Source organism: Haemaphysalis longicornis, unplaced genomic scaffold (assembly GCF_048455015.1).
Source record: "Haemaphysalis longicornis isolate Haplotype H1 unplaced genomic scaffold, Haemaphysalis longicornis Haplotype H1 scaffold_39, whole genome shotgun sequence".
Classification (NCBI taxonomy): Eukaryota; Metazoa; Arthropoda; class Arachnida; order Ixodida; family Ixodidae; genus Haemaphysalis; species Haemaphysalis longicornis.
Window position 1 is genome coordinate 2,007,984 of NW_027526359.1, and position 72,089 is coordinate 2,080,072.

Consider the following 72,089-nt stretch of genomic DNA (forward strand, 5'->3'; position numbering starts at 1 on the left):
AGGCAGAACAAGTGGTAAGCGAATATATCTAAGTAGGCCACGCTGTGACACAGTATCCGAACCATGAGGCAAAGATAATTAGAAGGATAAGAACGGGTTGGAATGCATTCGGCAGGCATTCTCAGATAATATGGCAGTCTACCATTGTCCCTGAAGAAGAAAGTGTATGACAGCTGCATCTTACCGGAAATCATCTACGGCGCAGAAACTCGGAGGCTCACTAACAGGGTTCAACTTAAATTAAGCACGACTCAGCGAGCAATGGAAAGCAAGATGATATGTGTATAATTAAGGGACAAGGACAGAGCGGAGTGCATCAGGGAACAAACACGTGTTAAGGACGTATTAGTACAAAAAAAGAAGAAATAAACGTGGGCAGGGCATGTATTGCGAGGGCAAGATAACCGTTGGTCATTAAGGGTAGCGGATTGGATTCCTACATAGGGCAAGCGTGGCAGAGAGCAGCAGAAAGTTAGATGGGCAGATGAGATCAAGAAGTTTGCTGGGATAAATTTGTAGCAGTTAGTAGAGAACTGGGATAATTTGAGGATAATGGGACAAGCCTTTGCCCTGCTCTCAGCGTACATAGGCTGGTGATGGTGATGATGATGAAGTTCTGGATTTTTTAACGATCACTAGGCTTCTTATTTGTCGATAGGTGCTGCGTAAAGGATTATGGGGTAACTCCTGGTGTGATACATTCCCTCGCTTTAAGTACAGTACTCTTTATGGGCTCCTTTTGTGGTCTTAGCTTGCTTACGGTTGATCCGACGGCCCAAATCAGCAGGCGCACAGAGATAATGGACCCAAGTAGAGCCTTCTGTCCCGGGTCTAGGGAGTCACGGTGAGGCTTCGAAGACAACGCGGATTAAATAGCCATAACCGTTGAAACCTTGTGAACCTCTGGCGGGTGCCATACATATCCCTGTTATTTAGCGCAAAAGAAAACTGTAGGTATGTTACAGGCATAATTTATGTATACAACCGGCAGCCTACGCCTTCATTCAGTTAGGAACGCTCGTTGGGTTGATTTTTATAATCGAAAAAAGCCGCCGCGCAAGAAATAAATGGCACGTTAAAAATGCCGCAGAAAGGCTCCCGTCTCGCAAGAAAAAAAATGCTCATTCGAAATGCCGCAGATTGGCTGCAGCCGCGCAAGAAAAAAGGGCGCTTTAAAATTGACGCAGAAAGGCTCAAGCAACGCAAGAAAAAAATACACGTTCGAAAGGACGCGAAACAGCTCCAACAAATGAAATTAAAGCAAGCGCAAAAACAACAGAACTCCCGCTGGCGCAGTTTCAGGCAGGGGGTCTGCCAGCACTGTGATGGCGGGAAATTTGAAATGCATTGGGTCGCAGCAGTGAGCGGATAACGGCACTGCATCCCATTACGGCTAACCACTGCTGTGCACTTCCGACAGGCTTCACATTGAGTGGAACGTGTTTAATTTCTGCATTTGGTAAAGGTAGAGTATTTGCTGGGGGCTGGTGTGATGTACCAGATGTGACTATTTTTACTTGCCGAAGATGGCGTCTCCGTATTCACTTTCTTTCTTTCTTTCTCTCTCTACTGTTTTGTTTCCTTGCTTAGTGCTTTCTCTCTTTCTGTCTTAGTTTCCTTCTTTATTCAATTCGTTGTTTGTTCGATCCTTTCGTTCTCTGTTCTTCCTCTCTCCCTTTTTTCTTTCTTTCTTTCTTCCTTCCTTCCTTGCTTCCGTCCTCCCTTCGTCATTTTCATTGTCTTTTTATTGTGTCTTTCTTGGTGCTCCTCTCTTTCTTTCCTCTTTTTCGTTCTTTCCTCTCTTCTTTCTTTCTTTCGTACTTCCTTCTTTTCTATTTATCTTTATTGTTTCTTCTTTTCTTTCCTCATTTTTTCTTTGTTTCTCTCGTTCTTCTATTATTATTTCTGTCTTTACAGAAACCAAAGCAGAGGCTAAACGCTACATGCCGTACTAGGGCCCCCACTCCGGATTCCAGTAGCGTAGGGAAACAAATGTACGAGAAAACTAATGCAAAACGCACAATTGCAGCATTGTATGCAAAAAAAGTAATGCGAAAACTTCTCTTCCACTTGCGCCCCGAGCGGACATTGTGCGCGTACAGTGCATTTATATGTGGACCACGTTGTTGAGGGAAGAATTTGTGATTGAAGCTGGTCATGGAAATCTTGCAAGCGGGCAACGTTGCCCCAGCGTTGTTTAACCAAACGCGCCATTATACTTTATATTCACGAGCCCGATAAACAGGAGACGAAAGGAAAGACCCGACCGAAATATAACTTCAAACATTTTGAATGCGCTTTGTACTTATGCGATTTTACCTTCAGTTTTTGTGATTTTATTTATTCTTGTGGAATATGGTCAAATGGTTGGCATAGTTTACCCACAAGAGGAGCCATCAAATCTACACTTCGCAGTGTGATTTTTCTTTACTAGTTATTATATGTGCGGCATAATTACTTGTTTAACGGAGAAATAGTCCTTCCTCCTACTGATGCCGTAAAGTTGCGCTGGCTTCCATACCACATTATAAAAGTGCTTCCTCATCACTGCAATTTTTTTAGAAAAAAATACCATCAAACGTTGTCAGTGGCTCCAATAAAAGAGGGTATTTATGACGTTTGGCGCTTTCCCTTTCAACCACAAGCCGATTACAATGCTTGTGTTTTTTAAGGCTAACGTAGGAAAATACTGCAGGTAAGCGACACAGTGCTTCGTCGATGATCAATTGCGGGCTACCTAGCCGAAAACGGAATGCGCCAAGTAATGTCTCCACGAATTTGTAAAAAAGCCGCTGCCAAAGCGCAGCGATCAGTAGACACCTACTTTATGCAATACTTCTATACCGAATCCCATTCAGTTGCTCAACCAGGGCTACCAGCGGTGGTTCCTCCTAATTCGATGCGCGATAATTCATTTAGTAATATCTTCAAACGCACTATTCTCTGCATACATATTCAGGTATGCATTTCTTTTCAATTTTATTTTTAAGTATCTAGTACCCAGGAGGAAGGGCGCAGTTTGGAGTGCACGTATTCATTTGCAGCTGGTACTGATTTATATTTGTTTTAAGAGACATATATGTGTTATAAGAGACATTATGTATACACGTATTTACAGATTAGTGATTGTTCAGGAAGGGCAAGTAACAGTGGTAGTGGCTACGCTTGATGTAGATAACGCAGCAGCCCTCGTTTTCCTCAAGGTCTGCGGCAACAAGCCCTAGCAGGCGTCATCATCTCCCGAAATCGCACGGCGCGTAACAGACGTACCTTCGGAACACAGCTCGGCGATTTCGATTGCACAAACCCTCTGTCCAGATTTTTTCCGCGTCGAATTTCTTTAAGCGCGTCGGAATAATATGCACTAGTATATGGACATTTTGCCGTGGACAACCATGGAAAATTTGCATGGACACAATTATGCCTGTACTTCCTGACCTTTAAGAAATGGACTGCATCCCAAGAGCTATTTCAGTTCGATTCAGTTGCTCCGGAAATATCACAGCCAACCAGAAGACGCGCTCTGCTCCTTACACGTGTTACCCATTTGTTGGTTATAGAAAATTTAGTGCCCTTCCACTGTGTGAAGATGGATGACCTGCAAAGCTGGACACAGTCCACGTAGTGCACAAAACAATTCCCGTTTTTTGTCATTTGCGTTGGAGCATACTTCCTAGCCAATTAGCTGAATGAACCTCTGAAGGATCCAAGCTTTGTTCATGCAGATAAGCACGAAGCTGCCTGTGTCCTTCCTCATCGTAAGCATCTTGCTGTTTGTGTAACACGCCAACCCTATCCGCTCTACCACTAAGAACTCTGGATAGGTCCCATCGGGCCATTTTTTGTCCGCGCCTAAACCTCTCACCAGCACAGCGGACGTGTCATTCATCAGTACGGCTTATAGCCTATAGGTGTTCGTGCACGCCCCCCCCTTCCCTCCTACAAACCTGCGCACGCACAAGCCGGCCGAAGGTCATGTGCACGTGCTTAGAAGTGACAGACGTGGTCGAAAGTATTCCCTGAAAGCCCCCTGAAGACGTGAAATTGGCTCACGCCGGCGTTCCAAGCTGGCAAGTTACTAGTCATCCGTGACAGATTGGCCGCTACTCGACGAGCTGAACATGAGGTGGTAACGGCGGCTCCAGAAGCTTTCCGTTGTTCTTGCGCACATTCGCACATGTGTTCGGACCAAAACTTTAATTCCTGCTCTTCTCCCTCCAAACGAACGGTATACATCTGTTCCATAACTATTTAAAATCTGGAACCCCTTGAGCTCTATTCTCGCGAACAAACATGTGGCTCTTCGTTTCCTTCCCCCTCGTAGACATCTAACTGTATTTGCAATATATCTGTGTCAGACAACAACTCACACCCGAGCCACTCGATTAAGCAGGACAGCCTACTAAGCGCAGTGAGCCAGGTAATTTCGACATCTGAGTCTCCCACCAGCACAACCGGCATTTCATCGGCAGCAGCATGAAGCCTAGCTGTGCGTGCACGTCCCCATTTTTCACCCGCACACGATGCACGCAAAATCCGGACGCCAGTGATGGCGCATGCTTGGGCGTGAAAGACAGCGGCGCAAATGTCGCACAGGAGGCCTTCCAAGCTGAAAAAAATATGGGCTCACACCGTAGTTCCACATGGGCAAGTTTCTATTCAACTGAAAGGAATTTGCAGCTACTTGGCGAAGTGAACTTTTAGCACAAACGGCGACGGTGGGTTTCGGTAGTTTAGGGGGCAGCCCTTTGGTAGCCGGTAACTGGGCTTCGCAGGGGCGATGCCCATTTATGTCCGCGTAACCGAGTGAGCGAAACCACTCTACCGACCAAAGAAAACATAGGAGAGTCTAGCGAAGGGTGAGGTGGAACACGACACGTGCGGCTACAGCGTCATGTCTCTCACTGCCTTTCCCTCACACATGTCTCATGCGTCACCCCCAAGGAGAGCCCTAGCCTGACACTTTCCCCAGACCCTGTTCCATTCTTCGCAATCTAAAGCGCGTCACATGTGCGCGCAAAGTTCAAACACGACTTGAAACAACGGGCTCGCTGCTCCCTTTGCGGGACTAATCCGAACCACGTGACATTTGTGCGGGAGGTTATAAACCGATACGCAACATGCTGGCAAGCTGCGGGGGCGCGCTGTGTGGTTGCAGCAGAGTAGCCCACGCCGCCGGGTGTTCGCTGATTACGCGAACACTTCTTGAGACGCAGCAGAAACGCGCCGTGATCGAGAAGATTGTAGCTCGTTCTGCGCACAAATTTTCTATTAGGGAGTCTTGTAATCTACAGTGCATTTTTAACGCCCATTCGTGCTTCTGTTTATTTTTAGCAATCATCTGATAACCGCACTACCCATTAGCTGCCGACTGCGCTACTTGCCGAAGGGGCATCGGCGCAGGAGAGGGAAAGATAGTTGTGAAAGAGGTGTCAGCGGGGGCGACAAGGAGCCCCGGAGCGGCGCCGAGTAAATCGATGACACCGGAATAAAAGCTGGGGTGGGTAGACATTTACTGCTTTGCAGTAAAAAGCATTTCATTGCATGTATACCAGCACAGCATGGTGGAAAGCTTCATTGATGATATTGGAAATAAACCGCTCGTGCATGAGGCCCAAAAATAAAGTGTAGCAATAAATCTTTTTTACGGAACGAATGCCCTTTCACTGCTGGGCGTTGGTGATTAGAAAAATGTGCTTAGGAATTTATAAAAGTTTCCTTGAGGTCGACATAATGCCATATCGACGTCATAAAACCACTGCAATTGTGTTATTCTAGACAGCGTAAAAAGCAAAAAGTAATTCCGAGCTTCTGGTCATCGCCTGCCACCATTCTTCTTTAATTCGTGAACCAAGCGTTTCTCTACAGAACCATATCTTGCAGCCCTGAAGAAGCATGTTTTCTTAGCAGGGCAGTGATTCCTTGTAAATGACATTCGTTAAAGAGGTTTCCAGGGAATCATGCTTAGGAAATTGGGAGTCAAGAACACCTGATTTACACATTAGTATTTTAGAGCCTAAAATCTCAAAGCAACTTTCTTAATCTTCACTTGCGTCAGTATCAAAGAAACAAATCTTGTGTCTGGAACCGTTGCATCCCACTAAAGCCACAAATCCTGGAAGGCGAAAAATATAAACTGTAAGACTAGATTTCCAGTTTGTGGAGGAACTAGTGGGGCTCCCAGAATGACAAAAATACATTTGTTGATGCGTGGACGGTAAGGCCCTCACTGGAATATGATGTGACTGTTCTCGCGCGGTATTTTGCCCTGGCAAGAACAATGATCACCTGTATTTTACATTTTTTACAGATCATTCATTTTTGACGAGTAAGTATTGAGTTTCTTTAATTCCTATTTTGAATATAAATATCTGCCTGTTAGGGTAATTTCCGTCCTTAAGATCGGTCATCGAGCGAAAAGGCCGCGCTCCGGTGTCTGGAAAGAGAGAAGAATATGGCTCTCAACCATTCCCTTGGCTTGGACGCGCCGACAGTTGTTTTCGCGATTGTAGAAAGGGGGACGGGCCTTTCTTACTATTGAATGAGTATGGTTTTCTTCATGTGAAGACGCGCAGAAAATGGCATTACAGAGGATCAGAAGGACCCTCTTCTGGCCCTTTCTGGAGGATAGTCATCGATGTGGCAGGTACTGCGGCGAATTTGTAATGCGGAGTGAAAAGTCTTTGATGACAACCTATTTTGACGATTGTCGACAATCGTCAGTTTATGAGTCAATTTATGCAATTTATGAGTATGTCTTTCGATCACTTTTAAGTCAGGAAGTAGACAGCAAGAAACCGAGATAATTTCTTTTATGAACCTTGCAAATCACCCACTTTATCGGCCGGGGAAAGCGTGCCGAAAGATGAGTTCAGTGGTCAAGTTGTATACAAAATAACCAGGATGAATAAAGGTTCGCGATTCATCTCTCTGGCATTTTGTTGTCGATAACGGGGCGCCCTGTGGTTGTGCTTCATGCACGCTTCATTCGGCAACGCCACTCGCAAGCCGCTAGTCTCATCATGTATAAACGATGAAGCAGAAAAAGACAACACAAAGCATTGCACGCAAGTATTTATCAGGACGCGACGAGCACTTGCGCCAAAGCCGGCGCAATTGGCACATAGGCCGCTAGTGCGCCATCGAGACGAAAGGAATGCCACAAAAATGTCACACGGTGGTGCTTCAGTGAGCGTCGCAACACCGCTGCAAGAAGCGAGAAAATCAGCCAGAATGCGAGACGCGAGTAAGAAAGGACGTGCATGCGCACCGCGCCGGTCGCGACAATCCGCACCAGTCCACCAGAGAGCTCATCGGTTGATTTTTGCCATGCGCTCGCGTGGTCCTGAAGATTAAGTGCCCGCGTGTAGTAATTCTGTTTGTAATTCTCCAGCATCCGCTGGTCAGGAAGAGAGCCTACACTTTGCGTGTTGAATGTCTATATATAGATTTTGTTGGTTTTCTACATCCAGAAAACACGTGTGCAGGTAAAAAACATACGCGACACCAAAATGTGCCGCGAAGAAAAACTATAAATATGTGGCGTAACATCTTCTTGGAAAGGCAGCGGTTGGTGTCATCACAAATGACTGTGAGAGGCCTTCAGTGGTCACCAATTGGCTCCATGTGAAGAGAACAACATATTTCGGAAAACAGAATGACAAGGCCTAATGTTGGCATACAGGTCAAGTAATGAAGAGCATAGCGTCTGCGGATACAGTAAGGTTAGCGTAAACGCCGGGAAAATTGATTATTGATGGCTTCAAATTCGAAACTTTGAGGCTAACTCTCTAAAGCACATTTTTAACATCGGCGGAGAAAGTTCCTGGGGGGGGGGGTTAACATTATGCAGCGACTATCAAATTTTGTTGGTAATTCTTTTGCTCAACGCAGTACCACAGTAATACGCCGCCCTTATTACGGGCCTTCAATATCCAAATTACAAAATTGCCTTCACCTCGCCTCACACTTGGTGTAAGGACACCCCGAAGCGTTGATTGGCTAAGTGGTCATATGAATTTAAATTCTCGCACTCAGCTTCGGTTTCATCGACCCAATCATTACAGAGCCCGTGTACTTTTAAACACGTCGACTTCATACAGAGCAGCATGTCGTTCTCCAAACTATTAGGTGATCGTTTTGCTTTCATAGCTAAAGCCAGTGGAAAATCCTCATCCGTCTGTCTTTTTCGTTTCGAAGGTATTCTGAGGACAACACTCTACAAAAGATGTCATTTCAAACCCAAAAACTGAGCACTAGATTGCGTACAAGGCGAAGCGCCTGCGTACCGGGTTTGGTATTCAGGAAAAGAATTATGATGATTTGATCACTCTCACTCAAAAAGGGGTGAGTGAATGGCTAACGGTAATAACCGACAGGCCTTTGAATCTCTGATGCAACTCAATTTTTGTATATTTTAGTGCCGCATTTGTGTAAGCCAGAGGAGTGAAAACATTTACCCTGGTTCTGCTCCAACGCTTTTAGAGCCTGTTTTCACAAAAATACGTTCCAGCTAATTCTTTTTCTTTTATTATTCCATGCATTGGGTGTACACAAAAGATCAGTTTTTAACAGAAATCTGTGAATACCCCATTGCGAGAACTAGGCGCCGTGCGTCGGCGGAGTAACGTTTACTTCCAAAAGTGGCCGATGCTCTAAAATCATCAAAAGAAAGCGAAAATATGGCAAATTGGGCTTCAGGATTGTAACCCCCGGAACGCGGAATGCGTCGCCTACATGAAACACCAGGACCACCACCGATACGTGGGTGTAGCTAACTTAGGTTGAACCAAAGAAAGCATTGTTCACTTTAATTTAGAAGTGCTTGTTGGAGGTGCTGACGAATACGGGAATTATTTGAGTACTGCAAATACACAAGTAATAAAGCACGGTAATACTGAAGGAGTATGTGTAGGGCTTAAGCTGGTGAAGAAGAAAACAAATGAAGAGAGAAAAACTTAAACCCAACAAACAAACAACATCATGGTGATGGTAAGGCTCGCACATGGTTGCACTACTTGAGGACGACTAGAGTAGTTTCTGCACACGTATGACAAAAGTTGTGAAGCATATTTATTCTAGTAAGGTATACGTAGGCTTAGCAAGGGCGAATACCCATACATCTGACGCATATCAGCAGAAAAGGGAACTACAACGCCCGACAAGAATTAAGAAGATGGCAAATAGAGGGTGCAAGAGCACAACTTGACATCTTTATGCTGTCGGTGACGTCTCCACTGCGGTCAAATTTTAATCTTCACCTAAGCGACTGCCATGAAAAGTAGCCACATACGGATCTACGCATCAGATAAGAAGCAAGATAACAAAAAAATTACACAACCTTCCCGTAGGGGAACCTTGAGTAGTATGCGAACGAGCCATGGGGTCGACTGAAGTTGCCATTAGTTTTCAGTCGTCTTTTCGATTGACGTTCAGCTTCGCGTGCCTTCGTTGTATCAGTAGCTTCTTGACGTAGTTTGAATGAGTCACGGACATAAAGCGCGCTCGTAGCACATGCTGCCGTCTCGTTTGTAGGAAAGTGGGAAGAGCGCCACGTACCTGCTGTTGCGGGCGGAGAGTAGTGGGATTGAAACCGGGCGCCGTTTTACTATTTATTTTTATATTGGACTGCGCTGACGTCAGCGCAGACGCTGACGGGGATGAAGAGACGTGCATGCGCAGTAGAGTGCGGACGGCGAACAACGACAACGAAGGAAGGAGGGAGGAACACAGCCCCGAGCATGAGATGCTTCGCATCTGAAATTGCACTTTCGCATGAACAGAGGCTGACACTCTCTACAGTAATTAACCACCAGTAGCCAACACAACAGCAAACATTTGGACGCTGTGGAGACACGCCAGGCATATGTCGTTCACGTGACAAAGACCTTGTGGACTTAACAAAATATGGCTTAAGAGCCCGAGACCTACAAATAAATATCGGTGGCTAGCTTCAAAAGACGTTTATTGCGTTAGCAGACACACGCGCACCCAGTTTAATGTGTGTCCCTTAATGTGAGTTCTTTTAACACTGAAGTGTTTAATGCCTCGGTACCCCAACCTCAAGGACGGGATATCCGTCACAGAAATGATGTCGTCACGTGGATATTTGTGAAGTCGCGATCCCCTGCTTGCGGTGTGTGTGATCGCCATGCAGTGTCCAATCGCCAGTGACTGATACGTTCCGTGCTACTTGCCCACCCGGGTGTTCGAAGACTACGATGTAAATGTGTGGGTCCACCGCTCGCATGCCAGACTGATTCAGCCATCTTCGCTGAGACTCGCCGTGATGCCTGTACTCTTCGGTTTTGCACTACGCCTAATAAAGAGGTGCATCACCATCCTGGTGTCTACACCTTCGTCTACTTATACACAAAACTGGCAGGGGAGTCGGGTTTTCTGATGCCTTGATGCCTTAAAGGCCATGTCTCATCAGCACCCCGGTACATCGGAGAGTCGGCGCCAGCTGGGTCTCTCTCCTGAATTACCGGGTCTTTCCAAATTCTGAACCCGTCACACCCTGCATGCTTCCGTTATGGCCACATCCCACGTGGTACTTCACCAGCCTCACTAACCCAATAAATTCAACGGGGATGTCATCGAGGACGTGGAAGACTGGGTTGCTCACTTCGAGCGTGTTGGCACTTTTAATCAATGGGACGATGCGCTCAAACTGCGGCACGTCTACTACTGGTTGGAAGAAGGTGCTAGTACTTGGTACGAGAACCATGAGGCTACATTCACGTCCTGGACCGACTTCCGCCAGGAGCTTCTGAAAGCCTTTTCCGGTCCGGATCGTTGTGAACACGCCCTGCGGTTGCTGGAGTGAAGAATCCAAAAACCCCACGAGAGTGTAACCATGTTTGCCTAGGACATGGCACGCCTTTTCGCCGAGCTGATCCTGCCATATCGGAAGCGAAGAAACTTCGCCAAATACGTAAATTTCCTTGGAAACCGAGGTGTTCTGGCCGTTCGCGTCTGATTGAAGGACACTTGTTTGGGACATGGAACAATGGGCCGTAGCCAAGCCTGCGTGGCCTTGCGAGTGTATCATGTCGGCGGCAAGGTGCCCAAAGAGCTACCCCGACGCGTACTTTAGAAGGTGAAAACGAAATACATAGACAAGATGTTAAGCCAGTGGCCAGCCTCATGCACGGCGTCGAGGAGCAACTTCTTGCCTGCTTCGCACGAAACCCACCACGCACTGTGCAAGAGTTCGTGAAGGAGGCCACGGCTATCGAGCGGGCTCTGTAGGAGCAAAGTCGTCACTATTGTCGGAGGTCCACCAACGCTCCCGGAACCACTGCCAGCCTGACGAGCGACGACAGCTCTTTGCAGTAACTGATAAAGTTGGTCTCGCGCGAAGAGCTAGGCAAGCTTGGAAGTGCCACTCCACAGCCGACACCCTCCCTGGCCAGGATCGTTCGCGGAGAGCTGCGTGAAGCTTTCTCGCATACCGGCCCGCCGGTGCAAGCGAGCGGCGCAAGCTGCACAGCAGCAATGCGTCAGCAGCCACCAAACCTACCGACTGTCCCATCCCGTCAGCCACTCCCGCCTGTGCAGTGGTGGGCCACTTCGCAGCCTAAATTCCCACTTACCCTGGTTCGCAAAACGGATTTGTGGCGCAAAGCTGACTGTCAGCCCCTGTGTTATCACTGCGGTGAGCAAGACCACGTCTACAGACGGTACCCCTACGGCGAGATCGGACTGTGTGGCTTCTCTACGGCTGCTCCTCCTGCCCGCTTTGGCTAGCGGCAGACCAAGATCACCGACTACGTCTAAGCACGCAACACTACGTCGCCAAGCCGGACACCTCCCGCCCACCCGTCGTGCACCTCGAGACGGCCCCGACGTCCGGTTTTCCAGCTTTCGGCAGAGAAACTAGACGAAGCGACCTCGGGATGCAAGATTGCTGATTGCAGAAGCTTGGGAGACCTTGAACCACCGCCGACGTTAACCAACGGATGTGCCGCGACCACTGGATGAGAACAATGCGCCCATAGAGTATTGCCGCAGTGTAAGCACACAACGACGACGACCCTTAACGCCGTTGCAAGCGGTAGTGCTGTGCTCAGGGTTACTACATACGGGCATAATGAGACAGCTTTGCTGGACACCGGACCAGAATATTCCATGGTGTGCCAGTAATTTGCCGAGCGCTTGCACAACGTAAAGACACCGTGGGATGGGCCTTAGTTTCAGCACGCTGGAGGCCATCTCTTGACACCTGTCAGGAAATGCACGGCTAGGTTTTGTCTAGGAGGCACTGAATTTGTTGACACTATCTTCATTCTACGCCGGTGCAGCAAAGACATAGTATTCTGCATTGATTTCTTGCCTGAATACGACCAGTAATCCACATCGGTGAGGGCAGGGTGAGCCTATCGACGAACCTGCCTTCAGTACAGCCTACCGAGCACCGACGTCTGCCGCTGCGTATCGCCGCTTACGACGTAAGAGTGCCGCCATGGTCCTACCGGTTAATCGCAGTAGCGTGCGACGATCCTTACACCGCCGATGGCGTTGTCAAGCTGCATACATCGCTATTCCTCGACCTCGGCTTCGCCATCGCAAGAGGCTTGGTGCACCTGTCTTGTGGCTGCAGCAATATCCTGCTCACAAATATTACAAATGAATGAGAGCACATCCTGAAAAGGACTACTCTAGCCTCCTTCGACGGTGTCAACGACGCAGAGGGCTGTTTTGTTCTCCAAACTGGTGCCACCACAAGAACGAGCGGTAAACTCGCAATAGACGTCAGCACCCACCTGTCGTCCGAAAAACGCCGAGGGCTCCTCGAGCTACTGGAACAATATGTGGACCGTTCCGCCCAGGGCAGGTGTACGTCAGACGCATCTGACAAAGCACTAAATATTTACAGAAGAAACGACCAGGCTCATCTGTCAGAACCCATACCGTGTGGCCCCCAAGGAGAGCGATGCAATACGGTGGTAAGTGAAAGAAATGCTGGAAGACGACATCATCGCGCCGTCGAATAGTCCCAGGGCATCTACCGTCCTTTTAGTAAAAAAGAAAGATGGGGAAACACGGTTTTGTATGGACGACCGCAACCTTAACGAGGTTACAAAGAAGATGTTTACCCGTCGCCTCACATTGACGGCTCCCACGAAAGACTACGACACGGCCGCTATTTTTTGTTTGTGAACATAAAAATCTGGTATTGGCAGATCGAGGTTGAAGAACGGGAGCGCGAGAAAACCGCTTTTCCGACGCTTGATGGACTGTACGAACTTAAAGTGTGGCTGTTCTGGTTATGTTCACCTCAAGTCACTTTTCAAAGATTGATGGACACCGTGCTGTCGTGCCTAAAGTTAGAAACTTGCTTGGTGTATCTGGACGACGTGATCGTGTTTTGCACGACGTTTGAAGAATACCTCGAAAGCCTCACATTCGTCCTCGAGGCAATACGATCCGCTAGACTTACACTAAAGCCAGAGAAGTGTCATTTTGGGTACGAGGAACTCCTGTTCCTCGGCCATGTGGTTAGCGGTGCAGGAGTTTGACTTGATCCTGCTAAGACTGCAGCGGTATGCCAGTTCCACGTACCAAACAACCAGAAAGTCGTGAAGCGCTGTTTTCGGAATTGCTTCTATTACCGATGATGTATACAGATATTCGCCCGCATTGCAGCTCCGCAGACCGCCCTTACCCGGGATGATGTCGCGTTCCTTTGGGATGACGAGAAAACCGAGGGCGTTCGACGAGTTGTACCAGCGGTTGCAAACACCTCCGATTTTCTCCCATTTCGACAAAACAGCACCACCATGCTTCTTACCGACGCCAGTAACGTTGGACTTCGAGCTGTTGTTCTGCAATGGCAAGACGGCGCCGAACGCGTTGTAGCGTACGCCAGCCGAACGTTGTCTCCTTCGGAAGCCAACTACTCGGCCACCGAAAGTGAGTGCCTCGCCGTCGTTTCGGCAGTACTTCAATTTCGACCATACCTGTATGGCCGTCCACTTGTAGTGGTCAATGACCATCATACTCTGCTGGTTAATGAGCCAAAAAACCTGTCTGGACGATTCGATCGGTGGAGGCTTCGGCTTTAAGAATTGGATGTCAAAGTAGTTTACAAGTCCGGCCAAGAGCATGCCGACACCGATTGTTTCTCGCGAGCACCAGCTTTCCTGCGTCGGCGGATGATTCCACCGATCAGGACGCTTTTCTTGGCGTGCTGGACACATTCTCCGTGTGGGAACAGCAACGGGGAGTCTCCGAGCTACGGACGCTGATTGATTCCTTCGAGGGACGTTCGCCCACTGTGCCGCGGGTATTTTTAAGGGCGCTGTCATCCTTCAGTCTCCGCCATGGTATCCTCTATAAATCAAATTTTTATCAGCGTGGCCGAAGCTACCTGATTGTTGTTCCCACAGTATTTGGTAACAAGGTTCTGCATTCTTTCCACGATGAGCCGATGGCGGGTCACCTCGCATTCACCCGTACCCTGACTAGGATCCAGCAGTCATAGTACTAGCGAAACATTTCTTCAGCCGTGCGGCATTATGTGCGCACGTGTCGTGAAGGCCAACGACGGAAAGCGCCACCGCACCAACCAGCGGGTCTCGGCACGCTGTCACAATTCCTGAAAAGCCAATTTAAGAGGTCGGAAACGATCTATTGGGACCATTTCCGACATCGTCCGTGGGAAGCAAGTGCATTGTAGTCACCCCGACTACCTCAGTCGGTATGCACAAACAAAAGCTCTCCAAAAAGGAACTGCATTCGAGGTTGCGAACTTTTTATTACCAACATTGTTTTCTGGCACGGAGCCCCGGCCATAGTTATTACAGACAGAGGCAAGGAGTTTACTGCTAGGCTTGTGGACGCAGTGATGCAACTCAGCGGTACTTCAAGTCGGAGCCCAACAGCTTACCACCCCCAGAAAAACGGGTTGCCCGAACGTCTCAACAAGACAATAGCGGGTATTCTGAGTATGTGCACCGAAGTCGAGCACAAGACCTGGGGCGCAGTATTGCCAAACGTCACACTCGCTTACAATACGGCTCAACACAACATGACCCGGATGACGCTGATCTTCCTTCTTTATGGCCGAACCGGGGCCACTATGTTGGACGCAATGCTGCCTAACGGCACCAGCAACGACAACATGCAGCTGAATGAATATACGGAACCAGCGGATGAGGCGCGTCAACTGGCGCGCTTACGAACAAGGCAGCAACCGCGCAATGGCAGGCACCGTAACAATCTCCGCCACAGGACTGTGGTTTTCAAACCCGGCGAGCGAGTCTGGGTATGGGCTCCTTTTCAACGTCGAGGACTCTCTGAAAGGCTCCTCAAACGCTACTTTGGTCCTTATAGAGTTTCGTGGCAACTTAGCGACGTGTGGACGACGGCATCCTTTTTCAACGCTGGCGTAACCACCTCCCCTACGTCGTTCATATCGTGCGTATCAAGCCCTACCTCACAAGTTGTGGGAGAATGCCGCAAGCACATTCATTTTGTTTTCCCGAGAGCTTTCCACTCATCGGGACGATGACCTCTCGACGGGGTTTGGGGTGGAGGCAAATGTCACGTAAATATTTGTCAAGCCGCCGCCCCCTCCTTGCGGTGTGAGTGATCGCCCCTGCTTGCGGGGTGTGTGATCGCCATGCAGTGCTGATCCCCAGTGAGTGATACGTGTCGTGCTGCCTGGCAAGCCAGGTGATCGAAGATGACGACGTAAATGTGTGGGTCCACCGCTGGCGTGCCAGACTGATTCAGCCATCTTCGCTAAGGCTCTTTGCTGCCCGTACTTTTTGGTGTAGCGCTACGCCTAATAAATAGGTACATTACCATCCTGATGTCTACATCTCCGTCTACTAAGGCGCAACAACATCACAAAAAATGGCTCCAATCCATGCTGAGAAGGTGGTTTGAAGGCAAAGCTTTAAACGACAGCCACAACAATTGCCCATGCGACGTTACTTGAATTCACACGCGTGCCTCTAGAAAGAGTGAAACCAGACGTTCTGCCAGATGCCACCTGGACTTCGCGTTGCCGGCGTACCGAAAGCAGCACCGTCAGCCACGGCCGGGCTAGAGCGGAGGACGCAACCGCTGTAGCCCGGCCGCTATTCAGGAAAAACAAAACAGAGAGGAGCGTCTTTCGTTGGGTGACACAACGGAACCTAGCCATCCTGATGTGCCAGCTTCAGGCTGCACTACCACGCGACACAAGCGCAGACACCGAAACAATTCTGCATGTGAGCTTAGAGATTCCCATTTATACCGATTTTAACTAGTGAGCTGAGTAAGTTTGAGAATGGCGAGGGGACATTTATGATTGCTATTTACCAGAACCTGTTGCTATTTTAGCCTTTTGTAATACCACTTAAAACACAATTCACCAATTGAAAAACGGAGTCCCCTTCGTTGCACGCAGGGCCAAAAGGTAGCGTTTCTCTAGCGGTCAGATGTCTTTATATGGTTCTACATTTTGTTTTCCCGCCCTGCAAACCAATCATTACGTGTTGGCTGTACGAAAACCTAATTTTGTCGGGTGCGGGTTACCCAGAAGATACTGTCAAACAAGTTAGTCAAGCCGTGCGATGGCAGCGCACAATGGACGCGCAGCTGCGTTAAAACAGGCCCAAAACAACCGTAAGTATAGCAGACGACAAGTCCGTACGAGAGTAGCCGTTCCTCCGACACCGCGGCAGAGCAGCAGGCACTTCCGAGCGGGGAATGGTGTGTAAATTCGCGCACCCTCTGAAAGTATGTGCCATCCTCGTGAGTGAAACCCTCCATCTCGTCTCTCTCCCTCACCCGTGTCTCCACGGCATTGGGAGTTTGTTTTCCCGCACACCACGAAAGAACCGCTGGCTGGTAGAGATAGAGTGGTTTTAGTGAGTAAACTTTATTCACTACAGCAAGCGCGATGTTATTGCGCCCACCCGGAGAGAGGAGTGCTCGGTTCAGGATGCCTTGAAGGTGACCCGCTCGCGCTGCCCTCGCTACCAGCACGCGCTGGTTAGAGAGGTCTGAGGTGGCCAGCAACTCCACCCAGTGCTGTGAGGTAATGTTGGAGTGTCGTGGTTGGGTAGGGGTGTTAGATCATTCTACGGTAATGTGGTAGAGTTCCCATTATTGGACAAAACTTACATGTGGCTGGGTATTGGGGAGGGAAAATTCCATGGTATAGTGTACTGTGGAGGAAGCTGTATATCTGTATCTTTCGTAGTGTAACTGCGTTCGTCCTGGAGAGAGTGTGGTCAGGAGGTGGGTATTTGCGTCGTTGTAGCCTATAGTGGGCGAGGATGTCGGTGTATGTGAGGAGCGGCGTGTAAAGGGTTGGGGGCGGGCGGAAGGAGAGTGAGTCACTACGTCAGGCGGCAACGGCCCGCAGTAAATGTTCGCGGGCCCTGGAATGTGCCGCTTCATTACCTCCTAATTCCATGTGACCTTGGCTCCATACGTAGTGTGCGAGGGGCTGATGGAGAGACAGATATAGAATTCGCAGGGCTTGAGGATAGATGCGGCCGGTGAGGTAGTTAAGGCAGGCCGATTGCGAATCTGTGAGGACTGGGATGTATTCCTCTGTGGTTTCTAACGCGAGGGCAATGGCAAATTCTGCTGTTGTGAGTTGCGAGGTGCGAATCGTTACGGCGGTGAGTTCTTGTCCCTGGTGATTGGTGACGCTGGGAACAAAAGCTTGAGGGTTGTAGGCCGTGACATATTCGTGCCGAGTGGTGGCTTGTTGGGCGTATGCCGCCGCATGGTGGTGAGGTCTGGCTTGACGGCGGGCAGTGTTGTACTGGGCGATGCACAGTCGCTGGCGAATAGGGAGAGGGATTCGTTTTCTTTGTTCATGGTGGGCTTGAGCTGAATATCCGAGTGTGGTGAGTAGGTTCCGGTCAGTGGGTGTAAGGGTGAGCCGACGTACTTGCATGACTTTGTGGGCTTTGATTAGTTCTTGGCATGAATTTCGGAGCCCCAACTGGAGTAATTTTTTGGTTGCGGTAGTAGAAGAAAGGCCGAGCGCCATCTTCTAGGTTTGGCGGTTTACAGTGTCGATTTTCTTGATTATGGCAGTTTTGAGGAGCAGGTATGGTGTGCCATACGTGATGCGACTTGTTAGAAGTGCTTGGACGAGTCTGTTGGTGTCATGTTCTTAAGGCCTAGTGGTCTTTGTGCTACTCGATTTAGGAGGTGTGTTATCTGGGTTATGTGCCTTGTAGTGGTAAGGTTGTTTGTGACCCGGAACCGTCTTATGGGAGATTGATACCTAATGTGCGAAGTTGGCAAGCATGGGAGATTGCTTGTCCATTCAAGGCAACTATTGGAAGAGGAAGTTTGTCCTTGACGCGCGGTGAGGCCCATTTTGTGAGAGTCAGAAGCGATGATTTTTCGGGTGCACATGTGAGCCCTCTTTGTTGCATGTAGTCTTGAATGATGTGGACAGCTTGCTGTAAGGTGTCTTGTTCGCCAATGGAGCCAGTGGAGCTCCATAGTGAAAGATCATCCTCCGCATATATGGCGTGTTTGAGGTGCGGAAGGGCTTGCAGCAGTGGAGGTAGGTCTTTCACTGCAAGGTTAAACCGAAGAGGGCAAAATACTAATTCTTGGGGCGTGCCCTGTGGTCGTGTAGGAAACGGAGCAGAGCGCGGGTGGCTCAACGCAACCGTAGCTGTACGGTGTGTTGAGAATGCTTTCTCATGGTTGTATGTATGTTGTCCGCAGTTTGTCGAATTTTGTCTGGTGGGTATGGCTTCACCGGACACATTGTCAAACGCGCCTTCAATATCAAATGCCTGGATTGTATAGCAATTGTGAGATGTAAGGTGGTCGAGAAGGTCTTTCTTTACGTATAAGAGTATAGTATTGCCTTGTGAGGTGGGGACGGTAGGCAAACATGGGGTCGGGGAAGTGGTGATGATCTTCTACGTAAACAAAGATGCGGTTGTGAGCGATGTGTTCAAACAATTTTCCCAGGCCGGAGGTCAGAGACATTGGACAGAGATTATCCATCTTGAGAGGTTTGTTGGACTTCGGTATAAGGGTGAGGTCTGAATGTTTCCATTCTGGGGGATGGGGCCTTGTGCCCATTGTGCATTCTGACACTCCAGGACGCGATCAAGGCTCCCATGATCCAGGTTTCTGAGGAGTTTTATTGGTATCTTTTGTTTGCCAGGTGTGCTTTTGCGCGTGAGTTTGTGAAGGATGGCTTCGAGTTCGGATATAGTGAAGGGGGAGTCCAATCCAGCGTCAGGTTGTCTTGTGTACACCGGAAGGGGCCGAAGGGAGTCTGAGTGGAAGCTTGCATAGCGTTGCATGAGGTCGTGAAGTATCTCTTATTCCGAGCCCGAGTTGTTATGGATGAGATAACGAGGTTGATGAGTTGTAGTTGTATTCGTTTCTCGTGTTGCCCATCAGTGTGTGGAGAATATATCATGTTTTACGGGTCCCAAGCATGCCTTGCTGTGTGTCACAGAACTTATTCCAGTTCGCTCTGCTTAGGTGCGCGGAGTACTCGGCTGCTTCCATTGCCATGCGTCCGAGGCGCTGTTTGAGTTTTCAATTTGAGCGGTTTTTTTTCAGCGTTTTATCAGTCCTGCGCGGGCATTACACAGAAGCTGCAAATGAGTATTTATTGCAGGGTAGTCAGGGTTAAAGGGGATTTTCTTGGTGTAATTGCCGAGTCTGGTCTTGGCTTCATGGTCCTAGGTCTATGAATCGTACATCTTGTTGATGATCGCGGAATTTCTTCCTATTGGTTAAAAGGGCAGTGCCAAAACGAAGTTGTGGTATTTTTGATTGGTGAGCGTCAGCGCAAGAGGGCAGTGGTCACTGCCCAGGGTGATGTCGTAAATTCCCAATGGGCGTCTTCTATATGGTCACGGGCAACAATTGCTTAAGGCCGGTAGGAGAGAGGAAAAGAGGGTGTACTTCGCGAAACTTGTGCCCGATGCCTCGTAGGGGTCACACCAAGAAGACGCGCTCACAAAGGGGCACGTCCTCGTCTTCTTCGAGGCTTATGCCGTGATGATCATGCTTGGGATCTCCATGATGATGATGAGGATGATGGAGACACTCCAAAACGGCGCACACCACCTCCCGAAGATTGGCGTGTCCAACTTGGCGTCTGCGCTCTGTCCCTGATTCTACACGCTGATTCCTCTGTCGGTGATTCCACTTCTCGGTAACCGTGAAGTGAGGGGTGGTGTCTCGGGAAACGCTATACCCTATTCGATTTGTCGTTTGAGGGTAGCTTTAAAGCGTCAAATTAAATTTCTGGATGGCCTATTGCAGTCTGGTGCCTTTAATGGTATTTCGTCCGTAGCCCCAGGCACGTGCGGGGCGTTAAAATTACCTATGATAATCAGCCGCCAATGTTTCACGCTGTTCGTGGCGCGTTTAAGTAGGTCATGAATACCGGAAAACAAATTCTTAGGCGGACTGTAAAGGTTAAGCACGAGTAAGCTTGGTTGGAATTTGTGGGCAGGGAGAACTTCTTTAAACGTGTGGTCTATTGTGCTTGGTAGATTTGAATCGGCGCATTAAGAATCATGCGGACGAGGATTGCAGTGCGGATGTTTGGGTTTGACGTGTAAGCCGTATAATACAAGAGCTGAACATGGGGAGTCTCGGTTTCCTGTAATGCGATGATTTCCACTCTGCTCTGTAGAGCGAACGGCAGACGTTTGTCGCGTTTATTGGTATACGAGCGGCAATTCAATTGCCATACAAGCAGTGTGTAAGAAGCTACGGTGGTCTTCCGGCCAGGCGGGGAGATTAAATGAATGAGTCCTCATCATCGTAGTCAGGTAGTACCATTTGTTTAGGGTCAAAAGGCAGGGGATGTTGATTGAACTTCTTGTGCCTTTTTACCCTGGGGGTGTTGGAGGTGCTCTAATCGTTCTTTGCAGTTTTGGAAGCGCTGTTTCATTCGGTATATGAGGGAGTTTATGGTTTGGACAGCTTATGACAGGAAGGCCTTGATGGTATCTGTCGAGATCTTTATTAATTCTTGCACTTGAGGTAAGCTGGCGATAGGTGTAGGCATCGGGTCATTTCGGATAACTTCAATATGGGAGGGGCCGGGGGTAGAGGGTTGTGATTCCTACATTGAATTGGAGGCATTGTTTTCCATGATGAGTGGTTTTAGTTCAGTGATTTGGGCTTTCATTGCATTATTCTGGTCAGCTTGTTGAAAGAGCTGAATTTTCAGGCGTGCATTTTCTTCTTAGAGGAGGGTTACTGTTCCGGGGTAAAGTAAGGTGGTGTTGGTTGTGTGGAGGGTAGTGGAAGCAGTATTTTGTGGCGGAGCAGCAGTTGGCCGAAAAAAGACTAGTGCTGAGCAGCTCACCTTTTTTTAGCCAGCCGGAGCCAGGTAGTTACCTTGCGTGAACGGAGGGGGTGTGGGTAGGGGTTCAGTGTTGACTTTTCGGAAAGCGAGACGCGGTTATGGTTTCAGTTTGCGTTTGAACTCCTTGCTGGCGCTAGTGTAAGTCCACAGAGCTTGCAGCAGGGGACACAGTCAGGGGTCGGAGCGGCGTTGTGGGTGTGACACTGTGCAAATGTTTCTTTTGGGATCGGGGCAGTTGTCTTGACGGTGACCCCGTTCGCCGCACTTAGCACTGCACTGATAGGTTTTTCGGCAAGGGCAGCAGCTAGCAAAGCATTACAGGCCCTCTTATAGAATGGAACGTGAGGTCCGTCGAAAGTAATAAGTGCTGCATACGACTTCCCGAGCATTCTGATGTCCAAGTTGGGTGGTCCAGTAGTATGGATGGCCATGCGGAGTTCAAGCGAGGTGGCGCCTTGGGTGATGCCTTGAATGACGCCCCGGGAAGTAACCTGAGGGGTTTTATATAAGCCGTCATTTCGTATATTATAGAGCCGATTTGGATAGCAGTGAGGAAAGGGAGGGCGTAAACGACGGCTTCATTGGGAGCGCTCACCGCAATGGGGCTGCGTTGCGCTTGGGGATGTACAGCGACTTGGGAGTAGAAGAACTGTGCGACTGGTATGTTCCGGGCGAGTTCCACGCTGTTGGTTATTTGGTTGCTGGGACAAGCTCCGAACCGAAGGCCCTAGCGCGGGCGAATGATGTTGTTGTAGCCTGTGACAGGCAGTCGAGGAGCAGGCGGTGCACAGGAAGCGGCAGGGTGAATGCTGCATTCTGGGTTTACTTGAGGCGTGATCGGAGGGTTGGGGTTCTTGAGGGCTTGTTTTGTGCGCAGTACTTGTCTCCAGGGGTCGTGGCGTGGCAGCGACAGCCCACTGTGGGGGTCAAATGCTGGTACGTAGTATTCTGGCGTCATAGTTCTTGAAAGAGGCTGCATGCGTGGCGCTAGATGTGCTGCCAGCGCAGCTGCTAGGAGCAGAGCGCATGCCAAGAGCGTGACGCAGCTGGGGCTTGCTAGCTAGCTTAGATAGGCCAAGTAAAGTGAGCAGCCTGGTCGGATTTTCGAATAGTGATGGCTGACCTGTGGAAGTACGAATCCACGTGTGGGTGGTGTCCAGGTGATCCGCGTGATGCAGCTATCCTTGTAGTACAGTCAAACCCGACTATATCGAACCCGTTTACATCGAATTATCCTCTAATCGAACCATTTCTGCGTACAGAATGTAATCTATGAGAATGTATAGCAAAAATTACGCTTATATCGAACAGAAATAGCAGCAAATACGGAAATATCGAACGCCAGGGGCGCAAAAGTGCCCCCCCCCCCAAATTGGCTTTCCCTCGCGGCAGAGGAGAAACCCGCCGCACACCCTCGAAAAGTGGTTTAGCCCTGCGGTTCCTGTGGAGCTCCTTCACCTCGCTCTTTGTTGTGGAAGTGTTTACAGAGCTCTCGGAGTTTCCGGACACCGTTCATGGATCAACGGCCGACGAGTTCGTAAGCGTGGATGACGGTGTCGCGACCACGGGTGAGCTCGTAAACGAAGTTTACGTTTCAGACGGTGCACCGAACTCAAGCGGCTACGAGGAAAACGACGAAGAGCCTTTGCCGACAGCCTCAGAAGTGTTTGATGCGCTCGCGCTAGTTCGTCGTTTCTGCGCGAAGGCCGAAGGTTGCGGGCTCAGCTGCTCCGACTCCTTGGACAATGTAGAAATGTGCGTGCTTTCGCAGGCAGCGAAGCTGCCTAAACAGAAGAAAATTCAGGACTAGTTCGGGCGGAAGTGAGTTTGTTTCATTAATAAAGTGCTTTTATAAACGGTAGGTGCTTTTATGCTGTCCAATTCTTCAAAATGCATATATCGAATTATGCCATATATCGAACTCGCGGGCGTTTTTTTGCGACTTCGATATAACCGGGTTTGACTATACGTTTTACGGCAATAACTGGAAATTACTGGTCAAAATACCAATCGATGCGGGAGCCGACGGGAAGCATGTATGCATGACGCGGCCCCTAGCGGCCTGTTCAGAGCTAGAAAGCCTTGTTTAAAAGTTCCATTTGCGTGGCGGCTCTACGTTTCGAACCCACGAGCAATATGGCTCCAACGGGAGGTGTGAAACACTCTACCAACAAAGCCATGACGTCACGCCTGGATAGCCGTGCGAACGCCCCTGATGCCCATCCCTCTAACTTGTCCATTCAGATGGTTCGGGGGTATAGGTGAGCTGAAGTGAAATCAAATCATGTATTCTAATCATTTTATTTGCCATCAAACATGGTAGATGGAGGGGTCGGCGGGAAAAAAAGCTGCTCACAGGCAGCTTGACCAACCCACAGCCCCTGATTTGTTTGGTTCAGCGCAGCATCGCAGTTGCACATCATTTTAAAGCATGTGTGTGGCATTAGAAATGAACTGAACACACAGAAAAAAAAATCATCTTCATTCCTTGGGAGAAGAAGAAAAAGAAAAACAAGAACCATAAAGTAACTTGCAGTGACAACAGAAATCACGGCTGAGCAAGGAATCACAGCCAAAGGAAGGCATCAAACTAAGGCACTATACAAGAGTCAGCCATTCCAGTAACAACAAGAAAACAAATCAAAACCATCTACTTTGCAGGCGTTCAAAAGAGACAGTAAAGTGTAAGATAAACGCTGTTGACCGGTATTTAGACTAGAAGTTTGTACTAACCTGTTTTCTGCATATCTCGTTGGGTAGTGCGAAAGGCTTTCTTGCAAATTTGCAAGGCCTTGTAAAGCAGTCTGGTTGTGGCTGCTCTTTGTTTGAAACTTCACGCTCAGTCGATATTGATACAAGTTGTTCATACTGATTATTCTGGCATTGTGGAGTAGTTGAGGAGTGTGGAATCGGTACGATGCGTTGTAGACATGACGAATAACTTTTTTCTGCAGGATATAAAGGCGCTGCAAACTAGAGGTCACTGAAGTTCCCCATACAGCTTACAAAAGTAAGATCAGGGAAAAAAGCCAGTTTTAAAGAAGAAATTTAGCTCGCGCTGAACAGAAAATGTTTTATTCGGCCTAGCATACCAGCGATTGAAGCTAACTTCGTGAAAAATCTTATATGTTCGCCCCAAGACATATGAGTAGAAAATATTACGCCAAGACACTTGAAGCTCCCGACAATACCTACATTAGACGAGTGCAGTACTTTGGTTTCACCTGGTGTGATGACCTCATTTCTTTGCCAAAAAATAACGGCTTTAGTCTTTCTGTATTTATACGCATGAAGTTTGATGCTGCCCAATTTCTAGCATTGTCATGGAGTTGTTACCTGCTGATAATATATTAGAGATAATTTTGTCTCAAAAGAAGGTGCCAGCATCATCTGCACAAATATTAAATCTCGCTTCCCGGTTTATGTTTACAATATTCTTAAGGTGCAGAATAATAAGGAGAGGTACCAGTATGCTGCCTTGGGGTACGGCATCGAGAATATGTTTAACTGCAGAACAGGCACTAGTCAGCTTAACAACTTGCTTTCTACGGGATAAGTATGACTATCTCAATTTCAAAGTTCTACCGCGAATGCCATATTGTTCCAATTTTTTAACAACATACTATGATCTACGAAGTCGAAAGCTTTTGACAAATCGAAAAATTCACCAGGCGTTATACACTTTTTTTTAAATTGTTTTCAACAATTTCAACAATATCAACAGCGTATTTCAGAAGTCAAATCCGGACGTCTTCAATATCACGGCATGTAGTGTTGTGGAGATTCTGGATTACAGACATTATTTCATGAGCTGGGGTAGGTCGCAATATTATAGAATCGCTGTTGGGAGTACTCCTGTATTCTAAGGCGTCTGACATTCCGCTCCCCGTAGAAGACCCAACAAAAAGGAGTTAAATTCAACTGCTAAATCCTTTCCGGGTAGTTCTTGGCAAATAACTTGTAATTTCGTAGGTGAGGCGTAAGAACTGCCGCGGTTCAGCAGAGCGTCCAGTGGAGACCATAGTAACTCATGTCTACCGGGTTCAACGTTCAGCAAAGAGAGGTGCTCCTCTCTGCGCGTGCATCTCAGTTTTTAGGCAGCAAGTTTCTCTGCTTTTTAAAAATTAATAAGTCATCAGGTGATCGTGCACTAAGAAACCGTTGATAAAACCAGTCCCTGATTTCCATTTCCTGGGTTGGTTCCGCTGTTACCTAAGTTTTTAGTCATTTGCGTTTTGTTCGGCAAAACTTCAACGGAAAATAAGAGAAATGCAACTTCCTAAATTGGTGAATAAACAAGCTATATCGTTTATTTCCTTCATTTAGCTGTCCCTCATTTGCCCAGTCAATCTTTATTACGTCGTTTCGAAACTTTTGAGGCGTAGTATCTGTATTAGCTGTTCGTATACGTCCTGGTTTTCATTTGTCTGTAGGCTACTACCGCTCACACAGAGAAATACAGGCAGGTGGTCCCTCAGATTGTACGGTAGTACGTCATGACGCTGAGCGCTGATAGTAGGCGCCTCGATAGGCAAGCTTGCAGGCGTGGAAGCTGCTATGTTAACCCGTCCGCCGCCTATGTGGAACGCCGCCATCGCGTTCCACAAGCTGAGCTCGTCGCAACGTATCGTCTGGCGTACACGTTACGGAGCAGGACCAAGGCAGTGGCGCCTTTACCTAAGCTTGCCGCCAGCAGAACGTTGATCTCCAAGCACATCCACATGATTCCTGCCCACCCGCAAATTCCGCTCCTTTCGCTATAGCGTACTGTGACGTCACCAAACGATTCCCTGACAAGTAGTTCGGTTTCATTCGCACGGTTGCGAGCGCATGGGGTTCCAATCTGATTTACGCAATCCTCCGCTGCGTGTAGTGCAGTGTTTAACGTTGATGCGCCTAACGAGGCCATGCCGACGAATTATTAATAGCGATGTGCAAGTTTTGTATCGTTGTACAATAAACATTCAAATGGTCCTGCGAAGGCACATTTCACTTTCGTGTTTTACGGATTGTATGAAAGCAAGATCAACACGTTTTTTTATTTCTGCCAGGCAATGTACGATGGAAAATCCATATGCGAAATAATATCTTTTAAATATGAGAAAAGTACTGCTCGAAATGGTAGCCTGTTGTAGCAAAAAAAATTGAGACAAAAACAGAATAACCTACGCACAAGTTTGATACTGCAGAATTATATTGTACCAGGGCAACAATTGAATACGAAATCAAAACGCCAACAGAGAGTAGACGTTATTTTTACAATTCCGGAGGTTCGTATTGACATGTTGTAATTTTTTACAGTGTCGCTGCTGAAGGAGCCCCATATAAAATTAGTTGTGTTGGACAATGGGAAGTGGGAATGCTTTTTAACGAGACGAAAAGAACCAAGAGATGCGAAATGGCGATGTTTTGGACTCCCTCCACATGGCCAGTTAAGCGTGTTCCTTGTGAAGTTACTATTCCTATGATTGGAAACTATACTACGAAGGAAGAGAGAAAAATTGAATTCACACCACAGAATAAAAGTGTTTTACTGAAGCTGACATTCAACTTTAAGAACGAAACTGAACTTCCGTATAAACAAACGGTAAGTGTTGATTTTGCTGAAATATCTGGAACAAATGCTATTACTTCCATTCCTGAAAGATCCGTACTAATTTGGTAAAAATTTGGCATGCGTAATGGCATTTAGGAAGCGCTCACACTCGATTGTATGGCTATTAGGCAGGTGGATAAAACTGTAAAAAATACTGGGTGTGCAAGCTCTTAAATTGTGGCAGTAGTTGAGGCGTGGTCTCTAATTTATTTATCTTGCGACATAAACCAGTGTACCGTTGCAAAAATTACGGTTATATAAAAAATGTTTCACGAATGATGCCTAAAAGCCACACTACGATATTTAGACGCTCGCTGCAGTTTACTAGCTAGTTTAGGCTTCGGTAGGGTTGAAAAATGCTCCTCACTACTTATTTTTGTTGAGTATTTGTAATTCAGTATTTGTACTTATTTTTGTTCAGTATTTGTAAAGACCTCGAATTAGGAGAATATAAAACGCGCCACAACACCAAACATCAGTCCGTTTCAGAGAAGCCGAACACAATCTAAGTGCATCGGAAGCTAGCCTGCTGTTGAATTCAATTCACAACCGTAAAAACTTCGGGTTTTCTGAGCTCTGTGATCATAGGCATACCCCGTTTACTTGTAAGTAATCCAACAAGCATTTCTTGACTCGAAATATAGCTCTCAGCTCTGGTTATGGTTTGACTATTAAGGTGTAGTGGTGCCACAACGCTCGGAGGTTTAATAAAATGCAGGGTAATGTTGTTAAACCTTCCCCCTTAGCCGCTAAAAATGTACTTACAACAAAAAAATCTACATATCTGGCAGCAGAGGGGGTTAAGAATCCCTGGCTCCAGACAGGCCTTCATTGGAATTTGACCCTGGCAACGCATGCAGTCTGTCTAGCGAAGGAAGCTTAGCTGCACTAGTAGAGCAACTCTCGGACATAAACTGGGATATCATGGGGTTTATGAACGTTAGAAGGGTCGGAGGAGGCTTTATAGAGCTCACTGGCGGGCATATTCTTTGCTGCAGGAGACCCCAAGAGAAGAGGGAACACCGGGGGGCATTTTTAAGTCACACAGAAAAAGCAGGAAACGTGGAAAAGTTTTTCAGCATTAGCGAGAGCGTAGCGGTTATCGTGATAAAGCTACCCAAGCGATACAGGTTAAATGTAGTGCAGGCCTATTCGGCAAAAAACATCTATGATAATGAAGCCATGGGTAGATTCTGCGAGGAAGTCGAATCAGCAATGCAGAAGGCAACAACGCAGTTCACGATCGTGATGGGAGACTTTACGCAAAGGTCTGTAAGAAGCCAATGGGGGAAAGGTCAGTGAGAAACTTCGGATTGGACAATTTTCACAACCGAGAATATAGACTCGTGGAATTTTAAGAGAGAAATAAACTGAGGTTAATGAACGCATTCTTCTACAAACGAAAGAATAGGAAATGGACTTTAAAAAGTCCCGATGGAACAACAAAAAACAAAATCGACTTCATTATAAGTGACAACCGGGATATCGTCGAAGATGTAGATTTGCTAAGAGCCGAAATAGCGATCACAAGATGTTTAGATGCAAGATAAGGCGGTATCTTTGAAGAGAAAAAACGGAACTCGTAAAAACTAAGACACCCCGCATAGAATCAGTCACAGCCAGATCGCACGAGCTTAAAATGCATTTCAAAACAAATCCGCACTTTCAACGAGCTTGAGAAAGTCAGTGTAGGCAGGCTAAATGACAACCGAACATCGGCACTAACTGAATCAGCAGCCGCTGTGGGAGAAGCAACATGTAACTGGGAAACTAAGTAAAAAAGGAAGGAACGGATCGCCAAATGTGATAACATAAACTTGTGAAGTGCGGCTGATCGGATGGAATTCGCCGAGTTGTCGAGACTGATTAACAGAAATAAAAGAAAATACATTCGGCGTTATCACATGACAGTTTTTGAGGAAACGCTGCAAATAGGGGGGAAGCTTCAAGGAAACTAAGAGGAAACTGGCCATCGGCAAAGACAGCGTGTACGCACTCAGAGATACGAGCAGGGTAACATAACGCACAACTTGAACGCTATATTTTTTTTAATCGGCTTGCTTTGTTATCTCCCGCCGCCTGAGCCAGGCGTGTGACGCATCAACAACTGAGCGTCATGTCTTTCCTCGCCCTTTCTTCCTTCCCAACTCCCTCTCCCTTGCTATGCTTTAAATACTGTGTCCACGGACGAACAAACGTTTTTCAGTCCCCAGCTCCACGCCCAGCTCTGTCTCGTCTGTCGTCCACGCACCGTGTGTGTGCCGGCTATGTAACAGTGGCGACCAGCAATAAAGGAACCCATGAAGTAAAAGAAGAACACTGCGAGAAAAACCACGGTACGGTCTTTCAAGAACCTGCAGTAATAACAACGGCAGCCATGGCCCATCACCATCTTCCCGAGTATGACGGCGAGAGGGACAACTGGAAAGCGTACGTCATCAAGGCAGAAGCTTATTTCGAGACAAGGGTTGTTACAGACACAGCGAAACAAAAGGCGTTACTCCTAGCACCGTTAAATACGAGGACTGTGCAGATTCTGACGGGACGGGTGGCTCCGAAGAAACCGAACAGCCTAACCTACGAAGAAGTCATTGCAGCGCTGAATGAATATTTTGACTAAAAGCGCCACGAAATAACGGAAAGCTTCCGGTTCTTCAATGGAAGCCAGCACGAAGGTGAGCCTTTGCAACATTTTCTTGTCGACATCCGACGCATTGCAGACAACTGCAATTTTGACAGCATGCTGGAACGAATGCTCCACGACCGTATAGTCTGTGGTGTCAGATCAAAGGCCTTGCAAAAACTGTTTTTGGCAAAAGCAAACTTGCCTTTGGAAGACGCCCAAGCAATACCATAATCAGCCGAAATGGCAGAAGATGATGCAAATAAGATATCGGGCGATACATCTACCGTCCTGAAGGTTGACGCGAAGGGCGTGTTGACGAACGAGCCTACTCTAAAATGCGGACGCTGCGTAAGTAAGAAGCATAACAGCCACGCATGCGGCTGGGCCAAGAGTAGGTGCTATTGCTGTGGTAGGCCGGGTGATCTTGCGAAAATGTGTTCGAGCGACGCTCCGAGGAAACGCGAAACCGTGCAGACGCAAGGCATGCGGGTACGAGCAATGGCGGTGGTAGAAGACTGTGCGGAGGGGAACGTAGACGAAGCTATGCACCTCTGGACTTTGACTTCATCTCGGAAGTGGCAATTAGAGCCCCCATTTACAGGACATTCATTTGGTGCGGCGTTGACATGCCAATTCTGATAGACACGGGGTCGCCATCTGCGTTGTGCCACGTGAAATTTATGAAAAGAACCGGGAGAGATGGCCGCTATTGCAACCTTCATCGGTCAAGGTTTCCTGTTGTCTTGGCAAGCTCCCCGTCCTAGGACAATTGGACATGAAGGTAGCCTACAAGGTTGCCGTAGTAGACTGCTCCTTGTAGTATTAAATTGCCCCGGTCGTAGTCTTTGCGGGCGGTACCTAATTTTTCAGCTGAGCAACGCAGGGTCACCTGTCTTTAACTTGACTGCGGAAGCAGGATCGCCAACGAGTCTCTCGGGCGTAGACGACATCGTCAATGACATTCAAAACGTTCTTTAAATCCTGTATGCGAACTCGAGCAGTACCCATTGAAGGTGATTGACGACATGTTTGAGTGCCTATACGGCGGAGAGTACTTGAGCACTCTCGGCCTGCGTGACGCGTATAATAAAGTACCGCTTGACGAAGAATCGCAGAAGCTATGCGTAATTAACACTCATCGAGGGCTATATTGCTTCAAGAGGCTGCCTTTTGGCATAGCGTCTGCCCCAGCCATCTTCCAACGAAAAATCGAAACAGCCCTGCAGGGGCTACCAGGTGTGCAAGCTTACCTCGATGATGTGTTGGTTTCGGAGCGACAGGGAAGCCGTGGGACCCTGCGAGCGGTGCTGCAGCGTTTCCGTGAATACGCTGTAAAACTCTGTCTAGACAAATCCAAATTTAGTCAGCCTTCAGTCACGTAGTTAGGGCACCAAATCGACAAAAACGGCATACACCCCACTGAGAAACATGTGGAAGCAATCGCCCGGGCTCCTAGCCCGACACATGTGCAGGAACTACGCTGATTTCTGGGCATGCTGTCGTATTAATCCAAGTTCCTTCCGAATATGTCATCTTTGCTTGCACCTTTGTACCTGTTGCTTGGCAAAAATGCGCGTTGGGTCTTGGGAGAAGCCCAACACACCGCCTTTGCCAACGCAAAGCAGTTCCTACTTGCGGCAGGTGTGCTCGTTCACTAGGACCCCGCAAAGCCATTAAAAATGGAGTGCGACGATTCTCCGCATGGCATTGGTGCCGTGCTGTTTCAAACGGATGGAAAAGGGAACCATACCATAGGCTTCTCTTCGCGAACGCTGACCACTGCTGAGCGGAATTACTCCCAACTAGAACGTGAGGCCTTGGCCCTTGTTTTGGGGGTGTCGAAATTTCGCGACTATCTCCTCAGCAGAGATTTTACCTTCGTCACAGATCACCAGCCCCTCCTGGGCCTGCTGAAAGCGGTGAAGCCCACGCCAGCGTTGGCCGCAGCGCGAATACAGCGCTGGGCTCTCTACCTAGGCGGATTTCGCTACAAGCTTCAGTATTGGCCCGGTAAGCTGCTACTAAACGCCGACGCCCTCAGCAGGGTACCGCTGCAGACTCCAGCACCACCAGTGAGAAGGGAACCCCCAGAGTATGTTTACGCTTTAGCAACTTTCGATGATAGTACTGTGTCTGTCGAAAAACTCAAAGAGCTAACTGCACGGAACCTTTTGCTAGCGAAGGTCGTGGAGTACACCAAGCATGGCTGGCCGAAACATGTAAAGGACACAGAGCTGGTTCCATTCTCGGACCGCCGGTTAGAACTATCCGTGGATGATGGGTTGTTACACTGGGGTCATCGAGTTGTTGTTCCCACACAAGCACGAAAACGGGTGCTACATATGCTGCATGAGACACATCAAGGGTCATCGGCAATGAAGGCTGTCGCCAGATCGGCATTCTGGTGGCCGGGACTAGACCAAGAGATAGAACACCTTTCAGCGTCGTGCCACAACAGCGTGCAAAACCTGCCTATGCCAGCCTCTGCTCAACCAATGAGTTGGCCAGCCGTTAAGAAAAAATGGTCCAGGCTGCACGCCCATTTCGCCGGGCTGGTCGCAGGCAGCATGATACTGGTGGTCGTGGATGCTGCCACTAGGTTGATTGAAACCGTGCCCATGAGGCAGGCAAGCACGCAGTCTACAATTTCCAGCTTACGCAGCATTTTTGCCAGATTCGGTGTTCCACGCCCACTAGTTACAGACAATCGCACGCAGTTCAAATGATGGCGAACGGACAATGGCTCGCAGACGGACAATGGGACGCAGTTCTTCGCAAAGTACGGACAGTGGCACGCAGTTTTTCGCAAAAGTGGCAAATTCTTCACTACAAGAATTCGCCACCTTGCGAAGACCAATAGCATCGCACACCTCCATACGGGTGTGTATCACCAACAATCTAACGGGCTCGCTGGACGAGCTGTTCCGACGATTAAGGAAGCTTTAAAGAAGATAAGTGTAGGTCCTTTAGAAGAGAAACCTGTGAAAGGTTTTTTCAACCACAGGAGAATGCCGTGCCAGGAGGGAAAATCCCCTTCGGAACTTCCATTCGGGTACCTGATCCGCTCTCGCTTGGACTCATGTTTCCCACCTTTCCCATGGTCAACCCGGGAGACGGAGGAGTGGACACTGCCGCCTGACACAGCCGTGTACGCCCGTAACTACGGCCAGGGGGAGAAATGGACACCAGGGAAAGTTCAGTTCACTACAGGGTCGCGCATGGTCACCATATAAACGCCCGCTGGGGTGGTTCGGCATCACATAGACCAAGTGCGTTCCAGGCCGAGCCCGGCATCCGCTCGGAGTGGCGTTCACTGAGACCAAGACGAGGGGAACCCTTCTGCTGCAGCTGCGTCCACGCCGACCGACAACGAAGGCGATTTGAACGAGCAGCCTCCAGACTAGGTGGCACCTGCAAAACCGTCGCCGCCTATCCAGAAGGCGCAGGAAGAGAGAGAAACAACCTTTACTGAGCCTATTTCAGGTGACGCTCGCAGGCATCAGACGGAGTGGAACCCTGTTCACAAGTCCCATATGAGTCCAATAGCTCCTGGCCCCTGGACGCGAGCTCTTGCTGCGTCGACAGTTCGGGGCTGGACATCAAGATCTCCCATCGCTCGGGTAGGTGGGGGAAGGTGAAGGGGGAGGAAAGGTAAGGGATTCTTGAGCTGAGTACACTCCGCCAGTATGTGCGGCAGGGTCCCCCCCAAGTTTTGCGACGCTGTACTCGGGAAAGAAAGCCTGTACAGCGTTTTCAATACTAAGGGAGGAGAAATGTTGTAAATCGGCTTGCTTTGTTATCTCCCGCCGCCTGAGCCAGGAGTGTGACGCATCAACAACTGAGCGTCATGTCTTTCCTCGCCCTTTCTTCCTTCCCAACTCCCTCTCCCTTGCTATGCTTTAAATACCGTGTTCACGGACGAATAAACGTTTTTCAGTCCCCAGCGCTGTCTCGTCTGTCGTCCACGCACCGTGTGCGCGCCGCCTAGGTAACAATAATAAATGTAGCAGAACGCTTCTACACGGGACTATATGCCAGCGACGTTACACCAGGGGATACTGCCAGTAGAACCTAAGAGGAGGTAAGAACGGCTCTCAACGTCATGAAAAGAGAAAAAACTGCAGGTGACGAATGCATAACAACATATTTTTTGAAGAAGGAAGTAGATGTTTTGTAAAAGCTCGCTGTACTATTATCGGAATGCTTGAAGAACAAGAAAGTGCCCAAAGCCTCGAAAAACGCCCACATTACTCTGGTTCATCAGAAGGTAGACCCCAGGGACCTCAAGAATTACATACCTACCAGCGTACTCTCCGTTGTTTGCAAGCTGTTTACCAAATTTATAATTAGCCGCGTATATAACAGCCTAGATTCCTATCAACCGAGAGATCAGGCTGGGTTTAGTAAAGAGTACTCAACCATGGATTACATCCATGTCGTCAACCATGTGATAGAAAAACCCGCCGAGCACAATAAACCCCTTTAGGTGGCATTTATTTATTTATTTATTTATTTATTTATTGACATACTGCTAGCCTGATTGCCAGGCTTTAAGCAGGAGTGGGGGAAAGTGGTACAAGAATATTCACCAAAATAACAGCGAGGAGAAGGACAGGTCGCGTGATTATACAACAGACAATACTATACAATATCGACATAGTTTACACGCACACACATACACACTTGTATGCGCGGAAGAGCTAGTTACAAGAGCTAGTTATAGATTACGAGAAAGCGTTTGATTCCGTGCTCACCACAGCCGTTTTTAACCCGTCCTTCGTATTTTAACCCTCGTATTTTAACCCTCCATTGTGTAATTGGACATTTTCTTCTTCTATTCCCATCTCGTGATATCCACTCGGTTAACCTAATTGTCCACCAGTCATGCGTTCGTCTCAAAGCATGGCCAGGCCACGTCGATTTGTATTTCTTTATTTGAGCTCTGATATCGTAAACTCTAGTTTGTTCTCTTATCCATGTAGCTCGTTTCTTGTCCCTGAGTCTTCTTACTAACATAATTCGTGTCATGCCCGTTGATCTGACCTGCGTTTGAGCTCTTGGTGTTTACTAAGGCACCAAGTTTAAGCTGCGCATATCATCACTGGCAGTATACACTTTTGCACATTTTTTTATTTGGGAGTGCTTGCCGACTGCGCCCTAACCAATACCTATTCTGCGCAGCATTTCTCTCTCGTGGTTTGGGTCAGCACTATCCATCTGTTCGATGCAGATGCCTTCTTTTGCTTCTTGCAGCGTTTTTTTTCCTAAGCCGAAGAAGACCTCCTTGGAATGCTTATTCCTTATTATATAGATACACTCATATTTATTTTTAGTCCCATGGCCGTGATTTCTGATTGTAGATCATAAAGCATTATTTTCTTGTGTTCGGCAGTCTCACTCAGCAAGACTCTGTCAACCGCAAACCTCAAATAGCTGAAATATTCCCTATTTATCCTTAATCCTACGTTTTCCCACTCAAGCTTTCTAAATACACCCTCGAGACATGCTGTCAATAGTTTTTGAGAAATGGTGATTCACCTTTTTACTCTCTTCCAGGTCGGAAATTTCTTATAGCTTTGCTTGTGGAGCCTTCTCCTACCGTGCGTTCCTTATATAAGTCGCTTAGAAGGCTTATGCAGGTTTTCTCTATTGCTTGGTCTTTTATCGCTTCCAAAACCGCTGCCTCTTTCTCGTGATCTCTAAAAGCGGAGTAAAAGGGTTGAGTGTATTGTGCGGATTTTCCCATGCCATCGTTGACAACATGGATGTGACCTGCGGTTGAGTACCCTTTCATGAACCCAGCCTGCTCTCAGGGTTGACGGGAATCCAGGCTGTCACCTGTTCGGGTAATTCGAACTTTGCTAAACAGCTTGTAAATAACTGAGAAAAGGCTGATGGGTCTCTAATTGTTGAGGTCCTTGGGATCTCCGTTCTTGAGAATCAGAATAATGTTGCTATTTCTCCAGGCGATGGGCACTTTTTCAGCCTCCAAACATTCCGAAAAAAGTACAGCCAGCTTTTACCGAACCATATCTCCTCTCTGCCTCAAAGATCTACGATTATGCCATCGTAACCTGCAGCTTTTAAATTTTCATGCATTTCAACACCTTTCCAACTTCCGCTGTAGTTACCAGTGGGACATCGCAAGTTGAGCTTGTATTCTCAGTAGCTACCCCTGGTTTAACGTCACTGGCATAAATCCTCGTGTAGAATGCTTGTTCTATCTTAGCTTTTTCGCCAGAGTTGTGCCTAATGTTTCCGTTGTCATCTCTGAATGCGTATGTTTTCCCAATGCCATTTTTAGCTTAGTTGCTTTCAAGCTTTCCATATGTGCAGGGTTTCCTCGATCACCCCCATGGTATATGTATGAACTACTTTTTTTATTCCTGTTAATCAGTTCTGAAACCTCGGCAAATTCAATCCGATACACCGTGCTTGACAATTTCTTGTTAATACGTTTGTCAATTACTTCCTTCGTTTTATTTGCAGTTTTTCAGTTTGTTCCCTAGATTTTGCCCCTCCCAAAGCTGATGCTTACTCACTGAGTGCCGCTGTTAAGTTGTCATTCAGCCTGTCTATACTGACCTCGTTGTGATCATTGAAAAGTGAAAATTTCTTCTGAAGAGTTGTTATAAACTCCTGCGATGTTCGTGCTTTCGCTTCTGAGATTCAACGTTAGCTTTCATCTAATCGTCCCGTGATTCCTGCTCCGAACATTACTTAACACCTCTAGGTCTTGCACGATTCCTCAGTTGTCACTTAGAATGAAGTCGATTTCATTTTTGGTTGTACCATCCGGACTTTTTCATGTCCAAATCCTAATCTTTGGTTAGTAGAAGATAGTGTTAATCAACCTCAGGTTATTCCTTTATTCAAATTAATCTCACCAGTGTATCTCCTGTGGTGTTGCAATTGTTTTTTTTCCCGAAATTTGTCAGTGACTTTTTTCCAATCTGCTTTTTAGCGGCCTTTGCGTTAAAGTCTCTCATCCTAATCGTGAGCTGCGTTGTTGCCTTTTTTATTGCTGATTCGACGTCCTCGTGGACTCTATCTACGTCTTGATCATCATAGCTTGTTGTTGGTGGCTAGGCCTGTACTATCTTTAACCTGCACCGCTTGTTTAGCTTGATCACAATAGCTGGGAGTCGGTCGCTAATGCAAGAAAGCTCCGCCATGTTGGCTGCTATTTGTCTGTAGCATAAAAATCCTACCCCATGTTCTTTCTTCTACTGGAGTCCAATTTTTCCCCACGCAATAAAGATTTGTGTGTGTAGCAGTACGGGCAGTAGGGCGGGCAATCGCCAGTCGGGTGGGGTCATGTGCATGTGATGGAGGGGGGCTGTAAATGCATTGTTCACGCGAACTTGGCAAAGAAGAACTTCGTCAGGACGAGTTATTGAGGGGTCGTTATGCAGAAGACATAAGGGAGTGGTAGCGGCGAAGTGGTTGTGCCTAGCCTGGCGAGCGTGATCCAGCTGTCGCCTTACAGAGAGAGCGGTGGAGAAGGACCCTCAACAAGGAGAAGAATTACTTCAAAACTCTCCGGCGCTGCTTCATGGGCAGCCTGGTTGTTGAAACTCTAAGCCATTTATGTTGGTATTCATGCCACATGAAGAAAGGTTGAAATTCAATATAAAATGTACTCTGCTATTGACATGTGACACTCACTTGGTGCAGAATGCGAAAACATAGCTCAGTTCAAAGATTGATAACAGTAAATTCTGTGACTGTTCAAAAACCTTCAGTTTATATTGTCGCTACAGAGATAAAATATGCGCCTTGGTGTCTTTTTCGCTGTTGTGGTTACGTTTTCGTTGTCATATTAGTATGTTGTAACCAATTGAAAGATATTAGGCGTCAATGTCCGCCAGTCATTTTCTTGGCTTTTGGTATGAACCACTGTCCTGGAATTTCGATTTTCTTAATAGCCTCCGCAACGCCGTTTACGCGGGTATGGTATGTTTTCCACATGTGCTATTGCTTCGAAGTGGATATTTTGTTTGCTCGAATATAATTTGTTGAAGTGAGGTGTGGCATGAAACTTCGCTTTAACTAAAAAATATATTTTTCAGTCTGTGTTATAATGTAATTTGAAGGAGGTTTTGACGAAAAAAATTCCAATTACATCTGCTAGGCATAGTGTTTCGAAGGTTGGAGTAACCATATTGTCAGATCTATTAACATCTTCAGTATATTTCTCTCACTTAAGTGACCTTACCGGTTTTCTTTATCAATGTACGTTCACGTTCGCCATCGCGACCTTATTAGTAAGGAGATTAAGGACAATGTCTTTAGTAGTAAGGACATTATGCTTCCGATTTGGTTCCATAACTAGGGCACCAAATCTGGACAGTTTTATACATGTATTCCAACATGGTTTGTTAACTGAAGTTAGAATTTTCTAAGAAAGAGTAAAATCTGCATCAGAAGAGATCATATGCTTGAGTTTATATTCTACAGATCCATAGCGCGGGTTCAGCCAATCCTGAAAGCGTTGGTGAATAAAGAAATGATTTTTATGCTCAAATAGCAAACTTTCCGGCCGGATGGTTTTCCCACTACTTCTTTATGCTGTACAGGAAATGACCTAAATGGATGTAAGGGCACATTCTTAAAAACACTATTCCTATTATGCTACTTACCCGGGAGAGGTTTGGAACATCATCAAGAAAAGATAACCAGGAATTGAACAGAAAACTCTAGAGAGAGCAACTCATTCCAATGACTGTTCCTTTATTCTCTGTTCAACCTTCGGGGCGACGTCCATGGGTTCTCTCAGCAATTGCAGAAATTATATTTATCCATCCTTTTACGTCATCCTAAAAACTCAATTTATTTTCACAAAGCAGACATTATTACAAAGACAAGCTAAAATTAATTCATTTTTGGAATCCGAAACAGTAATTCCAAATTAAAAAATTAATGAAAACAGTGACGCTCTTTATTTCTTAAAGAACTCTTTGAACAACCAGTAGAGTTATGCTGGCTAGCTTTTGATTGTAGGGTAGGAAGGAATATGTTTTTATCAAGACTGATGATAAATTCCTCTGAGATTACTACAGCCCAGTATCAGTTACCTCCATGGTATGACAAATATGCAACATTTTACTTACTCGCAGTTTGTCGAATATTAAACGGCAATTCTCTTTAATAGTTCACAGTCTGTATTCTCGAAATAAATGTTCTACGAAATTCAACAACCGTGTTTCCCTCAAAACGTACACTCGTTCTTGAATGACGACATTCTTAGCTGTTAAACTTTTAAATTTTGTGAAACCGTTGAACCATTTACCGCATGATTTACTCGTTTTATACCTACAACCTTCAATTTATATACGACTTAGGGCTGATCATTGCTGTCGCAGGAATCATTGCGAATTTGTAACTCTAGTTACTTTTCGTTCTCTAGTGTTCTGATTACCGAGCGCGTCCGCCTGGGATCCTTCTCCAGAACCGCGGTTTCTTCTGGTCTATTACACATACTTGTTTCTACACATTGCGTCTTCATAAAATCCTTTAAAATGACTGCGTGATTTATCGGGCAATTATAAACAATAATATGTACTATATTGTCACGAAGACAAGGACGATGCAGTTGTCTTGAATGAGACACACGTTTATTGGAGCGAACTTGTGCTCCCCTAACAACTCAAACGAATACAGAAGCGGCGAAGCAGCGGTCAACAAAGTGACTTGCACAGGTGAGTGTCGTCGAATCGAATGCCCCCGCGTCCGTACTGCAGGCTTTTTATCTTTCGGCGCGCGTGGTTCTCGAAACGTCGATTCGCATCGAGAATATAGTAGATCCAAGAAGATTATTCTGGGCTGTTGACATTAGATCGGAATGCTCTCCCTATCACAACAGATAACACATGCGGCACAGAAAGAAAGAATGGAACACGCGCTTCCCTTGGCGCAGAGATAAAACAGACCGACGCAGCCGGGCGGTAAAAGCAAAACACAAATAAGCAAACCCAATGTATGGTTCGCGGCATTACCCCCCCTCTAAGAGTGCATCGACCCGATGCTAACATAACCGACAGTACGAACAAATCAAAATAAAAGTTCGTCATCGTCCGTAGAAAGGTTTTAAGAGAACCACGTGGACGACTTCAGGCCGCGTGCGTTGTCGTGATGTGCCGGAGTCACCATCGGGGATCACTTCGTAGGTAAGTTGGCCAACACGTCGTAGAATCTGGTAGGGTCCGAAATACCGTCGCAGGAGCTTCTCACTGAGTCCGCGTCGTCGGATGGGAGTCCAAACACACACACGATCCTCTGGGTGGTACTCGGCGTCTCGGCGTCGGAGCTTGTAGCGGCCCGCATCCACCAGCTGCTGGTCTGTTATACGAACTCGAGCGAGCTGGCGGGCCTCCTCCGCACGTTGAAGATATCCGTGGACGTCGGCGTTGAGGTCGTCGTCTTCTACTTGCGGAAGCATGCCGTCGAGCATCGAAGTATGCCTTCTACCGTAGACAAGCTCGAACGGCGTTAGCTGCGTCGTCTCCTGGATAGCCGTGTTGTACGCAAACGTGACATACGGGAGCACTTCGTCCCAAATCTTATGTTCAACGTCAACGTACATTGACAGCATATCTGCGATTGTCTTGTTCAGACGTTCTGTTAGTCCGTTCATTTGGGGGTGGTACGCTGTCATTCTTCGGTGATCCGTGTTGGTGTAGCGTAATACTCCTTGCATCAGCTCCGCAGTAAATGCCGTTTCGCATTCTGTGATTAGGACTTCCGGGGCTCCATGTCGCAGCACAACTTGGCTTATAAAGAACTTCGCCACTTCTTCTGCAGTCCCCCTCGGAAGAGCGGCGGTCTCTGCGTAGCGCGTCATGTAATGTAGTCGCTACGACAATCCACTTGTTCTGTGATCGTGACGTAGGGAACGGGCCTAAAAGGTCCATTCCAATCTGTTGAAATGGTTTCGATGGGATGGCGATCGGTTGCAGAAGTCCGGCGGGTCTTGTCGGCGGCGTTTTTCGTCGCTGGCAGTCACGGCAGCTCCGGACGTAGTGGGTGGCGTCAGAGGTAAGGCCGGGCCAGTAGTACCTAGCCTTGATTTTTCCAATAGTGCGGGCTGTCCCCAGATGTCCGGAAGACGGGTCGTCGTGGCAGGCTTCCAAGATTTTGTCACGAAGGTCCGCGGGGATGACGAGAAGATAATTCGCTCTTGTTCCGGGGCTGAAATTCTTCTAAACGAGGGCGGAGTTTCTCAGGCTGAATGCTGGTAAGCTGCGTTTGAAGGTCCTAGGAACGGCAACGTTGCATCCCTCGAGGTACTCTATTATGACGCGTAGGTCGGGGTCGGCACACTGCTGGGTGGCTTGGTCACTCTCCGTCACGATCCCGAAGAACGCGCTGTCTTCATCAGAGTCTTGTGGTGGTGGGTCGACGGGGGCGCGGGACAGGCAGTCGGCGTCGGAGTGTTTCCTGCCGGATTTAAAACGACTGTAACGTCGAACTCCTGCAGGTGCAAGCTCCACCGCCCAAGACGGCCAGAGGGGTCCTTCAAATTGGCGAGCCAACACAGCGCATGGTGGTCTGTTACAACCTTGAATGGCCTTCCATACACGTATGGGCGAAATTTTGAAATCGCCCATATAATAGCCAGGCACTCTTTCTCAGAGGCAGAATAGTTTTTCTCCTCCTTCGACAGACCACGGCTGGCATAGGCGATTACCCTTTCGCAGCCGCTTTGCTTTTGGACAAGGACGGCACCCAAGCCTATATCACTGGCGTGCATGTGCATTTCCGTTTCGGCATTTTCGTCGAAATGAGCGAGCACGGGCGGGCTTTGCAGGCGTTTTTGCAGCTCGCAGAATGCTTTTTCTTGGTCGTTTTCCCAGCTGAAAGGGGTGCTATCTTTCGTCAAGCGCGTGAGTGGCTCTGCAATGCGTGCGAAGTTTGCGACGAAGCGCCGGTAGTATGCGCACAGCCCGAGAAATCTTCGCACGCCCTTCTTGTCTTTCGGCCTTGGGAAGTTCGCAATGGCTGAAGTTTTTGCCGGGTCAGGTTGGACTCCCGCGGCGTTGACGACGTGGCCCAAGAACTTGAGTTCCCCGTATGCGAAACGGCACTTTTCAGGCTTCAGCGTCAACCCCGACGTACGAATGGCCTCGAGTACAGACTCCAACCTTGCAAGGTGTTCGTCGAAACTCCGGGCGAATACCACTACGTCGTCGAGGTATACGAAGCAGGTGTGCCACTTAAGGCCAGCTAGCACAGTGTCCATGACTCTTTGTAACGTCGCTGGTGCTGTGCACAGCCTGCTCGTATAGGCCGTCTAGGGTTATAAATGCAGTCTTCTCTCGGTCTCTCTCGTCCACTTCAATTTGCCAGTAGCCGGTCTTCAGGTCTATCGATGAGAAGTACTTCGCGCGGCAGAGGTGGTCGAGGGCGTCGTCGATTCGGGGGAGGGGGTACACGTCCTTTTTCGTGATTTTGTTCAGTCGCCGGTAGTCAACGCAAAACCTTAGTGTGCCGTCTTTTTTCTTTACGAGTACGACGGGCGCAGCCCATGGGCTCTTCGATGGCTGTATAATGTCGTTGCTGAGCATGTCGTCGACTTGAGTCCGGATGGCTCCCCGTTCGTGTGAAGAGACGCGGTACGGTGACTGTCGGGTAGGTCGGGCTCCATCTTCGGTTATTATTCGGTGCTTCGCTAGAGGGGTCTGACGTAGTTTTGAGCTCGACGAAAAACATTCGCTATAGCGACGCAGCAAATCCAATAATTTGTTCCGTTGTTCTTGCGGTAGCGCCGGATTCACGTCGAAGGGCTGCGGGAGCTTGGAGGTTTCTACGAGTGTGCGTTCAAAGTCGGCGACCGCGATCACATCACTTGCTTCTTGCGTTTCTTCGAGGAATGCAATTGCCGCACCCTTCTTTAAATGCTGGTACTCCTCGGTGAAACTAGTAACCAAAATGTGGGATTGGTGTTCCTTGAAGCGCGCAATGCCTCTTGCGACAGACACACCACGGTCGAGAAGCACCCTTTGATCAGTGTCTACGATAGCATCGACGTCAGGAGCAGCATCTTCACAGTAGACTGCGACCATCAAGCTTGCGCGGGGTGGCAGGGTGACATGATCATCGGCAATCCTTACAGCAGCACGTCGTTCGGGGTTCGGTTCCGGCGTCATGGAGTGATGGGGGGAAAAAGTTATTGACTTAGTCTGCAGATCGATGATTGCACCGTTGCCCATCAAAAAGTCCATTCCAAGAATTACGTCTCGGGGGCAGTTAGGCAGAACGACGAACGCCGCAGGGTACGTTGTGCCATCTATGGTGACGCGTGATGTGCACGTTCCAGTTGGCGTCACGAGGTGGCCTCCTGCTGTGCGTATGTGCGGACTGTCCCATCTGGTCATAACTTTCTTCAGTTTAGACGCAAATGGTCCGCTCATTACCGAATAGTCAGTTCCCGTGTCTACGAGGGCGACTACGTCAAAGCCGTCTATGGACACGTTGACGTCAGATGCAGTCTTCCTCGAGTTCCGGGTTCGTCGGGGCGTCGTATCTCTGCTCATACGTGTTGACAGTCGGGCACTGTGCATCATCGTTGTCGTCGTCTTCTCAACGGACGTCTCTGTCAGGTCGGGTACGCGTCGCGCCGTGTAGCTGTCGTCGTGTTGGGAGTCTTGTCAGGGTTAGTTCGGGTCGTCGGGATGAGGGAATGTCGTGAATCACTGTCTTCACGCGTCCTTGCGTCGTTGGAGGGTTTCCAGTTTTTCGCTGTAGAGCAACTTCACCTCCAGACGTTGCTGCTTTTAGTTCCCCCGCGTGGGCTGGGGGACCTTCCACGTGCGAAATCAGCATTGCTACGGAGGTTAGGCGACTGGTATGGGTAGGGCGACGGCGATCGGTGTGAGCAGGCTGGTCCTCGGTTGGTGTTGGACAGGTATTCGTCTATCTCAGTAGGGCGCTGGCCGGGTCGGGGGCGTGGGGCGTCGATGGAGAAACCACGCAGTCCGAGTCTCCTGTACGGGCAGCGACGATAGATGTGATCGGCCTCTCCGCAATGGTAGCACAGCGGACGATGATCTGGCGTTCGCCAAACGTCAGTCTTCCTCGGCGTCTGGGTTTGGGCTGTGTACGGCGGTACGGTCGACGGCGGCGACAGTGGGGACGGCGGCGAAAGTGGACGGCGGTACGGTGGAGCTTCTTGTAGACGAGTTGGAGCAGGTCGGGGTCGACGAACAGCCACGGAGTAGGTCATCGCCTGTGGCTCGCGTGGTGCCTCGGATGGCATACAAGTGCTTAAAGCGTGTTGGACCTCCTCGCGGATGACGTCAGTCAGGGAAGCCACTTGAGGTGGCGGCGTCGTCGGAAAAAGCTTCCGAAGCTCCTCCCTGACCACTGCTGGGATGGTCTCACGCAGTGTGTCGGAGCTTGTAGCCCCGACACCGATCGTCTCGGATACCAGCACGTTGACCGGGCGATCGTACTGCCTCGTTCGAACTTCCAGCGTCTTCTCCATCGCCGCAGCCTCAGACGAAAATTCGGCCACCGTCTTGGGAGGATTGCGGACAAGGCAAGCAAAAAGCCCCTGCTTTACCCTTCGCACGAGAAACCTTAGTTTCTTTTCTTCTGTCATCTCCGGATACGCACGTCGAAACAACCTCTTCATCTCCTCAATAAAGATCACTACCCCTTCGTTGGGGTGCTGCGTTCGAGTTTCAAGCAAAAGCGCAGCTCGCTCTTTTCACACAGCGGTAGTGAAGGTCTTAAGGAACTCCCTTTTGAATTGAGTCCAGTCGGTCAAAGAACTCTCATGGTTCTCGAACCAAGTTCGAACAGCATCTTGTAAGTAAAAGAAGACATGCCGTAAAGTTTCTTCGTCGTCCCACTTGTTGAAGATGCGGACGCGCTCCAGCTTCTCCAACCATTCTTCGGGGTCTTCAGCGGGGGCTCCCCGGAACGATGGCGGTTCTCGGGGCTGCTGCAGGACGATTGGCGACGTTGGTTCTGGCACCATGGTGTTGGTTGCAGCGTTCCTTTTCTTGGGTTCTTCTGGCATCAAACCGAACTCGGGTAGCAATCCTTGCAGTCGGCGGCTTTCTCTGGTTGGGCTGGCTTGGCGGCTTCCAGATGTCGTAGAGAGCATAAAGGGTGGGTACCCCGCACCTCTACCAGATGTCACGAAGACAAGGACGATGCAGTTGTCTTGAATGAGAAACACGTTTATTGGAACAAACTTGCGCTCCCCTAACAACTGAAAAGAATACAGAAGCGGCGAAGCAGCGGTCAACAAAGTGACTTGCACAGGCGAGTGTCGTCGAATCGAATGCCCCGGCGTCCGCACTGCAGGCTTTTTATCTTTCGGCGCGCGTGGTTCTCGAAACGTCGATTCGCATCGAGAACATAGTAGATCCAAGAAGATTATTCTGGGCTGTTCACGTTAGATCGGAATGCTCTCCCTATCACAACAGATAACACATGCGGCACAGAAAGAAAGAATGGAACACGCGCTTCCCTTGGCGCAGAGATAACACAGACCGACGCAGCCGGGCGGTAAAAGCAAAACACAAATAAACAAACCCAATGTAGGGTTTGCGGCAGTATTTACAGACTTATACTGAACTGGTTCAGGAATTTTGTGAAAAGTGGGATATAACGTTGCATATTGCTTGTCAGCCGTCGTAGGGTAACACCTGCGCACATATTAAGTTCATGTTAAACCACTTAACTCGTATAGTTTTCACGACATACACGATACTTCAACCTTAGCCCAGAAGACACATGTGATGCATTACTGCTTAAGCTACTAGGAGGCACGCTCACCTCTAACAAATTTGTTCTGGTGACCTGTTTTATTGAAGCTCTTACTTCACAAGGTATTCGTACGTAGTAAAGCAAAAATTGTAGTTGTTGCATGAGACCACCATAAAGAATCCCTGCAGGACGGATATCAAAGAGTGCAGAACGAGGCATCGCGATTTAGTCCGGGTATTCACCATCGCACGTCAACCGTCACATTAATAGACACAGCACCACTATCACCATTACTTTCTCTTCGCAGGAACGTGTTTTGCCTTTGTCAAGTTCATAAAATGTACTGCAGCTGTTTGCTTAAACGTAGTTCACCAGCTTACATTTGTAGACGCTGGATCATCGTCACGGAATAGCAACTCCATCCCCTTACTCAATGTGTTTTAAAGTGAAGCTATATATGTGTAATACCCAGGTTGTCGCGGTTCTATGGACAATTTACTCGTACACTTGCTATCTCCAATAGCGATCCCACGGTACTGCATAAAAATATGAATTCTGTTAGGTTCCAATGCGATCGAAGACACGTTGTCACTCAGCGCACCCTTTTGTCGGCAAAATGAGTGCTAGCTGGCGGAGAGAAATGGGAGGCGTGGTGCTTAGCTCATGGGCGTCCGGAAGAGGGTGCAAGGAGCGGTACCTGCACCTCCCTGTGAATTCGGATATTTTTATGCATTACAAAAAAGCTGCACAGCTTGGTTTGCCCATATTTTAAATAACTTTGCCCTCAAGGATGGAAGTGTGGAGAGAACGGCACCGACGTGCTCTCCGTGGTCCCTTCCTTTAGCGCAAAGGTTCTTAGGCATGTACGTGAACCAAATCGCCCAGCAATCCACGCTACTAAAAGAATTAGCACACTCAGGTCCTGCGTATCCGTATGGGACGCCCTTCAGGACTGCGGTCAACATTGCCTTTTAGACACTGACTAAATTGCCGGTCATGTGACGGCAGTGAAACCGACTGCCTGTGCTGGCTATTGAATATAGCGAACAATTCTGAAAGGTTTAACTTTTTTAGACTCTAGATTTATGCAGTCTTACCGCAAGAACTTCAGTTTTTGGACAAATTGTCAGCTATATCTAGGAAAAAATATTCACCGCTACAATTAGGGGGGAGAGTGTAACATCCTCTCGTGCGGTCCAATTACCTTGTAAATCCTTTCCTTCAAAATTGCGAAATGTCGGCGCCACCTAAGCCCTGAAACAGAACCTATAAATCAGCCCGTCAAAACGCCTGTGCGCCTGTACTGCTTTGAAAGCCAGGGAAGCCAGTAGTATTTTGATGGTGTGAGCCATTTCAACAGACTCCATCACGCATTTCATCTCGCATTTTGCCGAGAAAGACCCGAGGCGTCTGCAGCTATTATTCAAGGAAGACTGACGGCTTGGAGCTGTATGTATGTGAGCGTATTGTGCTATGTGCCGGTGATCTGTCGGCGTGAGTCGAGAAACCTCAAGCAGCGAGAATGAGCACTCGTCTTTACAATGTGTCAGTAGATTTTCGCACTTTGTCTATTGAATTCATTTCTTTGTTAGGTAATTAAGTCCAATGTATATTCTCCAAGTAAAGCTCCAATTCGCTGTTTGTAATTTTTGTAACCACAAATACCGCTTTTTTGGTGCTATACAACCGTACCCTGCTCCGGCCCCCCAGTTATGGATACCCCCCTTTCAAAAAGTTCTGCGGACGCCCTTGCTGCAAACCCGGCGTCAAAACAGCAGTCGTATAGCTCGTGGAAGACGCCGCCAACTCCCATTGGTCCCTGACCGGCTTCTGAAGAGACGAGGACAGTAAAAGTCCCAAGGAGTGCCCCCGTCTGAGCATAGACGGCAATAACGTTTTTCATCACCATCATCATTGGTCACTTTTCTCTTCACCAGACATTTACCGCTGATACACGACATTTTGAGTTAAATTTGCATGAAAATGCCCTTTGAAAGAGCGAGAGAAGAAACATTTAATAGAGCAAACGGTGGTGGTTGAGCCGTAACTCGTTGAGGTGAGGTCGCCTCAGTCGAGGTACCCTTTGGCCTTGGCTGCAGCCCTGGAACGGGTGACAAGAAAGATCTGGTCAGCGTGACGGGAGCTGGTGAGCAGGCCCCCCTACTACTCTGGGGAAGGTCTGGGATTGGGGGTAAGCGATGGGGTGTTTTGACAGGCCCACACCATATGGTAGGTAGTACTAAGAGAGGGGCAAAATTGGCAGGTGAGGGTGGTTTGGGTAGGGGAGATAGCGTGGAGGATGGGTACGTCGTAAGATGTGTTTTTAGGGGCGAAGCTCCTTAGGGCGTGGGTCTGTCCATTCTCGACGTATGTATGTAGCCACCTCTAGTTTATTTCTTGGATTGTTTACTAGATGGCATGGCTACCTATAGTTTAGTTCTTGGATTGTTTACTAGATGGCGGTACTTGTATATGATGAAAAGATGCGCTTGGATTGTTTACTAGATGGCGTGGCTACCTCTAGTTTAGTTCTTGGATTGTTTACTAGATGGCGGGGAGCGTTGTAATAAAATCCGTTCGCTGTTGGCGTGCGCTCGGAGTCGCCCGATGGATAAGGCTGCAGATGTGCCAGCCCGCGAGGCAGAAGCGCTCCGTGAAGCTGCGCGACGCCGCCGCCAAGATCCTGCCGTACGAGAGCGGGAGGCCGAAGCGTGTCGTCTGGCTGCGCGACGACGCCGCCAAGATACCAGCGTTCTAAAACGAGAGGCCCAAGCGTCACAGCAACGGCGCGAGGACCCTGCCGTACGCGAAGCGGCACGGCTGCGACGCGAAGAGGATCTCCAAAACGTCAGAGAACGGGAAGCGGCGAGAATGCGTGCGTATCGGCATGCAGACCCCGATGCAGTGAGAGCTCGTGAGGCGTCTGCAAAACGCATCAGGCGAGCTCAGCCCCAAGGTGCCGACGCGCGGTTTCAGCGAGACTTTCTAGACGTTACGTTCGGACACAGATGTAGTGGGCGAACTTTCACTGAAGAGTCATGGTTTTACCGATGATTTCCCCTCAGGAGCGTCGCCCACTCATCATCATTCACCCCGTGGATATGCTGTGAATTTTTTTGCAATCGACGCCAGATGACTGCTTCCTTCTTGGTTAGTTGAGGTTTAGGTTGAGGCAAAGTGAAGCGAAGGTTCTGATAATGGTGCAGGATGTGGTAGCGTGATGGAACAGCGGGAGGTGGAGGAGGCTGGACCGTGGGTTTTGTTCCTGATGGAAATGCCCGGTGTGGAAGGGCGCCAGCAGCGGCGTGAGCCGCCTCATTTCCCTGGAGGACGAGTGGTCAGGGGTCCAGACGATGTAAAGCTCGGAGAGGGGATTGATTGATGCGAGTATGCGTAATGCGGGAAGTGAGATGCGTCCACGTTGAATGTTACGGCAGGCTTGCTGGGAATCTGTTATTATTGTAAGGTATTCGAAGCCAGTTGTAGCGGCGATGGCTATGGCAATTTCTTCGGCAGTGGTGGTTGATGTCGAGAGAGTTGTGAGGGAGGTAAGAAGTGTGCCTTCTGAGTTTACAACCACCAGAGCATGAGCCTGGCGTGTGGGGTAGAGGGTGGCATCGGTGTATCGAGGATCGAGGTGAAAGTGGAATTGTGATCGAAGATGCTTAATCCGACAGAGCCTTCTACCTTGTTTGATATCTGGGTGCACATTGTTAGGAATTTCGGATACAGTAATGTGGGACCGGATTGAAGAAGGAATGCGCTGAAGGGCTTGTGAAGAAGGTGGGGTCGGGTATCCGAGAACCTAGAGGACGTGTCGGCCGGTAGTGGTAAGGAGGAGTCTGGTGAGTGTGCTGTTGCGTTGAGCTTCCAGGAGTTCTTGAAGGGTGTTGTGGATTCCGAGTTGGAAGAAACGACAGGTAGAGGTTTGAGCAGGGAGGCCAGCTCCAATTTTGAAAGCTTTTTGAATTAGTATATCGACTTTCTCCCGTTCTTTGAGTTTGAGGGTGATGTATGCGGTGGAATATGTGAGGCGACTAATTAAAAGTGCTTAAATTAGTCGTACTGTATCGTCTTCTTTGAGGCCCTGACGTTGGTTTGTGATGCGTTTTTAGAGATGGGTAAGTTCAGTCACAGTGGCTTGAAGGTAGGGAATAACTGCAGCGCCAGAGCCATCTTGATGGAATTGGACTCCCAGTATACGAAGGGTGTACACTTTAGAAATGGGTGTGTAACCGATTGTTGGAGCACGATCGGGTGTGGGAACTGGACATCGCCCACGAGTTCGGGAGCATAGGATGAGGAGTGCTGATTTTCTGGGGCACACGTGAGGCCTCGAGGGCGGACATTAGCGAAAATGGTGTCGATGGCTTTTTGTAGGGTGTCTTGTGTCTCAGAAGATCCGGTGGTCGTCCAAAGAGTTAAATTATCAGCGTATAGGGCATAGTGGAGACATGGAATGGTTTGAAGGAGAGGTGGGGGTTTGAGGAGAGCGATGTTGAAGAGGAGGGGTGATATAACTGATCCTTGTGGGGTTCTCTTGGGAGGAGTGTGAAATGTGTCAGATCGAAGTGGTCCATTGCCAAGGGTGGAAGATCGGTCGGTAAGAAAGGCCCGCACGTAGTTGTATGTACACGCACCACACTTGGTTTCTCGAAGTCCTTCTAAGATGGCCTGATGTGTGACGTTGTCAAAAGCGCCCTTTACGTCGAGGGCTAAGATGGCACTGGGATGATTTTTGCCGAGGTGATCGATGACTTGCTCTTTGATCTGTAGGAGAACATCTTGAGTTGAGAGGTGTGAGCGGAAGCCGAACATGGTGTGAGGGAATAGGTCGTTGTCTTCAATGTGAGTAGTGAGGGGGGTGTTAACCCTGCGTTCAAAGAATTTACCCAGACAGGACGTGAGGGAGATGAGCGAAGGTTGGAGAGCTGGGTTGTTTTGTTGGGCTTAAGAATTAGTGATATATATGCGTGCCGCTATTTTTCCAATGGTTGTTGAACAAATCTAGTACAGCGGTTAGAGGCGCGTTGCCCAAGTTACGGATAGTTTTTTTAGTTATACGGTCGTGCCCGGGAGTGGTATTTTTAGTGAGATAAGAGATAGCTTGGTCGAGCTCTTGCAGCGTAAAGGGAGCGTCAAGGGCAGGATTCGGAGTGCCGGTGGATTCAGCGTGGCACAAAGGAGAGGTATTGCTGTCGGAAACTATAAATATTAGAATTTTAATTTTGCAATACTCGACTAACAATGAAAGGGTCCATGCATCAGGGGTATAAGGCTTTTGTCCTAGTAGCTTCTCCTCATAGCCAACTATTTTATGGAACCGGTGATCTTACACCATATGCCAAAGTCCTTCCATGCTTTTTAGGTCATAAAACTCTGCCCTCACGCTGTGGGAGTGCTTCGTGCGCTGCCCAAGCAGGCCACGCCACGGCAATGGCGTTGATCGGAGGGAAGCTGCCAAAGTGGTCAAAAGATTACGGCGCGCAGCAGACGCTCCGTACCACAGCTCGTTAGCTTTACCTGTCGTGTACCGCTGAAATGGACTCATTATTTTATTAGTGCCGAAAAGTGCTCTTCCAGGGCCATGCCCTTACCCTCCGGCGCTCCTGGCTTCCGTTCTGGCTACAGAGGAAGCGACGAGAAAGCGTAGCGATTACACGTTCCTTCAGACGCCGAGCTGTGCGCGATTCTTAAAAGGATCATTCCCCGAAAACGAGTTAGCGCTTTTAATTTCGAATCACCGCACGTTCGTGTTTGTGAAAAACATTTTGACACTGCGGACGTGTTCGGTTTGACGAGTGCGTCGTGAATGGTGACGTCGTCCGCCGGGGGTGCGTTCAGACGCCTGCGGAACGCCTCTCCCTGGTTGTCGGTGGTAATTACCGCAATGAAGAGTGCAAAGCACGGGAGATTTCCGAGGTCGAGCTCCCTGCGGTGTCATTCGTGCAGCCAGGTATAAATACAGAAAGCCGCGTCTGGGGAAGTTTCACAGTCCAAGACAATTGATTGGGTTTACTCGCCCACGCAACGCAGGCGATGAGGCGTGCCGTATTGAAGGGCTCCGGATAAATTTTTACCACCTGGTGATCTTGAACCTGCGCCGAAAGGCAGTGCACTCGAGCGATTTTGCTTTTCACTTCCATCAGAAAAGCGGCCGCCGCGGCGGTCCAAGACAAGCAGTGAAGTTCAAATCCCTACTTGGTCTAGAGTGCCGCCATGACGGTGGAGATATGTCCCGAGGGATTGAAGCTGCTTGCGTAATCTGCACGCCCTGTTGACAAAAACGAGAATTCCCTCCACGATGCGCGTAATTTAGTTGCGCGTCATATGGAAAATACCATTGAAGGATTTTAGGACTTTTACAACCCGGTAGAGAATACACGCGAGGGTCTATGGAGAGCGGTGAGAGACTTGCTTTCAGTTGATTTTTAATACTGGTGTGTTTGTGGTCTGCAGAATACCTTGCCTGATGAAACATTTCGTTGTTCTTGAAGTGGCCAATCAGCGGCAGAGTGTGCGTTATCTGCAATCAATAAAAAAATTACACCATCTCCCCGAAATGAACAATGTGCTGATGCAAAGCAGAATTGTTGGCGTCCATTCAGCTCATCGGACGGTGCAGCGGGTCTTAACCGAAGCAGCAAGTGAGGAAGCGGCGCGCGGACAAGGTTTATGATATAAAGCAGATGGAGTGGACAGGAGATGAGAGAGGAGACGCTCATACCGCGCTTATCGCGTAGCTGGCGTGTTGCCGTTATGTTGACTGATGTGGTGTTTAGTAGCGCCAGAGGGAATTTCTCGTCCGGTTCCACACCGTAGGCAAAGGCACGCAAGTACTGTTGTGTTACGGTGAGTAGGTGGTGGTGCTCGAGGCGCCGAAACTCGTCCATCATGTTCTTGTCGACGTTGTCGTCTCGGTGGTAGAATCGGTAGTGTCCGTTAGCGTTGGTGAGGTAAAGGTTGTTGACGTTGGTGCACCGGCAGAGAACAACGTACACGTCCTCGTCTTCGCAGCTTTGTCTGCTTCTTCTTCTTCTTCAGTGGTTCCCCTACGGGAAGATGACGACGTTGGTTGAACGCGAACCTCGTTATGGATTCATTGGTTGGCCAGTCCTTAGGGGCATCCTGCCACAATTATCACCACACGCACTACGGACGGGGCACGGATGCGGGATACCACCCCGAGCAAGAGACGCTAACATCCTCCTCTAAAGTTTTTAGTTCGTCGTTTTCATTGACGTCCAGCTTCGCGTGCCTTCGTTGTATCAGTAGCTTCTTGACGTAGTTTGAATGAGCCAAGGTCATAAGGCACGTTCGTAGCACTTGCTCCTGTCTCGGTTTTGTAGCGCAGTGGGCAGAGCGCCACGTACCTCCCGTTGCGGCCAGAGAGTTGGGGGATCGAAACCGGGCGCCGCTAACTATTTCTTTTATTATAATGTAGGGGAAGAGGTGTGGACAACCGACGGACGCTGGACATCGCCCCGAGCAAGAGATTCTTTGCATCTAAAATATTTAAAAGGCCCTTCTCTTGTATACTATTGAATCACACACACCCTTGTTGTTTCTGACGACATCAATCACCAACGGCACTAGCCAGAGTAGGCGTCGTTTCACGGCATTCAATAATTGTAAATGTTTGCCGCGTTCCTAAAAAGCACACGTGCACTCACAACTCACCGTACTTCTTTGTCGCGACGAAGGAAAGCATTGAGAAGCTGAGTCCGACGTAGCCGCTAAGGAATGATTTAAAAGCCATGCAATGTTCTCCATTTCACACTCTAAATGTGTTCCCCGCTTCTCGCACGGGTCTCATTCTCAATAGGCGGACAAAATAATACCGCATGTCATTCACTAAATCCCCGTCACTCCGAGTAAACAAATAAAACGTCTGGAACGTCAGCGCCTGTAATTACCAGCACGGAACCCGTTGACCAATTCACTTAGCCTTTCACGTGCGGGAGGTTTCCTTAGAACCAAACTGTTCCATTTCCACATCTTCCCTACCCGTGCTGTGGTCGTGCTGTGAAATCAATTACCAAGGTTCTGAGCGACTACTGGGCAAGGCGAAGAGAAGCGCAACGGCCAAAGGTAGTTGAAGAATGTGAACCATCACGTAACTAAACTCACGCTAAATTTTCTATGCATGCTCACTGTGAAGAAATTTCTTACTTCCAAAACAGATATGCGTCGATCATTTTGACCGGGTTTTCCGCCTTATACGGATTCCCCGTACGTCTGCAGTTAAAAGACCCTCCTCTCGGCTTCGTTTTATCGCAACATATAGGGCACAACTACCAAGATCGTACCAAGAAAACGGGCTGTCAAAACCGAGCACCGGTAGCGCCGCCCCACACAGGGTGGATTATGTGGCCCCTGAATGCCCTCCGATTGGTGGCGGCGCCCCTGGCAGTAACATCATCATGATCATCATCACCAGCCTGTCTACGCCCACTGCAGGGCAAAGGCCTCTCCCATTATTCTCCAATTACCTCGGTCCTGTGCCAACTGTGACCAATTTATCCCCGCAAAGTTCTTGATCTCATCTGCCCATCTAACTTTCTGCCGCCCCCTGCAGCGCTTGCCTTCTCTAGGGATCCACTCTGTTACCCTTAATGACCAGTAACCTTTGTCCATAAATCGAACTTTAGCGGGAGTTTCATGAACAGAAAAGCATTGAAGGACTCTGCGTATACCAATCTAACGATGACGCCTCATTGAACATTTAGAAGATGAGAAACAATAAGTCATTCCACTGTGTGAGGCCTTATGACCAGCGAAGCAGAGGACAGAGATTTCTGAGCAAAGGCACAAACCTTCACGGAAGTCATGATGCGTGCAGCGGCACCTCGAAATCATTCTTTCTCTATAAATAGTCTCTACTCAGGGATTCTTGCGTATACGTTTGAGGTGTTGAATACAGACATGATAACTGTAATTGTAGAGCAGCCTAGTCTAGGGAACTCGCAAAATGTTGATTTCTCCGCCCTCCAAAATGGGGGATTACACGCAGCTCCAAGTTACAATGATAGAACGGAAGTAAAATTGAAAATGCACAATTACAGATTGTCGAGTCAAAGAAAGTACGGCGCGAATTAAAAGCAACCAAGCAAGCACAGGAAACGAACCAACAAGCCAGCCAACCAAGAAACCAACTACCAAACACGCAACGAAGCGAGGAAGCGATCGAAAGAAGAAAAGTACGAACAAACAAACGAAAGAACGAACCAACGAGGGAACAACCGAACGAACTAGAAAATATTAACAACAAACTAATGAACAAGCGAACAAGCGAGCGAAAGTACTAACCAATGAGCAAACGAGCCAACGAACTCAACGAGTGAGAGAACGAGCCAGCAAACGAGAGTTACTATGGGTACTTTATCGGAGATGTAAAAGCAATGAGCAAGCGAGAAGCTCGGAAATCGCACTAACGCATTTTCACTGTAATATTTTAGAGACAATACATAGTTTTCTCGGCTACGTAAGCGGAAATATTCTGAGCTATGTCCTGCAAATTGATTTTGCTGCCAGGGCAAAATGAAACGACACTTGACCGCGTGCTTCATGCAATAGGACCGGTTCACTCTACTGAAACTTGTGGAATTGTTAAACATGCTCATATAATTGGCGCAAACAAAAGTTAATGCCTACTTAGCGCTAAATGCAAGTGTACAATTTGAAATACCTAGATTCTTTTCAGGACGCGAATTGGTTTGGTTGGTGCAATTGCAGCTGGAAAATCAACGTGCTGAAAATAGCCCAGTAAGGCGAATAAATTAAGCAAAACTGATCTGGAGCCAATGTTGACTCAGGCAGAACAAGAAAGAAGCGATAAATAAAAGATGCGGCTTCTGCCAACAGACGACGCACCAGGCGAGTGAAGGCTCGAAAATTAAAGTCCTGTGCATAAATTTGTATTAAATTTTTTGCGAGCACAACACTTTCAGCAGCTGAAAACTAATTCTTACCCACATAACCTCCTTCTCCATGTCATGTGAGGGCGCTAAATTAGAGGAAGAGAGGGCGACCGGTGGCCTGTGTCCAAAGGCTTGGCTGCACAGAGATCCCACATAGCATGTGTGACGTCACTGCACGCGGTATTCTGCTGAGCGCCTGCTAAAACGCATCCACCGTTCAGGCTCTGTAGCGGCCAGGGCGAGCACTGAGCCCTTGCTCTAATGGCTTGGGTTCGAGCCCCAACACGTCTGTAAGTTTTTTCATTGCCTAATATTTTTTATAAATTTTTTTCATTTGGAAACTCAAATAAACGCGTGGTTTTTGTTAATAACGAAGATTTGGTATGTTTTAGGTCGCTTTAGGTTTGGGGCGCACCCAATGACCGCGTTGAATTACCGTTCTTCGTCGCGCGAACGACATGTCACGTGGGTTCTCTGCGCAGAGAAGCGTTTGGAAATATGGTGACCGGTGGAAGCTGAGAAGAAGTTACGAGCGGGGACGTGGAATATTCTCGTCCTTCGGTGAAATTTGCGGTGACGCAAGCAGACACACAGAAATTTTGTACGCTTCGTTTTCTGGCGGTGTCCATGCAAAATCTCCCCAAAAGACGATTTCGCAACAAACAACTCCGAGTAGTGCATTAACTTAAAACGAGTGACCGCCCATATCTTTAACGTTTCCTACGTTTAAAATTACATGTAAACTTCTCCATTTCTAATAAGAACTGGAAAAATTGTTTCTAACAAGATATATTATGCCTGGTTAATTTACAGATCTGCAACTTCACGGCCACGAGTATCCGCACCGGACAGAAGAAGCTGCACGGAGAATATTATGAGCAGTGGATGTGTTAAAACTAATAAAAATTAAATGGTTGCGCTTTGTAATGAAGTTTGTTTTCTTCAATATTTATTCCCACACAGGCAAAACACGAATTGCTATATTTACAATGCCTGGGGAACCAAAATAATTTTTATCGTTCTGCAGTTCACCCAGAAACAATTTGTACAGCAGGCCGCGCCGTTTTTATAGAAACATAGTTATGGGATTTACAAGGACTTCTTTCCTTATTGATTCAATTAATAAATTGCAGCGGGCCACAAGCGGCTATTGTTTAAATACGTACTGTTGTATGCCCTCCTTTCTATTTGACAACAATAGCGCTTAGCAATAGATAAATGCTCTTACGCCCCAATATTTGGCGCGCGCTGTGGGAGCGCCTTTTACGCATGGTTCATCTTTTCGACGTAGTCGACAATGCAGCGCGAGTCTTCCACAAAATCGTCCCACGTTGTAAACGTGTCTCCATGATACTCATACTAGGTTAGTGCAGTCCCATCTAAGGAGAACACAACGTTCGCAAGTTGAGGAGCCGCATCCCAGTGATTGTACCGGCTCACGCGTTTGTGATGAGTCAACCACTCGTGGACGTCGTCATCCGGATTCCCAGTGAATGTACGGGGCTTTCGGTACGAGCGCCAGACCAACCATGGTCGCTTGCACGGTAAAAGCAGTTTCTTGAATCGTAGGAGGCAGCCATGGCAGCCCCGAGATACGTCGACTAGAGCAAAAATTTTGGAGGTCCGTCTTAGGGTAAACCGCATCTCCGCCAAACTCTTAAATTGTTTAGAGCCCAACGAAATGTAAAGTTCATTTTCAGCAGATGAAACATGATGCGAAACAGTACAGAAAATACTGAGAAAAATCACATTGACAGGGTCGCTGGCCTTCATATTGGCAGTTATACAGCGGATTCAAACATGTACAAATATACAGGACAACTTTTGTACTCCAACGTACACTCAATGAGCTATAGTTGGAAGAACAATAAATACAGCACTGTCACGTAACGTACTTCATAATCAATATTTCAGAAATAAAAAACACGACGCTGTCATTGTAACACGTATAACAAGCATAGCATTAGGAAATTTTACTGGAACAGCAATTACATGCATACAAAGCACTGCAGGTGTGATAGCGCCGATAGAAGCCTTCCTGGGGAGCTGTTCCACAAGGCTGGAGATAGGTTTCTCCGAGTTTACAGCTGCTCAAGTTAGGAGAGTAGTGATAACGCCGCATCCCATGAACCTCAAAAGAAGAGAAGAAGCTCAAGGTCGCAGGCTCTCTCAAAGCCGTCATGGTGCACATAGTGCCAATACATCTCTCGCATCTTCAATGGTTCATTTCCAGTGTCCTTGCACCACGGAACAATATTTCGAATAGATAAGACTCACAGCTACATTCTTGCATTGCTCAAGTTTGTCGAGAGGTTACTTCTGACGCGGGTACTGTACTATACTTCCGAATTCTGGAAAAAGTCTGGCCATGGTCTTGTAGGCGGTTATTTTAGCAGCTGTAGATGCTTTGCTCGATATTCTGCGCTGAAACTCTAGTTGAGTAAAGGTCTTCGCGCATTTATTTTTACTGTGTTCACACCTTTTGTCTTTTGTGAATGTGGTATCCAGGTACTTTACTTTGTAAACGGGAGTAATGTTCAGCCATTAGGATTAGACAGAGATGATAAAGGTCTTTTCTTTTTGGTTAGGGTAATCGACGCTGTTTGTGAAACATTTATTTACAATTGCGGCATATCACACCATTGGGCAATAATTTGCAAAGAAATTAAGAATAAAATGGTCAGCAATACTGTGTATTGTGATGTAAATCCCTTAGTCATCTGTGAACAGTCGAATATTAAACGTGGTTGTTCACACGAACAGATGAAAGAAACCTAAGTACGGAATAAAGTTTGCCTGAAAACAGACCCCTTGGGACACCGAAAAACACACAAAGGCGCTCAAAATCTTCAAAACCGTTACATATTGCGTACGATTTCTTAAGTAGGCGAGGTCCATGCAATAGCTTTCTGTTCATGTCAAGAAATCCTAGTGTGTCTATTAATTTAAAAGGAGGCATTCTATCGCATGCTTTCGAAAAGTTTATAAAAATAGAGTAATCTTTAAGTATGAAATCAGTTATGCAAGGTAGTCATGTATTATATCCGCACGTTGCGTGACCGTCGGAAGCCTTCTACGGAACCTGCGTTGTTTCGTAAAGTATATTGTTAGACTCAAAGCAATCTCTAATGGCTTTGTGGAGGATATGCTCCAATAACTTACAACTGCAAAAACCCATCGTTACGGCTACACGCGAGTCTAGGAGAAATTTGTTACCCGTTTTATGAATCGGAATTATTCTTGCTCGTGGTCAGTCTTTAACACCTACACAATCTCTTAGGGAAAACAAAAATTTGAAACAAAAAAGTACGTTGTTCTGCATAACCCTTCAGAAACGCATTGGGAATTTTATCAGGACCAGGTGATTTATTAATATCAAGTTGTCCCAGCAGGTAAAGATCCTTTGTTCGCTAATATCCATTTCGGGAATGACCGCGTCGCCTTCAACAGGATCAATCATCGTTATCATTTATTTAGCATTTATTTACACTCTCGGGGCATTACATCAGGGGGGCGGGAAAAAAAACAAAAGTACAAATGGCAGTGAAAATGCAGTTTATGGTGCCGTTTTTGAATTACCAATACATACAGGTAGCAACGAATAACGAAACGAGCAGAGAGAATGTGAAACTAAATGTTGAACATTCAATTCGCACTCCAAAAAATACAGGCGGTAGCCGACAAAAAACGAAAACTGAAAAACAAGCGATTAAGAGTGAAGGGTGGTAAGATTAACCTCTCTGAAATTAAATGCAACTTGTTCACTGACAATAGCATCCGTCAATGCGTTCCACTCTTTAATGGCCATAGCAGAAATGATTTGTTAAAAGTGATAGTAGAGCCAAACAGATGCTGAATACTCATCGAAATAAATAAGCGACGAGATGTTAGGAAGGGAGGAAGTAAGTTGGCCATGTAGGTGAAGAAAGTTGCAGTGTAGTTTCTCAAAATGACAGAGAAGTGCACTTTTTCGTCGTGCTGACAGACTAGAAAGACCGAGTGTTGATTTTATTTGACTGATGCTAGCACATTCGTCGTAATTTGAGGAGATAATTCTGAAGGCACAAGTTTGGACGGATTCAATAATGTTAATTAGTTAAATCTGATGAGTGCTCCAAATTGCAAATACGTATTCCTTTTAGTACGAAAAAAATTTAAAATGCCATTTTCTGGAGTGTTGCAAATGATAATGTCAATGACCTAGTGATAGAGACAAAAGTTTTTGAGGCGTCGGCAGCTAGTTTTGTAATATGCTCGGTCCAGGTTAGCCTGGTTGTAATTACAACGCTCAGGTGTCGGTATGATTTAGCTTGCAATTCAATTGCTGACCTTATCAAGTACGGATAGATGACTTTATTTTGTTTTCGTGAGACAGGCACTAAATTGCACTGCAAATATTTGGTCTCATCATCCACTGAGTGCACGAGGTATGAGGGATGTGTGAGTATTGCTGTAGTATTAGCTGATATTCGGCAGTTGATATACAACGGTAGATGACGCAATCGTCCGCAAAAAGACGAAGCGTTGGGGACATGCCGAAACCAAGGTCATTTACGTTGTGAAAAAGAGAGGCGGACCGAGAACCGAGGCCTGAGGAACACCAGAGGTTACTGGAATAGTATCCGAATAGACACCACCGATAACAGTGAATTGAGACCGGCGAATTAGGAAGCACTTATTCCATGATAAGGTCAGCGGATGGAGGGAGAGGCAAGAAAGTTTGTAGATAAGTCGTTGGTAAGGGACGAGATCGACTGGCCTTGAGAAGTCAATAAAAATAACATCTGTCTGTTATGACGAATTAAGCTTTAGTTGAACATTTGTCGAAAATTCAAAAGGTTTTGTTTGATGACTGAATGATTGTAGGGTTTAACGCGCCTACGCAACGCAGGCGATGAGGCGCGCTGTAGTGGAGGGCTTGAGATAAATTTTGACCACCTGGGGATCCTTAGCGTGCGCCGAAATCTCGTACACACGGGTATTTGTGCTTTTTGCCTCCATAACAAAAGCGAACCATCGCGGTCGCATATCGAACCCGCGACGTCGTGCTCAGCAGGGCAACGCCTTAGCCACTGGGACACCGCGGCGGGTAAGGTTGTGTTTCAGATGAAAGCGCTGAACGAAAACTATGCTGCTTATGATAAAAAAGGAAGGGTGATCATTGAGGTGACAATCAGCATGCAAATTACATGCTCCAGAAGTTTGGAAGCGATGCACGTTAGTGAAAAGGGGTGATAATTAGATAGGTCAGATCGCTTGCCGGACTTGAAAACCGGTATAACCTTCCGAAGTTTCCAATCATTCGAAATTGATCCTTCGCAATTGAACAGGATAAAAATTATGTGAAAAAAGTAACTAGATATGCTATTAGCAGCCTTTAAAACATTGGCAGGAATGTTGTAAGGTCCGGGGAAGCTGGATATTTTTAATTACTTTATCAGATTGCTGATGCCTTGGGAGAAAACACCAATGGGCGGTATCTATGAAAAATTACATCTGGGCATGACTAGAATAGTATGAAGTGCTTTAGAAGTGAAAACGGAAGTGATGTGAGCATTCAAATGGTTTGACCACTTCGGGAAATGAACGTGAGAACCATCGAGGTTGGTTAATCATATGTTGTGCGAGTTATTGTTTGGGTGGAGAAGTTTCCAACATATCTTGGGAGTTCTATGGGCAATGCTAAGCAAGTCATCATGAAACAATCTAATTTTGGAGCACTTAAAGCAGGCAAGTGTACTCACGAAGGCATGCAAAATATATGTTCGAATCCGATATTGACCAGACGTTTTTATCACCGCGAAAAACACGTTTTTTTTATCTTTTGCGATACCTTTCTTAGAAGATTGGGACACCAATGCCTCTGAGCATCGCCTAGAACACGAACAAGCGGGACGTAGTATAAGATAAGAGTTATTAATCTCCGTTTGAACAATGACTAGTTTTGGTCAACCGTTCGGGTGGAAACAGACAGGGTGGAGGCGGCCAAATATGCACTAAGTTGTGAGTTTTTGAATGATAGATTGTTTTTTTAACGCGCCACCGAAACGCAGGCGTTGAGGCACGCCGTAGTTGAGGGGTCCGCGTTAATTTTGACCAGCTGTGAATCTTTAACGTGAGCCGAAATCTGATACACACGGGCGTTTTTGCCTTTCACCTCCATCAGAAAAGTGGCCGCGGCGGCCGGTAATCGTACCCGTGACTTCGTGCTCAGCAGCGGAACCTCTTAGCCACTGAGCCACCGAGGCGGGTACTAAGTTGTGAGGTAATCATCTAGAAGACGGCATTGTTAATGTCCCGTATTAATTTTTTATAAGGCCTTCGTGAAGATGAGGCTATGGACAGTGAAACCAACGTGACATTACGGTGACTCAGTCGAGGAATTCATGACACTGACTAAATTAAAACTGGGGTGGCGACAAGAACGATGTCAAGAGTGTTTGTTCCACCAGTTGCATTCTGTATAATTGGGATTAATAAACAAGGATACACAGTTCGAGGAAATCTTTAGATTGTCGTGAAGTAGCACTCAAGTTGTCCCAGTCAATATCAGGACAATTGATGTCTCCGCAAAGCAACAGGTTAGCGTGAGGAAAGCGGGATGTAGATCAAAAATAACAGATTCAAGGTCATCTGTGAAAGAGAGGTTGCAGTTTGGTGCGCAGTGAAAGACTACGAGAATGTTTTACCACGTGGGAAGCAATATTTTAACTTAAAAATATTCCAAACTTCGTGCTGACTCTTAGAGCTTGGGAGGGTAGATGATCTTTAACGAAAAGTAAATTACCGCCCTTAAGCGTCCGATTCTACCGAGTCGGTAGAACATGAACTAGCTGTTTTTGTTACGTAATTCATTCTCGTGAATATCGGCGGTGAGCCATCGCTCAGTCAAGATTGAGATGTATGTGCTGGTGTCCCCAAAGAGTGTTTTCAACGTTTCCTTTTATGCATATAACTACGGATATTCGTGAGCAGGATTGACGTGGTTTGATATACTGGAGGGGCGATTCTAGTTGGAATGTACTGGTAAGGAGGCGATGGCGTAACCACGGAAGAAGACAGCTATGTCTTCAGCGTTTTAATTATGTCCGATTCGGCGTTGTAAACGAAATGTTTTTTTGTCAACTATAATATTGCCGAAACGGTTTTTGAAAGACAATAATTTTCTTTCTTCCGCATACAAGAAAAGCTTTGTTCTTGCTAAACCTACACGCGCTCAATAATCCTCGCTTGCCGGAACTAAGGAGTCTTTCAGTTGCGCGCAAGAGGAAAGTATTGCGGTCTTATCCTTCAATCTGGAAAGGGTGGCTATTATCGGACGGTTTTTATTGTCTTGAAATCGGCCTAGCCTGTGTGCTCTTTCAATATTTGCGGAGGTAATTGGCACTTCAAGTTATTGGGGCAAAGCGAGATTATACGCGCTATTTATTCAGCCCATGTGCGTTACTGACATAGGTATTTGAAAAATAGCAAGTTACACCGGCAAATACGATTCTGCGAGTCAACGCATTTTTAGGCTAGTGTTTTAATGTTATATGAAAGCATAGGGAGAATGTCACCATACTCGGTAGTAGGATGAGCGGCACATTCGTCGTGATTTGCTATAGGTCGTCAACACGAGAGGACAGGCGGTCGACCAAGAATTCTATGTTTTATTGTGTTGCGGAGATAGGGCCCATTCCGAGAGCACGGCGAGAGCACTTCAAGATAACAGGGTAGCCTTTCATTATATTGAACCATATAAGGCCTTCTGTTCGGTGTTATCCCTACCACGCCAGGCAGCACGGCAGACCTAGCAATATTTTAAAGCTGACACCTGCAACGGAATTGATGGCAAGGAAGAGCACAACAAAATCGAAATTTCACGTGTGTGCGATGTTTGCAACATCTACCGAGCGTCAGCATATAAAATGGAAATGAATGCAAAAGGAGGCTATTTGTGTAAAAGCCAAACATTTATTCTGCCTATAGGCGCTGGGGGATCTGAATACTTAATCTGGGTAGAAGCTTTGGAAGAGAGTTAAAAAATAAGCCATTAGTGGTAGTGAAATGATTGCGCTCAAAACTAATCTCTTTTTGGGATTAGTTTTAGCCACACACCGGAAAGTTACACTAGGATAGGTGATCACCAGAGCGTGTCGTCCCATTGTGCTAACTAAACCTGAACGATTTCACATACCAGTAAATACAAACCAACCCACAAAGCACGTCTTATTGGCTCCACATCGAATAAGCAGTGTTTTCTTCAGCCTTTAATCATTTTTAAAAGACAAGGAATCCGGGATCTTGTTCCGCCCGAATAGTACAACAGGGATGCCAAGTACTCTTTAAGTAAGGACTGCTTTCACTACTGAATTTCAGAATATTGACCAGAAGCGATGGAGACTAGCTCCCAAAAAGCTTATTTTCTTTTTTTAAATGAATTTTCTACGGCTATGAAGCCGGCGATTTTTCAGGAGCCGTAGCAAAAACGCGTTGTGGCAAAGCAATTCTAAGGCGTAAGCCTATTAAAGAATACCTCAACTCCTGTTTTACTAAAACTTTCCAAACAATGGTCGTGAAAAGCTTTCCGCTCACACAAGCCTTTCTTTATTCCAAGTTTTATTTACTTTCCACAAATATTTAGCCCGCAACAATACTGTAAACCTTATGAACTTTCCGTCTGCTGTCATTACATGGTCATCTACGGTAGGGAAATATTTAGAGAAAACGGCTGCAACTCTTGCCTTATCGTCACTTATTGTCAGAGATGTATAATATAGTTCACCGTAAAGCCACTTTTTACTTCATTTGCTCTTAATTTTGGTTGATATAATTTTTTTAGTAAAACCAACGGGGGGGGGGGGGGGGGGCTGAGCCTTAAGGCGGATGTGGCCTTGCAGGGCACTGCACCACCTGATTGAAGTGTAGGCAATAGAAGTGCTGTTCACAAATTTAAACAAGTTTAAACACAATAGCATTATCATATTATAAAAATAGCGCAAAAACAAAGTGTATATACCTTTCTTATGCAATATAGAAAGAATAAGTCTAATCTGCACAGAAGGATCACAATTTACACACAAACGTAGTAATTCGCGCGAATTATCTTTCAACAATTACACAGCCACGTCACAATTACGTAATAACGTATTTTAGTTCGCCAATGTTCTTAACTTATGCCTTTAGGGGAACATCTCAAAATATAATTCAGACACATATATACTGGTATTGCAGGCGTTTTCCTTCAAAAGCATTTCTTTAACCTGATTTTCAAACGGGGGTTCAGGGGCGTCGAGGTTTAATATTTATCCAGATATATTTGTTAAGTAATTAAGTAACTATTAGCTAATAATTACTTAGTTCCGAATACATCTTTTCTCCTACATTCAAAATGCTGTGTAAACTCTAAGTAGTGTGCTCTGCATGTTCGCTGTAAGCCTATTTTCAAGCAGTGGAATGGGTTATAATTTCTTCTTCTTTGCCATTATCAACATCCTTTTGCTTTATTTATACATGCATAGCACTCTGACAAATCTAAGCTAATATCACAGCTTTATGCGGTTCTACACCAGCGTAACAGGCAAAGAAAAGTGAACACGCTGTTCAAGAAAAAACTATTTTGGCAAATGCCGACTTCCCGCTTTCACACATGAGCTTTATATTTTCGACCTATACACCAACTCGTGATTAACATCATGCACTGGTACAATTCGTAGAAGAGAAGTCATGCATTTCGATCAAAAGGCATTTGACTATTCCCACCGAACCCACGGGAGGCAGGTTTTACGATTACCGGATGTAAATAAACAAGGCTCCCACACTAATTGCTCTTCGTGAAATATATTGGAACGTATACCCGAATACCTCCGCACGATGCATGAACAGCACCCATGTGCACCCCAAAACAGCGTGAAATACTTTTTCTTTAACTCGCCAGCCACACAAAATGGCCCAACCCAACCTTCCCACCAATTTGAGCCGGTGCAACAAAAACCACAGAAACAAGAAGCAATAATTATCTAATTCAAAACTGTGCTTTGAAATTTCCCATTACCTTCGAACGCATATTACGCGGCAGACCGCTACATATGTACTTCTTCAAGTCTTAGACTGTGCTAGGATTGCCATCTTAGGTATAAATTATTTGCCACCGAAATCCGTACCTTACTCCTACAACTAGCCATGCGCCCTTGGCGAAGGGAACCAAACTGGTGGAGGAGGGAATGCATTAAAGCGTGTTGAGAAATTGTGTTTGAATGTTACGCTCACCTCGCGTAGCTCAACCAACCGCCACTAAACGTTACGCGACGATACCACTAGATAAAGTGACAGTTACAAAAAACACTAAAAGACTTAGTGCCGGCTCTTTAACACAAGCCTCTTGGCAGGTGTTTTTGACTCCTGAAACTTAAAAATGTATTTAAAAGTTCCTCCCCCGATCCTATCTGGACATGTCCGTGTACAGTTCGCACTTATAGCCAATTAATACCTCTGTGCCATTTGAAGCAGCTCTTTCCTAACTCAGTATTTTAAACAATAATCTTGCACTTAATAATATGGTTACTAATAAATAAACGCCTTTTGACCACTGCAGTCCGCATGTTTTATCTTCATGTTTCCAACTATCATTTTAAATATTGGGCGAAACGTGTTGCAAATATTTGAGAGTCAAAAGGTGGGAGTCAACAGGGGAAAAATATTGTTAATTCGTGCAGCGCCGAGGTGACGTGAACCATTAAAGATGGAGACGCAATGTATGTTCAAGAAATGTTATTCGTTTGAAATTAGGCCCAGGATGCAACAGCAATGTCTACGCACCACCCTTTTTTATCGCCGTTGGTAGTATCGATGGCGCTACGCGCCACTCTTCGCTTTTTCTTTCTTGTTAACGGCGCAACGGCGTGCATAACGTGCGAACGTACCCGCTCGTTGACGCGCATATAGGTAGCTGCTGCAGCAAGTTATGGGCTTTTTTCTTCCTTGATTATTACAATTTAAGTAGGCAAGGTCAGAATTTTAGGTTGTCACTTTCATCGTACTAGATGGCGTTTCGCGTGGAAGAGGGAGAGAAAGGTACACCTATCGAGGATTAGTCAAAACAGGTCTTTTGGCCTTCGTGTGTTGCATATCTTTTTCTTTTTTATTTTCTGGATTTTTCTTTCCACTATTTTTTCTGCTCTACTTTTCCTCATCTTGCTTCGGTTTTTTTCCGCCGGCTCCAAGAGCACAATGTGAGCCAGTGCACAGACTGCTGCGACACCTGCCCGCTACGTGAGAAGCCAGCGCCAAGCCGAGGAGAACCAGAGCGGGTGTGTGAGGGGCGCGCCAGTGGTAGTTTTCATGCTCCTTGTGGCGGCTTGCCTTGCTAATAAAGTCAGATGGTATGCCTTTAGGTGCGTGCGCTGCATCTCGGGGTCTCGCTGGCAGTCGTCGCCCCACCCAACTGGCGCAGTCGACCCCAAACCGTGCCTGAAACATCGCATTTCGCTCGCCTCGTGAAGGATCGTCGCCCAGCATTCCCTTCTTCAAGCCCTTTCTACCGCCCCATGCACCCTCTCGCCCGCTTCGCCTGAGCCATTTCGTGCCTCGCCCTTTGTTTTTCCAACGGTCGTGTTGACGCCTGTCCTCCCAATAAAGTAGCTGCCCGCAGTGCCCAAACCATTCGCCCTAACGGCCTTCTCGTCACTCGTAACCCTTTTGCTGCATTGTTCACCGCCATGCCACTCGTCAATACGAACCAGGCTACGCCAAAGGATCTCGCAGGGTATACGCTCACGCTGACACTTATACGTTCGTGCAAACCGCGTATCATGGAATCATAGAATGTTGCACGAACGTATAAGGGTCAGCGCGAGTGTGAAATCCTTGAAGCTTAACTTATTCACAAGGCAGTCGGCGATTGTGTTAGTAAGCCGTCTGTTCAATTACTAAGTAAGGAAATCCGCTATCTGGATTCATAAAAAAGGAGCTTCACTTTTCACGTTTGCCTTTCCCTTGCTCGCGCATCTGGCCCCGTCTTGTATTGCTGTGCTGTATCATCATTGCTAACATTTGGTCACTGCACGTGTGTAGATCTCATGTTTTGTGTGTATTGTTCGATGCACTGCAATTTTGTCATGTTTTCTTCCCGCCTTTCTTCCCTGGGTATATTTCGCAGGCCGTGGAATAAACCAACCAGTTCCTAGTCAGCGCCGTGTGTCGTCTTTTCTTGTCCCGTATTTTTCCGATGTTTTGAATCTGTCAGTATGCGTCACCTAGCCCAAACCACCGTTCTAACACAGTTAAAAACCTTGATTCGTTGGAGCCAACAACACTACTCGCCATCGCTATGGGAAAACTACGTGGAGCAGCCGCTGGTTGGAAACCCGTCACTGGCCGTTAATGCCCGACGTGGGATACATCCAGGCATGCATACCTGGGTCAATTCAGCGCCAAGCTAGCCTTGCTACAGTGGGAACAAGCAGTTACTTGTCGCGTGCAAGTGCATAGAGAGGACCTTTTCAACTACTCTCTGGTGAAGTTTAAGCTCATCTCTGGGTGCCCAGTCACTCACTCGGACACTGAGTGCATAGCGTCCGCCTTTCAGGGAATCGCCGAGTCGAAACTGGCCACTAGTATAGCAGCGCCACGACCAGCAACCGTCGCAGCATATATAGACATCGTAACTGAGCCGGAACATCATCATCATAATCATCATCATCATCGCCATCGTCGTCGTCCTCGTCATCATCATCATCATCATCCTATCTACGACCACTGCCGGGCAAATGCCTCTCCCAATATTTCCCAATTACCTCGGTCCTGTGCAACTGTGACCAATTTATCCTCGCAAACTTCTTAATCTCATCTGCCCATCTAACTTTCAGCCACCCCCTGCAACGCTTGCCTTCTCAAGGGATGCACTCTGTTACCCTTAATGACCAGCGGTTATCTTGCCTTCGCATTACATGCCCTGCCCACGTCCATTTCTTCTTCTTAATCTCTACTAATATGTCTTTAATACGTGTTTGTTCCCTGACCCCCTGCGCTCTCTTCTTGTCCCTTGATGTTACACCTGCAATTTTACGCTCCATTGCCCGCTAAGTCGTTCTCAATTTAAGTTGAACCCTCTTAGTAAGCCTCCAAGTTTCTGCCCCGTAGGTGAGTACCGGTAAGATGCAGCAGTCATACAATTTCGTGTTCAGCGACAATGGCAGGCTGCTATTCATTATCTCAGAATGCCTCCCATATGCACCCCACCCCATTCTGATCGTTCTAATTATCTCTGCCTCATGGTTGGGGTCTGGGTTCACAACTTGGCCTAAGTAGATATATCCGCTTACCACTTCCACTGCCTCGCTACCTATCTCAAACCGCTGGGCTGTCCCGAGGTTATTGATCATTACTTTTGTTTTCTGCATATTATTTTCAGGCCCATGGTTCCACTCTGTTCGTCCAGTGCGGAAAGCATGCTTTGCGATTCGTCCCCCGAGTTACTTAGCGAGGCAATGTCATCAGCAAATCTGAGGTTACTGAGGTATTCTCCATTAACCCTTACTCCCACCTGTTCCCAATACAAAGTTCTGAATACTTCTTGTAAACATGCTGTGAATAACATTGGAGAGATTGTGTCTCCTTGTCTGACACACTTCCTTATAGGTATTTTACTGCTCTCCTTATGGAGGATGATGGTAGCTGTGCACCCACTGTAGATATCCTCTAGTATTCTTACATAATGCTCATCTACCCCTGGTTCCGTAATGCCTGAATGACTGCTAGGGTTTCGACCGAGTCAAATGCTTTCTCATAATCTATGAAGGCTATATATAGGGGTTCAGTATACTCAGCGCAATTCTCTATCACCTGATTGATCGTGTGAACATGGTCCATTGTTGAATAACCTTTACCGAACTTCCTTTGTCCAAGCAAACAGGTCTCTTCCGCTAAGTTTCTTGGTGAAATAGTATGAGCAGGGAATTCTGTAAGAGCTGAGCGATTACATGCAGCACAAAACACAGGACCCTGTTTGCGAGGGTTTCCTTCGAGCCACCTGGTGTGTCACAGCTTGGTTTGTCTCTCAAGCCAAAGACGGCGTCCGATTTCCTATCATATATACACTTCGGCGTGATGCTAGCGTCGTCAATGATTAACGTTGCCATGTGCTGCTTGGAGCTCAGTAACGAAGCTTCAAAAACCAGTCTTTCTTTCATCGCAGCATTCATCCCTGTCGTTGTTGGGCTTGGTCCCATGTACCGTTGCAGTGTGCACTTTGCTGGAAACGTCAGTATCTGGGACGTCCGAGCGTGATTGTATCCCTTCGGCGAAACAAAGCGCCATACGACGCACTCTCTGATTATCTCCTCTGGGTAGCACGGTCGCGTTTGCTCATAGCTGTCCAGTTGATGAAGGAGAAAGATAGCCTTTTTCTACTCCTTTTCAGAATCAGCAACAACTTTCTTGACAGAAGCAAGCCTCTTGTTTTCGCGATAGAAAGCGCTTGCTTTTCTTACAGCGTCGAGCTGCTGTGGCAGTTTAGTACACTTTGAACGGTGGTACGCAGCTTTTTTACTAAGCCTGCCGATTGTCGAAACATACACACTTATTCGATGCGAGCCATTATTCGCTGTTTGAGTGCAGACACTAAGTTTCTTCTCACTCAAGTCGTCCGGTGATTCCGAGATGTCAACCGAACCTTCTTGCTCCGCTTTTCGCTTGGTTGGTTTTGGAACAGGGACAGAGCATGTGGATGCGGGCTCCTTACGACGCTTTTTTGCTCTCGGCACAAGGTGGCTTGGGTACTCTTCGAACACGGTTGGCACAACACCAGGTAGATGTTTTCTAATCCGGCACCTGGGCACGTAGTCAGTGTAGAGGAAATGCCGGCTACAAACGACAGTTGACACTGAGTTGTTGACAACCAAATTTTGCCTCTAAATGTTTTTCAGCCACTTAGCGACCAGTTCTGCATCACTCGGGAACTTAAGAAAGGAAGCGCCTGGGGTTCTACTTGACTGTGACTTACAGTGCGGTACGCAAGAGTACACCATGGTGATCGTCTCGTTGGCCGGTCCGCGGCGACCGATTCTCTGCTTCGCATTGAAATACATATCCCACAGAACGACAAATCAACGAGTACGTCCACACAAACATACACAAATCACGACGTAATCTGCTGGTATCACTTCGCAAGCAACACACAACGCAGTGTAGAATGTCAAAGCGGCGTCACCAACTAGCGTGCGTGTGAACGCCCGGCCGAGAACGACTGCAGGGTCGCTGCGCCCTCACGCGGCAAGCAGTGAAACCACCCGCGGAGAAGCGCTCCCATTGTGCCCGAAGCGATAGCAAAAGCCGTATGAAGGAACGCGCGCACGCCTCTCCAGTCCTGCCGTGGCGAAGCAAACGATACAAGTTGCAAGCCTATGGTACAAGGTACAAGCCTATGCACCAACAGTTGCAACTACGAATATGATGCCGTAGACATTTTCTACGATGGCGTCGCATCACCAATGAACTAGGGAACAACACAGATCCCGATTGTTAAGAAAGACTAACGCAAAAGTGCGCGAGAAGAAAATAGGAGAAAGGTAAGTGGGAAGCATTGAGATAGGCAGTCGCAGCATTTGAGGAGATGCACTGGAGGGATTTTCGGAGCGGAATAACTCAGGGTTATGAACTCTTTGTTCTACAAACGAAAAAAACAGCATTAGAACTTGCGAACTTCCCCATTTTTAAAAAAAAGTGCCCATCTCCCCGCGAGGGGGACTCGAGTAAATGCGTCGCATAGGGGGTAAGTTTATTGCGTTAACGTTTTGTGTTTGGGGAGTTGGCGGTAGTGAATGCGTTGTATCAGCAGCTTCTTGACGTAGTTTCAATGAGTCAAGGATATAAGGCGCGTTCGTAGCCTTTCATTCTGTGTCGGTTTTGTGGCGCAGTGGGAAGAGCACCATGTACCTCGCGTTCTGCCCACAGGTAGTGAATGCGTTGTATCAGCAGCTTCTTGACGTAGTTTGAATGAGTCAAGAATATAAGGCGTGTTCGTAGCCTTCCATTCTGTGTCGGCTTTGTGGCGCACTGGGTAGAGCACCGTGTACCTTGCGTTCCGCCCGCAGGGTCGTGGGATCGAAACCAGGCGCCGGTAAGTATTATTTTTTTATATAGTGTAGGGGAAGGTGTGCGGACCTGTTGTTGAGAGCGAGGAGGGTAGCGTGATGTGGGAGAGGAGGAGTGGGGGAGAGGCCGCACCTGGAACGGCTGTTGCGGATGCCGAGGCACGCCGAAAACGCCGGGTGACATCGTGAGTTCAAGAAATGCTCTGCATTTAAAAGAAAAAATATTTTTAAACAAACTTCATGAATTCTGCAGACAAAGTGGTGCTAGGCCAGATTCGGAGCAGCAATGACATGATGGTTATAAGCAATGTAGGCTGAATCTCGAAAGAGACGGAAGGAAACTTGTGAAAAGTAAGAAACCCAGCATGAAGTCAATCAGAGACAGCACCCAGGAATTCAAGGCAACCCTTCGAAAATAAATTCCTGTCTCAACGAGGAGATACACGATAATGTAGTGTGGCAAAAATACAACCTCACAATGGCAATAACAGAATCTACAGCAGCTGTAGGAGAAAGAATATTGGGGAAAGAGAACGGGAAATTAACTAAAGAAACGAACGAACACATTCGAAAACTGAAGAGCATAAAAGTGCCGGTTATGCGAATTACACTTCAATGGCATATCTAAGTAAATTTATCAAGAGATTTACTACGAACGTCATTCGTGCGTACAAGACAGCAGCGATCGAAGAAACGCTAGTAACTGGAGAAAGCCGTAAATCAACTAAGACAAAGCCAGATATAAGTAAAGAGAGACGAACAGGGTAACATAACGCACAGCGTGGACGAGATAATAAATGTAGTGGAACGATCCTTAATAAGACTATAC

The 72,089-nt window shown here is 47.3% G+C and overlaps 2 pseudogenes; both read left to right on the forward strand.

Moving 5' to 3' along the window:
* The first annotated feature begins 17,492 nt into the window (after nucleotides 1–17,492).
* Nucleotides 17,493–30,525, forward strand: LOC144178043 (uncharacterized; annotated as a pseudogene).
* A 701-nt stretch (nucleotides 30,526–31,226) lies between these two features.
* LOC144178044 (uncharacterized) lies at nucleotides 31,227–33,310 on the forward strand (annotated as a pseudogene).
* Nucleotides 33,311–72,089: the final 38,779 nt, after the last annotated feature.